The following is a 72,089-nucleotide window of genomic DNA, read 5'->3' on the forward strand; positions in this document are numbered from 1 at the left end:
AACAAATATCTAATGCCTGTAGCTGGAAGCAGCCCTTTATCACATTCATCTTTTTACATGTATTTTTAGCCTCAATTTAAAATACAGGAACAAACCCAAAAGTTTCAGGAAGCAGAATCTGAGTGAAATACAGGCTAGAGGTACCCCACTCCTGCTTTCCTATGAAGAAAGTAACATATTGAAGAAGGACACAATATGAGCACGTCCAAATGAAACCAAGATGAGGGGTTTTATTAAAAAAACACAAAACGGTTTTGCGAAGTCTGCCTCTTCTTATTTCTCATGAATACATTGTCTAAGCTTGTATTTGAAGCTTTCTGTTTGAAAAATCATGGAAACAAAATAATTTCACATGTTTTATGACCTTGTCTAAGTATATTAGTTCAAAGCTTGTTTAATATGCTATAATATTGAGGCTATGTCAAAATATAATCAAAAGAAAATGATAGAAGTCTTAAAAATCATTTTATAAAGTTAGGAAAAAGACCCCAACACATTAAAATGAAATAAACTCCCCCAAATCAACCAAATAATCTAAAACAGTATGAAGCCTCTGAAGAAAGAAGTAGTACTGGAACCTAAGCTGGTAGAAGATGTAACCATGAAGGTATAAGTCACAAATTTATTGTGCAAAAAAATTACTATGATACATAGACCAGATGAAAAAACATCAGCCAAAAAGGAGTCCAAAGTTTTATGAGTACTTCAGACACAACTCTGTCCACATTAACAGTCTGTGTTCTCTCTTTAACACTTCAGCTGAGCCAAGGAATGAATATTCCTATTAAAACATGCATGTGTCTAGAATACAAGTAACACTACAGTGTACAAGAGGTGTGGCTGTCTGCACTCTCAGACGTACTAAGACAGACTAGTTACAAGTCAGAAGATGGAAACCCTTGGGTAAAATACTACTCTCAGTTCAGAGCTGTAAGACAGAATAACTCTTCAGCTATTTTGAATGGTGCAGTGGGAGTAGAATTTGGCCTGGTGTTTTCAAAGGTTAGTTAAACAAAATATGACCTTTTTCAGGCTAGGGGAACAAAAGAGGTCAGCTCATTCTCCAGAGCTACAAAAGGTCTTTCAAGGATACCAAAGAAATAAAAATAAAAGCCATGATCACACTTCCTAGATGCACACATAGAAACAACACTTGTATGTTAAGATATTACCCAGTGGAAAAACCCCTGGGAGCGTCTCAATTAATAAAGAGTCCTGCCAGTAATTCACCTACTGTGGGAAAGGTGTACATAATCAAACAATTTATTTTGTCCAAGGTGCCAGAGCAAGACAGTTGCAGAACTGAGATTTCACCCAAAATCTCCTATTTTTCAGCATCTTGCAGTATTTTACAGTGCTTCATAAGGCACCTTGAAGAATTGCAAAGAGTCTGCTGAATCTGATTGTACTTTAATAACTCGTTGGGCAGAGGTAGCCTAATGCAGCTTTCCCATTCCTTTGTGGGTAAGAACTTACATGGGTTATTCTCCTGCTTGCAAGGACATTCTGGTACAAGCTGGCCATTGTGTACAGATAAGTTACCCAAACTTCATTGATTTAATTCTCTGCTGCAGGATGGAATTCATACTCTAGTCTCTTTGAGGGGAGCAAAACTCTGCTCCAATGTCTTAAAGGATTCCCCTGCAGTGAATCTGATTACAAAGTACCTTTGAATCAGATGTGCAACTTTTTCCTCTGCTTCTTCACATGCATATCAAGAAACTGTAGCACTCACATAGTGATGGAATAAAGCACAGACTTGCACTGAGCTGCAGCAGGCAATGCTTAGGGTGAGACTGCCAGCAGTCAAAAATGAACTCGAAGGATCTGGATGCTGAGGAAAGGATATTCTTCCCCAATGTCTCTCTTGGTTTGAAAGGAAAGTAAGTTTCCTTTGAAGTTGCAGATTATTCCCCTCTCTCATGCTTTACCACAGAGGTTGGAATTGTTATTTGTTCTCTACCTTCCTCGAGGAAATCATGCTCTAGGAATGTAATATATTCCACCATACATTAATTTTTCACACTTTAAACAACTCATAACAATGATAACGACTATTTTTTCATTATTTAAGGATATGCCCAATACTATCAGAGAGAAAAAATATCTACTTGGAAGCAGAAAGGAAGCTATTTTAAAGATTTTCAAAAGAAATTAAAAATTGACATTTTTGAAAGACACTGATGCTAGAAATTTCTCTTTGCTTATATGCAATAGGAATGAACATTTTAGCATTCCCAAATATTAGTGAACTTGAAAGTATTCAGAGGAAATCTCAATTGTTCATGTTTTGATCATTTTAAATTAAAGATATCCTTCCCTGTTCTCTTTAGATCCACATTTGTCACAGTAACTAATGAGGAAGTAATTATAATGTAATTTATCAGAATAATCTGACAAGCAAAGAATTATGTTCTCAATCCTAAAGGACTACATAGTTCTAGTTTTCCAACAGATTGGGTACATGTGGGTGGCATAGCAGAGGGTATTTGTCTTTAAGCAGGATAAAAACTTTAGCACCTTCTATTCTCAAGCAAAAATGGACAAAGGCATTGTCTAATTCTCTAAAATATGTTACATGAAGGCATTTCACCTTAATACAGATTAGTAGATCTTATTTTAACAATTTCATCATATAAAAGCTACTTCTTTTTACAGTGACTTTGAGATTTACAGTTCAATTGCAGTAGTTAAGTAGTCACCTACTGTTTCTTTAAGGCAGTAAGTAAACAATTTAGTCATTCAGTCATACTTGCTAAGAGGAAAATAGCTGTCCTCAGAATAAATATAAACTACAAGAAGGCACTGAAGGAGGGAAAAACAAATAAACAAGAAAAAATAAAGACATTAGTTTAAAATCTGTGCTGGTATTCAGGGAGGTGTGATTGTTCACTCCAATAGCAGCTGGGGGAGGCCTGCATTTGCCATTGACCATTTTGGTGTGGGGCATATTTTAGTTCAATTTTTTTAGAATAGAAGTTGACCACAGCTTTACCCAAGTTACAGTATCTGTATCTCTGATACATACAGCAGAGGACTCAGCCCACATTACTCCTTTATACTTGTTTTCAGCACTTCCAGCAGATACTGTTCTTAAAGGTGACTTTCTGAAGAAAGGATTTATATTGTGCATCTGCTGTTTTAAGAATGTCTTTAAAACCTAGAACTTGCTGTTCCATTTGCACGTTTATATAATTTTGTATATATTTTGCTTTAGTGGACTTTGTGCTTTTGGTCTCCCAGCACTGAATAAAACCCCATCAGTTTCAATGCTAAATTAATCTTAAATCAAATACAAAAAATTTTGTGTGTTTCTGTTCAATTGATGTGATTATAGGAAAAAAAAAAAAACAAGCAGCATGTTGTATTAGATTCTAATATTGATAGACAGAGAAGAAACAAATTGCCATGTATGTTTCATGTCAATGAGTCTTCCAAGAAGAAAACAAAACCCAGTGTAGTGCCTAAAAACAGCCAAGAGTTTATCCTGCCTGTAGGTTATGTGAAGCACAAGTAGGTCTTTAAGTCAAGCATATCACAAATTCTTTATGGATTTGGAGATTCTGCCTTCAGAAATGTGTAGTCATTTGGTCCTTGAAAGATCAGGAGTATCCAACCCCACCCATCCAGTTTTAACAGATTTGAAACTACAAGGACTCCATTCTTCGTTTTGTTTTATGTTAAGGGAATTATGAAAAGGAAGCATCTGCTTTTCTCTTTACATGCAATCTATGCTTTCTGTACTTTATTTATGATATAAAGAGTCTCTTTCAGAAATACTATCTTCTATATAGAGGTATCTTTTGAACTCCTCTCATTAACCTTGTGCAATATAGGAAGCTGGACCAAAAGGAAAATAAATAAATTGCTTGACAGAAGGAAAAAAAGACTAATAAAAAAGGACATGAATTGGAGTGATTCAACATACCTTTTTACTCTAGGAGCTCACTCAATCCTGCATCATAAATTCAGAAACAGGAATATGACTTACCATAATGGTCTGGTGCCAAGATTTCCCTCTGATTTTTGCACAGAAAATCTTGGTTTGTTTATTTGGGGTTTACAGGGATTTTGCAAAATAATCAGTTAATCAGCAAGAAATGACATAATGAAATTGGTCAGACAAACAAATACAATGCCGTGACAAACAGTAAGTTCTGTTGTGTGAGTTTTAGCTATGTGCCCATTCCTGACTGCCTTTCCATGTTTCTGCAATACTGTGAATAATTTTTTTAGAAATTCTATTTGATTTACCATTAGCAGAAACATGTACATTATCAGATACACTTTATCCAGATTTGTCAGGAGCAATGGGACATTTAAGCAGGACAGAGTAGCCAAGCCAGAGGTGAGCAGCTCTGTGTCAAGAGAAGGGACTGATGACCAGGTCCCAGAGCAGACCAGGTCACCAAGAAAAGCACAGCCTGATGTGGGGGCCCTTGGAGGTTTGCTGTAAATGGCTGGTTTGCTACAGGTCTGTAGCTTTGTTAAACTCCCTCTGCAGTGTACATTATTTCCATCTCCTGGCTTCTGTACCATCCCTGCTTGCCCCCTTCCCTTGCTGTCACCACCCACTCTTGTTTTCCTTCTGGCTACCTCTCTTCTCCTAATTAATCAGGGAAAGAGAAGCTGTTCCTGCCAGCTTTGCTTTGCTATTGAGTAGTGGTAGGAGTTCAAAGAACAAGGTTACGCCTGCACCTGCTGCTTGTTCTTTGATGCCCTGTTGCGTGAAACAATTTCCTTCAGAAGTTCCAACAATGTACTAATTAACCAAGGGAAAGACAGGGAGAAACAAGACAAAGACTGTGAGAGGAATGAGGTGAGTAACAACTGCAAGATGTCAGAGGAAAGCAGGGGAAAGAAGCAATTACAAAGGGGGAGCTGGGATAGAAACACAGAGAAAAAGGAGAGGGACAAACAATAAAGGAAAGTTAAAGCAGAAATTAGAAGATGGGGAACTGGAATAAAGAGTTGCATAAAAAGAAATTATTTAAAGTCTCCTTTAGATTACAGTATGCAATTCTTACAGAGCAACTCTGAGGACAGTGAGTACTTCTGATAGAGACATCAGCACATGGTATCAGTTCTCCCCTAATGCAGTAAGGAAATGCACTGGGGAGGGAGGGCATTCCTGCCTGGAACAACAGCACAATGCTTCCCAATCTGGACTCTAAGCCTAACATCTTTATTTAGATATAATGAGAGTTAAGTTGCTTAAAAATGTAATCAGTATGAGCCTGGCATTACTCTCACTGTTTCCAAAGAAAAGATAATGAACTGTAAGTGGGAGTCCCACAATGCCAGGTCAGAGTGGACACCAAGAGAGTCACAAGCAAACTCTGTGATGTGAAGGCATGGACTTGGAAGTACGTGGCTGGTGGCAGGGCTGGCACATAGCAAGGACACATCAGCAGTGGAGAAGTGACAGCTCACTGATACTTCTTGAAACAAAGGAGAGGTCTGCCTTCTTTAGTGCAGGTGGCAGAACAAGCTCCACAAAATGAGGAGTCTCCTTGCAGCCTCTGAGGGCAGTCCAGTACTGCTGAGTCCAGTGCTGAAGGCTTTGAGCACAGGTGCTATGAACACATGCTGAAGCATCATGGGAACCTCAGCCTAGAACCATAGAACTTCCACATCATGCCTGCACAGCTCTTCATCTATTAAATGCTGCCACGTACTGAACACCTGGAAACTGCAGACTGTGGAGCTGGCATTTGCTAGGCAAGTAATGTACACCTAAATTGAGATCGAGAGGCTTGGGACTTTCTTTCTCCTGTCTTATCTCAAATCCATCAAGTGAGCTAACCAAGCCTGTCATGCCACACAGCACAGGGATCTGGGACCTCCAGCATTTCCTGGTCCCTGCAGCACTGCTCCAAGGGCTTAAGTGTGATGTAGGCAAGCCCATCCCTTCAATGTCATTTCCCAGACTTCCAGCATGGTGCTGCTGTGCTGCACAGCATTAACCCTGATTATCCATCTGCTACTGTAAAACAGGTGTCTGAAAACAAACTGGTTACCAAATTCATCTGCAGAGTGAGGTAGAACAAGGAAGCATAGCTTCATTGAAACCACTGGGTTTTCTTTTGCTTTTGCCAGTATTAAATTTAGTCCACTTACTCAATTTCAGGACTGTTAGATGTAATTAATGAGCCATCTGTCCTGCTAAATGCAATTTCTGTGTGAGACATATAAGAAGAGTAACTCAGTAAAAACCCCATGAGTTAAACATACTAGTATGAAAGTGCATTATTACTCAGGTGAATTCTGTGTTATTCTGTAAATTATATATTTAGGACGTGAAACCTGCTGCAAGAAGCTCATGATAGAAATACTGTCACATTTTTCTAGTGTGACAGCACAAAATGCTGCTTTTGCCTTTGCAGCAAAGCCAGTGTCATGGATTCTCTCACAACCACACTGCTTCTACCCTGGTTTTACACAGAGCAGTAAGCATCATCACATCTTTGTGTACACTCTACACCTGAGGAATACACCATGAGGATCTTTATGAGTAATGGAGAGTGAGTGGCAATGTAGTCTTTCAGAAAATAAACTGATCAGTACAACAAATCCAGGGGAGGGCCACAAAGATGACTGGAGGGATCGGGCACCTCTCCATTGAAAGTAGGTTGGGAGAGCTGGGGTTGTTCAGCCTGGAGAAGGCTCTGTAGAGAGCTCACATCAGCCTTCCAGTACCTAAAGGGAGCCTACAAAAGGCTGGAGAGGAAGGTTTTATCACTACAGGGGCCTGTAGTGATAGGAGAAGGGGAAATGGCCTTAAATTGCAACACTATAGGTTTAGATTTGGATGTTAGTAAGAAATTCTTTCCTTTGAGGGTAGTGAAGCACTGGAATGTGCTGCCCTGAGAAGTTGTGGGTACTCTCTCTTTAGAAGTGTTCAAGGGTAATTTGGATGGGTCTTTGAGTGATCTGGTCTAGTGGAAGTTTCCCTGCCTATGGCAGGAGAATTGGATGATATTTAAGGTCCCTTTTGACTCAAACATTCTATGATTCTATGATATACTGAAACAAGCTAGGAAAAAAACCCTGCAGGTTTCAAAGCAAAAATTATAATGTGAGAAGGAGGCTATTGTAAATAAGATATATGAAGTACTAGGAAAGTAAAGAGGAATGCAGAATTCCTTTCACACTCATGAAAGTGGACAAGGGGAGTGCTACAGATGACATTTATCTGGACTTCTGTAAAGCCTGTAAAAGCTCACAACATCCTTTTCTCTTAACTGGAGAGAGATGGAATTAAGGAGCAGGCTGTGAGATGGATAAGAAAGTGGTTGGATGGTTACGTCCAGAGGGTGGAGGCCAAAAGCTCCCGATGGACATCAGTGGTAAATGATATCCCTCAGGGGTCTGTATTGGGACCAGCACTGTTTAATATCTTCATCAGTGACGTAGACAAAGGGATCTAATGCACCTCCGGCAAATTTGCAGGTGACACTAAGCTGAGAAGTGGGGTTGACACACCTGAGAGATGGGATTCCATCCAGAGGGACCTGGACAAGCATTAGAAGTGGGCATATAGGAATCTCCAGATTTTTAACAAGACCAAGCACAAGGTGCTGCACCTGGGTTGGGGCAGCCCCAGCATGAGCACAGGCTGGGGATGAAGAGATCCAGAGCAGCCCTGCTGAGAGGGACTTGAGGGTGCTGTGAGAGGCTGGACTTGACCCAGGCATGGGCACTCACAGCCCAGGAAGCCAAATGTGTCCTGGGCTGCATCCAGAGCCCCATGGGCAGCAGGGGAGGGAGGGGATTCTGCCCCTCTGCTCTGGTGACACCCCACCTGGAAGGAACTTTGTGTCCAACTCTGGGGTCCCCAACACAGGAAGGATATGGACCTGCTGGAGTGAGTCCAGAGAAGGGCCACCAAGTTGATTAGAGGGGTGGAAAACCTCTGCTAGGAAGAAATGCTGAGAGAATTGGAGTTGTTCAGCCTGGAGAAGAGAAGGCTTCCAGGTGACCTGAAGGTGGCCTTGCATACCTGAAGGAGGCCTACATGAAAGATGGAGAGGGATTTTCTACAAAGACATGTATTAGACTTTAGCAAGAAATTATTTACTGTGAGAGAAAGACACAGTTTTTACATTTTTTGTGAGGGTGAGACATTGGAACAGGCTGCCTGGAGAAGCTGTGGATGCTTCATCTTTGGAAGTGTCCAAGGCCAGGCTGGATAAGGCCTTGAGCAACCTGGTCTAGTGGAAGGTGTCTCTGCCCACAGCAGGGTAGGGTGGAACTTGATGATCTTTAACGTCCTGTCTAACCCAAGGCATTCTGTGATAAGCAGATTTGCCTTTTTTTTTTTTTGACTGTTTCAGGCTGAACCCTCTGCCATTATATATTAGATACTGCTGCAAGTACATAATCCACAACTCCAGTCCACTCTGTCAAATAAAAAAGATCTGCTTCCCCTTTTTAAAATGTCATCCTACTAGTGCTATATCCCATGTCACACTGCCTTCCACTGTTGTCACAACAGCTGATGGCCTACCTGTTGCTGAGGCCATTATGCTCACACTGGCATTTTCCAATCTTTATTTTAAGTTTTGGTTATGAAAAATATCAAAACTGCCAAGAGAGAAGAATCCCTGCCATTTTTCGGGTTTTCTGCTTAGCATTCATCAATGTAGTCCTAAAGGGGCTGTTCCTCTGCAAATTCATTGTTTGTCTGCTCTACAAACAGTGGCCTTAGCATGATCCTTTCCATGGAGGATCCAAGGCTGCCGCAGGAATGGCAGATCCAGGAACTGACAGCACCAAAGGACATGCAGACACCTGGTCTCAGCCTCCATATGAGCAGGTCAGCCTTGGCCAGGGGCCACTTTCCCCACATCTCCCTGCACTAAGCCAGAGGGACTGGTGGGCAACCCATCAGCTCACAGCAGATGTCCAAACACACCATCCACACCACCCCTGCCCTCAGCTGTGGGCTTCATAGATGCCCAAAAAAGGGTTAAAGTCTTGTGGTCCATAAGGCCTATGGTATTCTAGGCTGCATTGGGAAGGGCAGGCTGAGGGAGGTGATCCTGCCCCTCTACTCAGCCCTGGTGAGGCCACATCAGGAGTGCTGTGCCCAGCTCTGGGCTCCTCAGGACAAGAGAGACAAGGAGCTCCTGGAGCAGCTCCAGTGGAGGGCAACAAAGATGAGTGAGGGATTGGAGAGGGATTCCTCTCTCTTGTGAGGAAAGGTTGAGGGAGCTGGGCCTGTTCAGCATTGAGAAGAGATGTCTGAGAGGGGACCTAATCAGCATCTATCAGAATCTTCAGAGAGCATGTCAGAGGATGGAGTCAAGTTCTTCTCAGGTGTGCCAAGCAATAGGAAACGGGACAACGGCCAGGAACCGATGTATAGGAAGTTCCACCGCAGTGTGGAAGGAGGAAGAACTTTACTGTGCAGGTGACCACACTCCAGAACACATTATCCAGAGAGGCTGTGGAGTCTCCATCACCGGAGGCACTCAGGAACCGTCTGGGCACAATCCCACGCCCTGTGCTTTCGGAAGACCCTGCTCGAGCAGGGGGTTGGACCCGATGACCGCGGTGGGGTCTCCCCCAGTCGTTCCGTGCCCCTGGGAGCACCGCGCTCCCGGACCCCCCTCACACCACGGCGGCCGCCAGCCCGCCCCCGGCCCGCCCCGGCCGGCGCGGCCCCGAGCGGGGCGGGGCGGGGCCGGGGCCGGATGTTGTTGTTGTTGTTCCTGCCCCGCCCCTCGCCCCCTCCCCCCGCGGAGGGTGACGGGCGCTTCCCCGCCCGGAGCCGCCGCCGTTTCAGCCGCTACCGCGGCCCCGCTGCCGCCCGGCCCGGCCTGGCCCGGCCGGACTCTCCTGTGTGCCTCCCTGGCTGGCTCCCGTCGCGTCGCCCCGGCTCCTGTGGCTCATCGGACGCCCCGGCCCGGCCATGGCGGACTTCGATGAGATCTACGAAGAGGAGGAGGACGAGGAACGGGCGCTGGAGGAGCAGCTCCTGAAGTACTCCCCCGACCCGGTGGTGGTGCGCGGCTCTGGCCATGTCACCGTGTAAGGGCCGCGCCGGGGCCTGCGCGGCCGGGGCGGGCGGCGAAGGAGGCCCGGGCGGCGGGACGGGGGCGGCTGGGAGCGCCGAGCTCGGGGGTACAACTTGGGGCAAGTCGGGGGGTAGGCGTGGGCAGCACCGGCCGGGGCTGCTGCCCTTCCCCTGCGTCCGTGAGGCTGCGAGAGGACTCGTGTCGGCCCCACTGGGCAGCCGGGAGCCGCCTGGAAACTCGCAGGCGGGTGCCAAACCTCTAACTAGGGCTGAGGAAACAAGACTAGCTTGGGCTGTGACTGGCAGAGGAATGTGAAGTATTTGTCCAAAATGATGAGCTGTCAGGAAGTAAGGTGCCTCAGTTCCTCTGTGTAACAGGTATCTGCCGGCACATGACCGGCTGGACTATTGAACAAGGTTGTTTATGTGCCTGTTACCCACTCCCATTTAACTTGTGGCTGCTAATATACCTCTGAGGACTTTAACAAAGAGAAGGCATCAGTTATTCAGATACCTATATGTAAAATTATGTTGTGATTGGTGTGTGTTGTTCGCTGTGTTTGACATGGAAGCAACTTTGTGTTGTGTGTGTTTGGTATCTGCGTCTAGCAGCAAGCCACCATGAGCTTGTGTAGTACTTCTCAATAATGTAAGAGATGAGGGTATCATTCCTTCCATCAGTTCTGTCAGGCTCACTCCGTTGAAGTGTAGTAGTTGTCAGTTACAATGTATAATGTCAGAAGCTGAAATACAAACCTGGAGACAAGGCACAGTAGTACGAACTTTTGGTTTCTTTTGTATTCAGTGTTCAGCAGAACTAGGTTTGTAGTGCAGACATGAAAGCTGAAGATACAGTGGTTGGCTTCTCTGAGTCTCATAAACTCTATCGATTTTCAGATACCGACTTGATAAGTTTTTTTGGCACTTGGGTATATTGTTGCTTTATTATTAGGTTGACACAAGTGCTAATAGCTGGGCAGTGCAGTTAGCTGTCTAGTTAAAAACAGGGAGTTATGGATAGACTGAGAGAGATTTGGAAAGCTATAAGGACATAGATGGGGCTGGAGGCCAAGGAGGCCCTGTGAAAGAGTAGAAGCATGTAGTCAACGTGTTCAGCTTATGGATGTTTATTGTGAATAGAAGCTGTACCAGTGATTCACTGAAAATAAGCCAGTAGCCTAGTCTGTTTCTGAAAAACAGAGCAAAACCACAATTAAATAGTTTTCATATTAGCAAATGAAAAGTACAAATAACCGAAACAGAGGCAAACACTGGTTTCTTCTCCAATACTTGAAGGTAAGTTGTGCAAGACAAGATGCAGGCCAGTTAGTGGAATGTTGGGGAAGCTTGTGAGGCATTGGCTGTGACTAGTAAGGGCCTTGTGGTTGAATGATGGCTAACTTGATAATTGTTCATTAATAGTTACTAGCTCATTATTACTTTAAGATCTTCCTTAAAGTACTTGTTCTTTAGGTTTTGAATGAGCAATGAAATACCAGTGTGCACCTCCAAAATTAGGCACTTGATCTTCATCTACTTTCTTCACTGTGCCAAGTGTTAACAGTAAACTACATAGCATCAGCCACTTTTACCTTTGTACAGCCTATAATTTTTTTGGTCATTGATCCAGAAGGTTATTATTAAAAGCTAGATCCCTTTTAGAACATTCATTTGGTGAATATAAGGAATAGGTCCTGTGTACATGATGAATTAGTCTTGCCAGCATAAAAGCATGTGTGCATTTTGAAGGTCTGACAGAAATGATCAGCAGCTAAGCAAATACTGGGTTGATCTTTCCCTGGCTCTGCAGTTTGAAGAGTTGCTGACTGCTTCTGCTGTGTGTATTTAAACAGAAGCTCTCTTTTCATAGTCTGTTGTCATATCCTTTCTGATCTTACATAGGAGTCATAAAGTTGAGTTTGAAATATGTCAATTCTATGAGTACATCAGAAAGACATTTACCATTACTTGATTTCATCCATCAGAGAATGGAAGTGTGTGAGACTTTTCTAAGCTGAGTAATTAAAATCGGTCAAAGGAAAGCAGTTAAATATTATCCAAATAAAACATATGAACTCTTTGCCTTTTGAGGATGTGGAGCTTTTAGTTAGCACTAAGTTTTCTCCTTTAACTCACTGTTTGAAGCAGGCGGCTGGCAATGCTAATATTTTTTTTAACATTGTTTTTTAAATATTCAGTTAAACTGTTTTCACACCAGCAGAGTTTTGATAGCTTGGTAGACAGGAGTAACATCACCTGGCTGCTGAAAATTTAGGTTCTCTCTTGTAATGGCAAAAATTTGAAAGCACTGTGAAAATAGAGATCCTTATTTAAAACTGAACTGAAAGTCCAAGGTGTTTCATATTTGTTTCTGAAATCTGTATTATGGTAGGAGTGGAGGTACATGATATGTGTGACATCCTGAAGAGAATATTTATGATAGGTGCCTGATAGTGTTTTCCAGTCTGTTTCCCAGTGACTGTTTTCCTGTTCCTCAACCAGTTGAGACATGTATCATATATATAGCACACTGTATTAACTAGTAATACTGGATTTGTTCTTGCAGTGCTGGAATGGTGGTGAGCTATTGGGATGTGCTGATGAATGTCTTTCTGTGCTGTTGTTACAGCACCTTATATCTTAATGCAAGATAACTTTTTGTGGGAGGAAAAAGAACTTATAAAAATGTATTTATGCAAGTAAGTTCTTTATTATTAAACTGAAGTCTGCTAATGTATTTTTCAACCTGACTCTGTATCAAGGACATGTGAGAGTGAAAACAGGGCTATGTGAGAATCATGTAGCATGTTAAGACTTGTGAAATGTGTATTCATTTGTTAAGGGTTGGGAACATGTGGACCTAAAGAGTAGAGTTAAGGCAGTGAAAAAATGGTTTAGTGTCCCCCATAAGAGAAGGACAAGGAGGAAGAGGATAGCATGTGTCAGTTTTTTTTTGTTAGGGTGATCTGAGCTGCATGCTGGAAAAGGTTCCAAATTGTCAGTGTCCTATACTGTAAATTTCCGTACTTTAAAGTTTCCACCTCTCACCATTTCTTTCTCCACTGTATACAAGGGCAGGAATTTATCTGTACCTTTGAAGTGGAGTCAGTTTCCAGAAATGCTTGTTCAAGTCCAGGAAGGGTAAAGAAAGTACTCGTGCATGAGGTGAGCATGGATCTGTTGAAGACATGATGGAAAGCAGGAAGGCATAGAGCAAGCAGAGAAGGGTGTGTGTCCCTGGAGATGCAGTATTGTACTAAAGAAAGCTAATAGGACAGCTGTCTGAGGAAATGCATCTCCATAACATTGATTTCCAATATTTTATTTTAAGGCTTACTTTTGCTATTTTTTTGGTCAGAGCAGTTACGTATTTACATTGAACGTGTAGGAGTGTTCTGTGGAGTTTCTAATACTTTAATTTCCAAATTTCAGCTTGCAGTCAGGAGTGAAAATTCTGAGATCACATAACTACTTACAATGCATGGTATGCTTTTTTACTACGTGCTTATGGTGACAAGACTCTGATGTGTCAAGCTCAAAATTATGCTGGTAACTGAGTTAGTTTCAGCTTTGCTACCCTGCCATGTATTAAACATTACCACAAGCCTTGAGTACAGGCTCAGTCTCTTTGCTTGTAACTTCAACCCAGTGTAACTGCATTGGTTTGACGTTTCTGTGCCTTACTCTGCCTCAGTGTTTGTAATTTCAGGTAGCTGTAGAGCTTTTCCAGTGGGAGTTGCTTTTGTCAGGCATGACTTTTGTGAGCTTTATGAATATTTGTGTTTGATGGAGCTGTCAACATTTGAATACTTCACAAATACTGATTTAATAAGCTAATTATATAGTAAAGTGGCATTACCTTTTAGTTTTGAGACTTGGGATGACACCTCTGTATCTTGAGCTTGGAGTCATTCTCCAGGCTTGGGTGCTTCTAAAATGTATGTGAATCCAAGGGTTTTTTCAGACTTTGGTTTCCACTTCAACTTACTAGCAGTTTTAAGTAGGGCATGACACTTAACTGATAGGGCATGACTCTGACATTTATATAACTTTTGCCTCAGTGCTTTCTTTCACTCAGCAGTTTGCAGAAAGGGTGGATGGTCCTCCTGTCATGGAGTATTCAGCAAGATTTTCAATGCTAGCAATGTTTCCAGTAAGTTAAGTTTCCTTTGTTCTGTGTTGAATTAGTAAACTTGCCACAGGTGTTTTTCTGTAACAATTCTCATTTGTTATTTCACCAGTTTTGAGAGACTTACAGGCTTGCAGAGCTACTATTCTAGTTAGAAATACTGAAATATGGTAGATAACTTCTGTATAAATAAGGTTTCCTGTGAGATCTTATTGCAGCCTTTCAGAATGCAAAAGAGGCTTATAAGAAGGGTGGAGAAAGACTTTTTGCCTGGGCCTATGGTGACAGGAATATGGGGAATAGTTTTAAACAGAAAGAGTATAGGTTTAGTTTGGATATAAGGATGAAGGTGATGAGACACTGGAACAGGTTGCCCAGAGAAGGTGTGGATGCACCACCATTGGAAGTATTCAATGGAACACTTGGTTCATTGGAAGTGTTGGTTAGATGCAGCTTTGAGCAGCCTGATCTAGTGACAGGGAGATGAAGCTAGATGATTTTTGGTTCCTTCCAACACAAATAATTTTATATTTGTATGATTCTAATGCCTGTAATCACTGATAAGAAAATTACCTGCTTACTTTGCCTTAAGACCTTATGAAAAAGTCACCTGCATCCCCCAGCTACATAGCCCAGTGTGCTGCTGCAAATTTTGGCAGCAGGTATTGCTGTGTATGGACTGCATATAAGTCTGGCTGTTCCTGGTGTCCAGTCTGGTGCTCCCTGGCATCGGCAGCTATGTGAGTGATGGATAGTTCAGCATTGTCTTTGCTTTGGTGTGTTTGTCAGGGAACTTGTGTAATCTTGCTTCAAATCTTTTGGCACTGTTTGCATCAGTAATGTCAAGTGGAAACAAACCCAGAACTTAGCTACTTGCACTTTATTTTTAGCTGCACTTTCTTTTAACTGTTTTAAACCAATTTCTGGCTAATTTCAGCCAACATGCTCTGTTGTGGGATTTGTGGATGAACACTCCCCTTACCATTGCCTTCCTGAAACTTTGCACTTTAATCATGTGTCCCTCTCAGCCTTCTCTTTTCCAGCTTAATGTCAGCCTTAGTCTATTGAGGCAGCTGCTTTATTCCCTTTATTATGCTAGCCTTCCTTCTCTCTGTCTTTTTCTAACTCCAGATCCTTCATGAAATGTGGATACCAGAGCTGCACCCAGTACTGAATATGTGGGTTTCATGGAGAGTCAAAATTGTTAATCCCTTTCCCAGTGGTGCCCAGTATTTTATTGCTGTTTCTGGTGACTGGTGCTTGCATTGAGGTGATGTTTAAGAGAATCATGAGTGGTGATAAAAGATCTGTCCTGTGAGCTGTACCTGTCGAACTTTAGTGGAGTGTCACATAAGCAAAGTTTAGGAATCTCAAAATTCACCACCTTTTATATATCTACAAAGAAACTCATCTGCCACTTTTTGTCCACTGGCTTTCCACAATAGCTTACCACATAACTGCCTATTTGATTACTTGGACAAAGTTCTCCATTGGCATGCAGATCATTCAGTTCAGTAAGAAAAAGAAAAACAACTCTAAAACTCTGGGAAGTACCTAGCTGCTCGATAGCATATTGTGAAAGCAAATTATGTGTTTAAAGTCTTCAGCTGTCAAGGCTCAGGTAAGCTTTTCTGCATACAATGCAGCAATGTGTGATAGGTGTTGCTGCCAATATTTCAAGTCTTGAGTAGTTTAGTTTCTGATTTTTGTTTGTAGTAGCTGATAGACTGCTCTGTTTGTATTCAGAATTTTTTAAATTACAACTTAAATTTTACCCTGACTGCTGTATACCAAATTAGTAGCCAGTCACATTAATGATTTTATAGTCTGTATAGTCTCTACTTGAAGTTTTGTCCAGCCCAGATGCCAGAAAATAATAAGATTTTCTTTGAGGTTCATCTATTTGTGAACCCAACCAAACAACTGTAAGGTAGAAAACGTTTTTAATAGATAAGCTGAAAGTCTTCTGACCTTTAAGTCTTGTAAAACCCAGATCCAGTACCCCCAGCTCATTTCAAACTGCTTTACACCTTCACATTTATAGTTAGTTATTGTTTAAGCCTTGTTTTGTTACTTAGCATTTTGTGTTTTGAAACTTACTATGTATTTCTTCTCTGAAAATCAAGCTGGTGTTTATTCCATTTTTATGCTTGGAACAGTTATTTAGCACTGGATGAGCTTTTCTTCAAGATACATCTGTACTGGTGCAGGAGAGAGGTAGTTCCAACTGGGCCTTAAATTGTTTCCCTTTCCCCTTAAGTACTTCACTTAGCTCACTTGCCACTATTGCTTATAGGTTTTGCTGACTTTGGGGAAGAGTCAGTAATATCAAGAGAACCATAAGAAGATACTATGGGCAAGATGGGTTTTAGTCTGTGTACAATGGTATTTTTGTTTGTTAGTATAATTTTAAGAATTACCTTTAATAACAACTAGTGTTTTCCTGAAATTAATGCTGTTACTGCTACAGACCCTGAGAATATTATGAGATGCTTGTAATTTGTGGCATGGCTTAGGGTTATTTATAATTTTGCTACAATCTAAATTTTGTTTTTGCAGGTTTGGACTAAGTAACAAATTTGAAGCAGAATTTCCTTCATCTTTAACTGGAAAGGTGAGTATCTTTGAATAGAAGTTTGGAATTGGAGTTCAGGTTTCATTACACAAACAAGTGTTACAAGCATAGAGTACTGTAAAAGTAATAAAGTACAATGCTGTACTACTAGTTTGTTTCTTCTTTTTCATTTCCCTTGTAGGTTGCACCTGAGGAATTCAAAGCCAGCATCAGTAGAGTTAACAGTTGTCTTAAGAAGAATCTTCCAGTTAATGTGCGATGGCTACTATGTGGATGCCTTTGCTGCTGCTGCACTTTAGGTTGTAGTATGTGGCCAGTTATCTGCCTCAGTAAAAGAGTAAGTTGAATTATTAATATAATTTTGATAGTTAGAATTGTACTGGTTTTGTTCTCATTTTGGTTTTTTAGGTTTTTTTTCTCCTTCACCATTAAAAACTATTACTAGAACTTAAATCACTTTTATTTTGTACATTTTGGTATCAGTTGTCAGCTGTACTGGTTAAAGTTACAGGAGATCCCAGCCAGGACTTTGAGCTAGTAACTCAATGAGAGGTAGTATAGCTGAATGCCTCCTAGAGCCATTTATAAAGCTGCTATTGTTGTTGAACCAACTTTAAATATACTCTTTAATAGCTGAATCTTCTCTGTGATACCTTGAGATGATCAGAATTTGCCAGTGAATGAGTGGCAGTTTGTTTTTGAGGAGCTTCTGATTACACTGTGGCCCTAAAGAACCACATGGTTTTTTGTTAAAAGAGCAGTTTTTAAAAAGAATAGTTGATTTTTCTTTTTAAATTTTCTTCTAAGCTTAGATGAGTAAGATGCCTTTTTTTTTTCTTTTTACATGAAGAACTTGAAAATAGCCTTTTGTCTATGTACTCTTGGCACTTGTAGCATTGTTCACAACAGAAGCTCATTACACATGCCTGGTTTTCATTTCCTTTTCTCAGTGCAGTTAATTAGACTATCCTCCCACCTTTTCTGTGTGTGTAAAAATTGTCTTTGGCTAGTTCTATTTCACTACTCTGCAAGAAGTCTCTGTGCCCCCCCATCATCTCCTCACTATTTAGTACTGTTCATCTTTCCATTTCATGTCATGCCTTGTATATGTTCTCTTGTGTTATCCCTCATAATGCTACAACTTGGGTACAAGTCAGTATATGAACATTGTCATCATTTTCTTTATCAAAATCATAATTTTTTGGACTTAATGAGTAAAGGCATTCTAAAAAAAAGATTTATGGAATGAACATTGATTATAGCAAAACCGGTATGCATTTTTGTATCATCTGACTGTCTGTGTTAAGATCTTAAGGCTTAGTCCCTTTAAGAGATTACTTAAGGCTAATTTTAATTGTATACAAAATAAAGTAGAAAAGCCTCCTGGTAACGTTGGAGTCTGTGGAGAAATGAACCAAAACAAAAATATTGGTGTCAGTGTGAATTATATCAAACCCTTAAGTTTTTTATCTTCAAGCTGTTGCAAACTGGTAAGTATCCTGTAGCATGATCATATATCCTTAGCCCAAAAATCTGATAGAAGAAATTAGAATCTGGTGATTGCTTCTACAGATAAGCAGGTGACTTCACTAGCTTGTAGAGAAGTCCTTTATCATTCAAGGCCTAGCACTGTAGGTAGCAAACACAAGAGAAGCATCCATTGCTCCTGTCCATGTTTAACTTCTAAATGTGAATGCTTCTGCTGTTATGAAGTTTGACCCAGTTTTCTCACATACTGTGTTGTAGCAGGAAATGATAACAGGATGTAACTTGGTAGGGGCTGATGTCACAAGCTCTCATCATCTGTACTGGGTCCTATAATCAACTTTTTATACAGTGTCAAACAGTGTCAGAAAAAATACAAGGGCTTCTAGCATCTGGAGTCAGAAAACAGTTTGAAGCTGAGGAGAGAGGTTCTGTGTGGGAACCTGGTCAAGCAACAGTTAGAGAAGATGTGTGGGATAAGGTAAAAAGGTAAGCTCCTTCCAAAAGAATAAATCTGGGAAAAAAAACCCCAACCACAGATACTTTGTTCAGAGGATGCTGGAAAGAGGATAATGGTGTCATTGTTGCTGTTATATAGAATGCATAATGAGAGAAGAGTCCTGGAAATAATATGAACAGCAGGAGCATGGACACAGATTTGTGACTGAACTTGTCTAAGTCATCCTAGAGTGTGGCCCAGACTATCAGTGAATGTTGCATTTTTCCTGTTTAAGTTGGCACCAGAAGACATTTATGGACTTTTGCATCTTTTTCTGCGCTTGGATGTCCAGCATTAGTGCAACTTAGGACTCAGCTGCCTAAACAAAGTATCTCGTGCCACTGTAGATGGCACAATGGCACTAGACACTGATAACAGTTTGATTATTCTTCCAGAGTAAAAGTAATTTAAATCAATGTGGAGATTTTTGGATCAGCATCACTTGTCCATGTCAGCAGCTTGCCAAATGAATGTGTCTTTACTGGGTTGTTTCTCAGATAGAGAACTCAGAACTTGGTGCCTGTTGGACATCTGAAGAATGTATATAGAGAATTAATTAACTTGTGTTCTAAAAGGGAAAGGGGAGAGTCTGCTTTCCCAAGCTCCTAACTCTTCATCCTGGAAATGGCTGAGAAGGAACATTTTTCTGTGGTGGAGGAGTTAAGGGGGAAAACTGTGGAGTATTTTTCAAGGACATGTTTGGAAATTCTAGCGTAGGAAACAAGCAGAAGAATTTTTAATGATTCTAGTCAGGGCTCCTACTTCTACTTACAGAAAAATGGTGAAAAGTTACTGCCACTTGGGTTGCTTGTACAGATATGGGTGGATTTAACTTTGTCTTGGTAGATCTAGAGCAGGAAAATATGGAGTAATACAAATCCCTCTTACCTGGAATTACAGGGTTTGAACCCTGTAATAATAATCCCGTCAGTATTGAATTATATCCACAAGCTTCTGCGTAAAGAAAAAATCTTAGGACTTTCTATCAGTTTATGTCAAAGTGCTGTGACAAGAGCAGGAAACTAACATTACATATTTTCCTAGAAGTGTAGAAATAAGAGAAACTGCATTGTGAATTACCTGGAGCTGCTCAGCAAAAACAGCAGTTGTAAAAAAATACCTGGTTCATCTAGGTTCCAGTCTGTTATTTGCTCAGTAGATTCCAATAGAACTGTGACAAGAAGCAACTTCATATTCTCCCACTATCACCTTGGTTTGCTGCTAGTGCTGCAGTTTTGCTGGTACATAAGACTAATGTGTTTGTTGTGAACTGCTCACATTTGAACTCTCAAATTGCTTGTGTCAGACTTTACCTGTGTCTTACAAGAGGGTTGTGTTGATCAAATTATCTTCCATGCTTTGACTTCTTTAGCTGTCCTTTGCCTGACTGGACTCAGCCACAAGTCACAACAGCCAGGATTCTTGAGGAAACAGGGGTCCATGATGATGTATGCTTATTTCTTCCCTTTAATTTCTAGATACCATCAATTATTTCCCACTTGTACTCATACTGTAAAACAAGTGTAACAAATGATCAATAAATAAAAGGCTGCTTCTTTTGCATTACTTGCACTTGTCTGAGAAATGTTGCCCTGAGAGCTTTGCTAGCTCAGCCCTGTTCTAAGTGATTCCCAGAGAAAGAACAGTTACTTAGTGCTGACTTCTGTTATATCCTTTGCTGCAATGATCACAGTAGACTCCCAAGACTTTACAATTAGAGAGTTTGATTTCTGAAAGCATGATGGGAGTGTTCCCAACCTGAAATTTGTGCAGATCGTGTTTTAATTTCATAACAAAAATATACAAGTCTTCATATTTGCCCTTTTCTACTGAAACAGAAGACTAAATAATTTGTTTTGTTGAATTACAGATATAGTGAGCTAACAAGTGTGAGGGTTTCTCAAGGATTTTATTAAATGAAACAACAGTTTTAATATAGAAGAGAAATTTTTCTCAGAATGACCAATTAAGAAATGTCTGTTTTGATGAGTCGGAACCAATGTACCCTGGTCTTGAATTGCTGGTATAGTTTGTGGCTCTTTTTCAGAGAAAGTTTTTTTTTGTAATGGTTCAGGTAGAGAAAATGTAAATTGCAGCTTCAGAGTTAGAATAATTTTCTTAGTGGTTCTCTTCATTCTGTATTTTTACTGTCTTTCATTGACTTTTTAAGTTTTAACATGAGAAAGTTATCACAAATGTAAGTGCAAATTGTGAAATTACTGAAAGTTTGTGTATAATGGGAATACATGCTTCATTTCATGTAGTGAAAAATAAGGTAATGGTTTGTCTCCTTAAATCACCAGGTGCTTCAAACTAGGAATTAATTAAGCAACAAATGTTTGTAAGTTTAATTGTTAATTATGTAATTTTAATTTGTTTCTATGTAGTGAAAGCTTTCCCTTCACTGAATTTTTATTTTCAGTGCTGGTTTTGGAGTCCTTGCATAGTGTTGTTTCCTTTCTCTGTTTGCACTGAGATATTTGGAAGAAGCCTTCTACTCTTCAGCAGTAAAATAAGTGTTTTGTTTGATTCAGTATCTTATTGCTTCTATCCTTTTATGTGGTCTTAATTCGGTTTTAATGAATAAAAGCTGCAAAAAAGTTGCAGGAAGTACAGTCCCTCATTTGCAGATCTGGATCATAAATGATCTTAAGCAGTTTTACTCATAGAATTCACCATCTTTTCTGGGACAAATTCCAGGTTGTACAAATGAACATTTAGTCTTTAAGTTGTTGTTATTTAAATAAAAAGAATGACATAGTGAATTATAATTCAAAAAGCACTGCAGGCTGATGTGCCCATTTGAAGCCACTTTTTCAAATGAATTGGCACTCATTTTCAGTATTAACTAAATGCTGTAATTCCTGATGGGTAAATAGGATATATAATTTCAACAGAAACAGTAACAATGAAAGCTATGATAGCATTGCAGTACTGCTAGATTTCTTAAAAGCTGGTATTGTACAAGTAAATTGCATGTTTCAAATGATTCATGGGCAATCTTTTAAAATGAATAGAATTAGATATTTAGCAGTGTGATCTGTCCTAATACTTTCAAGAGTGATTTGTTTGTTTGTGAATTCACACAAAGCTGATGAATGCTGCTTAAGCCTCATCATTAGTTGTCACTTTCATAGCAGTTCACATCTTCAAATTGCTGTATAAACATAGCTAATTACAACTTCCAAAGTATAAATTAAATATGTGGTGCAGGAGCTGGAATGAATTTTCTTAAATTTTATAGTCTTGTTTGTCAGTGGATGACACTAATGTTAAAATACATTAGACCAGTTTATTGAATTTATGAATACATTACATTTATTATCAAAACTGAAGAAAATATATGTTTTTCTCCGGTGCCCATCTGCAAGGGACTTTGCACTGGAGGTACTCTTAATGGTACCTTAATGCTTTTCTGAGGAGTTCCACAAGGCAATTACTTAAGACAAAAGGTGCCTTGTTTTTGAAGTGTTTAGACAGTTTATATTATAGTTCAGTTTGGAAGAATCTTTAAAATTATAATGTATTTATTATGGTTATCCTAACCAGAGCACGTAGAATTTCTGTGTTGGCTCTAGACAACTTAGTAAAACTTTTTTTTAAAGTGGAACTTGTATATATCAAATATGCATTCTTGACCATTGTTTTCAAATGTATTTGGAGGGTTTTTTATTCAAGTGTTAACTATGAAAGGAAACTTAAAAAATCAGAAGATTCAGGCCTGGTGTATTTTACTTTAGATGTTATTAACCATAATTTTGGTCAGAAGAGTCACTAAGTCATCCATATGCTCAAGCAGCTCAGCTTGTAGAACAAATAAATGTAAAATCATGATGTGTATACCTGTGTGGTTATTTTTTTTTCTGTATCTCAAATCAGATTTCATTTCCTTCGCAGCAACCTACAAAAGCTTACAAGGTTTTCATGTGCTTTCCTGGTGCACAATGGGGTGTGGGAGCAGCTAGTTTACCATGTCTTTTAATTTGCAGACTTGCTTGGTGGAGGACAGGGCAATAAGTTTGGCATGAAGCATACTTACAGATAATAGGCGGTCACAGAATACTAATTTGGTTCTTTATAGATCAAATACAAACCTTTTAGTAGTTCAAAAATATGTATTCTGAAGTTAAATTTGTGATTTTGTCTTTTCTTGATTTTATCTAAATCCTAAGTATTGTGCATCTCTGGGATGTATCATGAATATTCTAAATGCTATTTAAAATTTATTTGCATTTGTAATTAGAATTATGTCTCTGAACATTTTAATATTAATCAAAACAATCTGGGTATAATTAACATTTCTGTGTTACAGCCTCTTTTATATTGTGATGGCTAAGGTATATAAAGGGATCATGCAGTTACTGAGTTTAGTGTTGCTTTTGATATTGCTTTTCCTGTCGATGTTGATGTGTTCCTGAAACTACAAGCATGAGTTGGGTGAAATTTGCATAGAGCTATTTTGAAAGAGCGTGCTAAAATGATCTAGTTATTTGTAAGATTTGGAAATCACTTTAGAAAGGAACATTTTTAGGGTTCTGTGTTAAGCAACTTAAATATAATCCCAAATAAGGAACATATGCAAACACTGTTGAGCAAAGTAGTAGAGCACAAAATTACCTGAAATTTATATGATAAAATGAAACTAAGTAGAAAGCACTTGACTGAACAATAGCTTGTTAGACTTTACTGTAAAACATAAAACCAGAATGGAGTTCTGGCAAGTGTGAAGTAGTGACACACTTCTGTGCCTCTTCTCTTGATTTTTCTCAAGGTACCCTAGGTCTGGAAAGCATTCATGTTTACACTTCATTTAAAAAAATCACAGTAAAATGTTATTTCTGCTGAAGTGTAGCATTCTCAGTAACTCAAGCACTATATATAAAGAAAGTTATTTATTGAAGAAAACAGTAGTTCAAGAACCATTACTGCTGATAAAACAGCTGGGAGGATGAGGGGGCAGTTCTACAAAGGAGAAGAGTGAAGGAGTTAATAAATCTTATACCACACCAAACACATGTAAAGTGTGAAGTGACCAGGTACTTCTAATTTTGTAGCTCATAAAAATATTTTTTGCTGAATTTTGGGATTAATGACTGAATCTAGAACAATAGTGATGATGGGAAATACTAAGTTGCCAGATTTATTTTTTCTAAATTGGTAAAGTAGCTACAGGATCAACCAGTATTTTTCTGATTCAGCCCTCAGATGTACAAGGGACTGTAGGAGCTGTCCCTTTAAAAGGGATCATTCTCTTCAGCATGCAGATTAATGAAGTGATGGATTTTACAGTCTTCTATGGAGTTTTGTGCTGCCCTTCAGTCTTTCTGGCCATGAGGCTTCCCTCTCATTCTTGGCCACTGTCCTTAGACACTACTAACAGCAGGAATCAAAGGATTCCTATGTACTAATAAACTAAACCTGGGAATGTTCCTAGGAGTTGCTGCTTTATAATTTGTATTTTTAGGAGGGTCCCTGGCAGGCTCTGGGTCTGTATTGTGTAACAATTCATAGGCATTATCAGAATGCTTCAGGCACTATGAGTGGTTTGGAGGTTATGAAAACTTGCTGATAGAGATGTAAGCTGTTCCCTGCCACCTGGCTTGAAATGAATGGGAGTGTTTCTGGGCACAGTTTCATTTCTTAATAGAGATGTAACCAGAGATTCTTTAGCTTCTCAACCTACATTGGCCTTGAACTATTTTCTGTGGCACACTCCTGGATATTTTGGAAATAAATGACAGGGACCAAAATGAACATCTCTCTAACCTTAAAAGAGGAGATGGAGGTGGAATTTTCATTCATGTTCAGTGTAAAGTTTCCCACAGAAGATGACACCTGATGAGTTCCTTGGTGGAGATTTGATCCTATTTTCATCCCTGTTATGGTCAATTCCATTTTACATGTTCATTTTCTGTGGCCTTTTTGGTGGAAATGTCCTTCAGCAGGAGGTGGATGCTTTAGATTGTCATGTCTAGATTTGAATCATTTCCTTGGAGGAATCAGAGCTTCATGGGTTTTGTTTCTTTATGATGACAGAATCAGAGCTAGAATTTAATCCTAGAATGAATGAGTTACAAATCTTTATTTAAAAGTTCAAGTACCAGCATGAAGTGTAGTCATGATGCTTCATGGATCAGTTCAACACCAGTCTGCCTGTGAAATGTGTTTTTCACCACATTTCAAGGCCTTCTTAAGAGAAGTGTGTTATTTTTGCCAAGGTCAAGACTATTTCTGCTACAAGGCTTCTCCATATTATGAAATTCTCACAAATGGTTGCCTCTAGTCAGTGTTACCTCCTTATAGAAAGTAGCTAGCAATGCTTAGTTGGTGACTTAGCTCTTGTAGGACAGCTAAAATATCTAGTGGCTAAAATATCAGTTAGCATATTGAATCTTTTGGATTTTGTGTATTTCAGAGGAAACTTACAGAAGACTTTAATCAACTTCTAGGAACTTTCTTTGATAGTTTCTCTCTGCTGAGGGTTTCTACTGCAGACCAAAATGCCTTTGGAAAATACTTGTTCAGTATCTGTCAGTTAGTACATGGGTGATGATTCAATACCCTCTCCATTTTACTCCTGGGTAATATACACGGGCTGTATGTTTCTGCACACCTTCTCTATCCTGCACATGTTTAATGGCTTTACTACTTTCTTTAAACACTCCAGGAATTTGACAATCAAGGCAACCAGGGTAACTGAGGAATCATCTTGAGTTTAGATATTAAAAAGTGTTACCTGCAGTAGTGTCAAATAACACTGAGCTTCTCTTTGTGTCAGCAAATAGTTTGGTGGAAGAGACCTTTCCAGAAAGTAATTGGTGTGATTTGGTTCACTAAACTTTAGGTTAATCTCTTTGTGATGTACCAACCCACAGTTGAGACCTGTACAAATTAGTTAGTTTATAGATCGTGTGAGACCATATCCTCAGGGCTGTCTTCCAGAATGTGAAGTTTCATGAAGTCAACTCAATGTCATCAGTTCTGCTCCAAAATTCTGTTGATTGTATTTCTCTCTGTGTGTTATGGAGTTTTGATCTGTGCTTTAGGCTGACTCACCTTCTGCACAGAGCAATCGATCTAGTAAGGCAAATGCAGCAATAGCAATCTTGTTGGACAAGGCAATTTTTCAAGATCCTGTAAAAAGCACCAGACTGCTGCATTTATTTCCAGATAGTCTTCATTCTATTTAGTATAGATTTCACTTGGTTTCTTGCATGGATGCTGAAGTGGCTTCTGGGATGAGCACTCTTACAATGGTCTAAAATAAGAAATATCCTAGCTACTAATAGGAGAAAGTATTCAAGATCTCCACATTCACCTATGTAGTAGAACAGACACCTTTTCAAACTATTGTGCACTAAAGCAGATAGTCCAGATGCCAGGATCTGAAACCAAGTCAGATTTCACCTTCGTGATTTTCTCCCTTCACAAATGGAGAATTCCTTAGCAACATGGCAGTCTTACCAATTTGCAGTTTATATTGGTTTACTTGAGATATAGTGTTCAAGATGAGGACATTCTCAGCACAGATGTACATCATTCAGTTAAGTGTGTTTTGTGTACTGCTTTGGCATTTTTGTGGTACCAGTATGGGCCTCAAAATTGGCTTGGGGGATGTTCTGGCATGTTGAAAGTGAGCATATGTGACTCTGTTGTCATCTAACTTTCTATTTCACCATTTGTGGTGATAGCTGAATTACTTGGGTATAAATTTTGTAGTCAGAATGAATAGAAATTCCTGCTTCTGTAATTTCTCTCTTTGACTGAGTGGAATATAGTGATACTATAGCTCCCACCTCTGTCAGGATCCGTTGACTTTTTTCTGTGGTGGATAATACAAATTCTGGCCATGTGAGAAGCTAACAAAAGTCTGCCTAGAGTTGTCTTTTTGTATTTTGAGATTTAAGCATAAAGTATATTTGTTCGGGGCGATATTCAAAACCAATAATACTTGATTGTGGTAAAGTTTTGTATGAAGGAGTTTGAAAATCTCATGCTATTTATTGGGCTAATAGTGCACAAGGTATACATATGTATGTTTTCAGATGAGAAATCAAAGATCAAATGCACATGGGGAGAGTCTTTGGTTTTTCCCAAACAACTACAGATACAATTGTTAGTGGAGGATCAAGTTGTTGCTATCCATGTTGTTTCCCCACATAATAAAGACAAAGGGAGGTTCTCCAATTAGCACCATTTTGGGAGTCATGTAAGATCCTTTTGTTTAATATTGTACCAGTCATTCACTGATTTACAGCAGGCCTTGAGGGGGCCTTGGCCCATTTGCTAGTGCGGTTTAGTGCAGTGTGCGTTCCTGGCTGTGCACTGCCAGAGGGGTCCTGTTGCTGCACAGCCTTCCTGTCCAGATCAGAATTCCATCTGGACCTAACTGGATAGACCCTGAAAAGGTGTAACAGAAGTGTCTTGCAGTTGGTAATATATTCAGTGCTATCCTTGTTTCTGCATGGAGAGTTCATATTTAGGCTTAGATTTTTTTTTCCCTTCTATGTTTGAGAGAAAAACTTTATTTTACTGAATCAGGAGTGATAAGCATTAGTGAAAGTGTACTCTGTGCTAGAGTTTTTTGGGAGTCTGATTCTTCAAAAGACACTGTTAGACATTAATATCCTTAAAGAATCAGTTATTTTACAAAAATATTTCATTAAACATTGCATCTAGACAGTTGAAGAGGTCTATCTCACAAAATTCTGTGGATAACATTGAAGACTGTTTTTTTCATAAAATATACTACAAAGCATATTTTCTTATCCTTGGTATGCTGAAAAAGTGTACTTGAATTGCAGGTTTTTTTCTTTGCTCAAATATTGGACTGGGTTTTTAAGAAAAAAAAATGAAAAGCTGGATAGTATTAAATCTTCCTAATAAGCAAGTCTCTCTTCCACTTAATTTGTGCTTTTGTTGTGGCTAACAAATAATTTGCTGTATGGGTTTTTCTGTACACCATTGATAGAATATACAAGCTTGTCATCCTAGTGTGCTGGAAATGCTACACTCAAATCAAGTGTTCCTTTCTGGTTTTGTATATCCTCACCTGCTCCTCACTGTAAATCATTGAGATGTCAAGAGCAGTGATTAATTAAGCTGCACGTGCAAGTGCTTTTTTTCACCTGTCAAGTAGGAAGAAAACTTACTATAGTGAATTGTGTGATGCTGTTTAATGAATTTCTTTTTTATTCCAAGCTCTGAGGTTTGGAGAAATATTTTACAGTCTGATTTTCATTAACATCTCTGTATTAGTGATAGGGTGTGTTTGGGAGCTATGACTATTCCAGATTATGCTATAGGAAGGGTAAGTAGTATTTAAGGCCCTGGGAAGATAAAGAATCATGGTCTCGAGTCTGCATGTATTTTTATCTCATGCTAGTCAAATGACTTTAAGCTGTCCTTTTGTTTGAATAAACCAATTAATAGTACCTATCAATTTCTTATTTATATTTATGTATTGTAATATAGATGTAATTTTATTGGAATTTGAAAAGCTTGGATGTTTTTCACAGTCTTTAGGGCAAACAATGAAATTAAATTGTATAGTGATCTTAATCTATTATTAAAAGGTCCTGGAAAGGAAGATTACAAGGTAGATTCAGGTTTTGAATCAGTTTTGCCATTGGTTTAGCAGCGGGTGGGCAGGCAGATGCCTGCTCAGAGTAGAACCTATTGCCATTTTTCACCATTGATAGAGTAGCCTTTCAGAGTCAATGAGCTCTGTCAATGTGAGCTTGTCAAGGCTACAACTTCATAGACCTGAGAGGCGGTTTGAGAGGTCAGCCCTTTTCAGGTTTGCTGTGATGCAAATGAACTTTAATGCTTAAACAACTATTGGAATTTTTATGTCTGCTCCTTGTTCTTTTTTCTTCACAAAGTCATTGACGAGACATTCAGTGCTTTTTAAATTGGAAGTTGCATTGTGCTAAAGACCTAGTACAGATTTACGGAGGGCTGAAAGCAGTTAGATCATGTTCTTTTCATGGTGCGATTAGAATCAAATCGATTTCCCTACAGCCTTCAGCATTCAGATGGCAATTTTAACAAAGCTTGGGGGCTAGACAAGGGACAAAACGACTGAACTGAATGTTAATTACACTCTGCAGCCTTATTTTCTTTTGATTTGGAGCTGACTGGCAACTAAATTAACAAAAGTGTGACCATAACTGCTGCCCTATTTTCATTTAAAAGGAGAGCAGACTCTAAAAGGCTATCTTTACAAAGAAACAAGTGAGGTCTACTGATTATTGTTAAAGGGCACTGTCTTTAAAAACGTAATAATAAGAATAACCCCAAAAATACTCAATTTCCAATTGATGTGATAAATTAGTCACTGGGATGTCCACCTTTTGAGAATTCCTTGGCTTGTGATTTTGAAATAAAACATAATAAAAAAATTGCTGTAATGAATGCTGATAGCAATGATCTAATTTTTAATCATGTGACCACAGTACATGCTTAGCTGTGTTTCCCTACAACTGCTTCAGTATTAAACTAGTGGATGTTTGAAAACCAAGATGTTAATATTTGTGGGGAAATGAACAATTTGTTGTCTAATTTTTATTTTACTCAGATATTTTTGTTTCTCAGACAGCATTTAGTTTGGTTTGTTAAGGTCCATTTACTGTATTTTGTAGCAATAACAGCAAGATGCTTTCTCATCCTTTCCCCTGACCCCTCTCCGCCTTGTGAGGAAGCTGCAGCTGCACTAAGTTGTATTTGATCCTTGTCATTGCTCCGTCCTTTTGCACCTGCAGCTCTGTTGGTCTCATCTTAACACCTGGCACCATGAATTATCCTCTTTTTATTCACTGTCTGTAGCAAATCCCATTTAGAGCTAAGCAGTATATATTCTGGCAGTCAAATGACCATAAATGTCAGTATGTATTTCTCAAATGTAAATATAACTGAATAATTATACTCAAAATGCTGTGAAATTTTGCAGCACAGAACGTCCTTTAATTCTAGCATGCGTAATCTTAAAAAGCTGTGCAGAACAGCTTTCTGGATTCTCTGTCTGAAATGTCAAGTGTGGATAACACAGGCAGTAAACCTTTCCTTTAGAATCCTAAATACTGGGTTTGCTGTATACAGATCACAAACTTACTAATGCTTATTTGTGGAATATACTGTAACTTTCTGCATTTGCTTTTTTACTCTCTAAAATCTGGATGTAAATGTAACAAAAATTCCTCATTTATTTAGAGTACTGTGTATTTGCACTTGACATACAGCGCTGCAAAATAGTTTGCAACATTTGTGAGTTTATATGCTGACCTTAGAAGCAGTACATTTAGATCACTGATCATGGGGGAGCAGTGTTCCTGCTTTTTATACTTAGATCACTTTGAAATTTCTGTGAATTTAAAGTTAAAACTGCCATAAGAACCAGAGAACATACATATCAACAGTTTTTGTTCCAAAGTGATTGAAGGTACTTACTCAGCTATCACAAAAAGTTGTTTCTGTTCTAGATACTATTTAATACCAGACAAGTTTTGATCGTACTACAGACCACCTTGTACTCAGTCACTGTCCTGTACCTCTCTCCTTTTCACACAAAAGCAGCTGCAAAACAAAGTTTTTCTAAAACCAGTCAAGAGTAAAATTCTTTCTCATTTGTCTTCCAGACACGAAGATCGATTGAGAAGTTATTAGAATGGGAAAACAATAGGTTATACCACAAGGTGAGTGCCGCAGGGAGCAGCTTCGTACTGTTGGAGTTTGAATTGCACAGTATGGAAACAGATGCTTTTGTTGAACGAAAAATATGAAAGGTGAACAAATGGGCTAGTCTGTGTGCTGCAATAAAATACAGCTCATTTTTCTTCTTTTTCTTTCCTCCTTGTCTAGCTGTGCTTGCATTGGAGACTAAGCAAAAGGAAATGTGAAACGAATAACATGATGGAATATGTAAGTTAAAGGGCTGTTTTGTGAGTTTCTCTATTAAATGATCATTTATTTTGCTTCTGATCTTATTCTTTTCATGATTATTAATCAGTAAAGGTGTCAGGAGCTTAATCGCCTGAGTGCAAGGATTTTCTACGGTTCACAGATGCATGGTTTCATGTGCAGGACTGATTTATAAAGTTATGAATGACTTGAAAACAACGCTTCACTGTGTTCTGAAAAATAATAAATTAATTGCCAAGATAAAATAGCTTGAACATGTGCTGATGGAGTGTGAAATTTTAGATGCTGTATAAAGAATAACCACAACTTTGGTTACGCAGCAAGTCAGATATGGCTATTTTATATAATGCTAATCAAGTCCAAAAGTATGGAAGAAGACCTTTCAACTAAGCTGTTGGAGCTTAAGAAACCTTTAGCTCCTTTTTAAGATTTTAACCTTTAAACCTTTTTTAGATTTTAACTGCCCCTTACCTCAACTATTTTGAAAGTATCTTTATCTCCAATTGGTGTCACTAAAATATTTTCAAGTCAGTCTCTGGAATTTTAATATGCTTTAGTCTTTGGCTGAGATTCCATAAACCCATCTTGGAAATATACAGTGAGAAGTTGTATGGTTTAAAATGAACGATGTGTAGGATTTCAGTTTGTTTAGCTTGCAACTTGTTCTTTTTGGTGCTGTTCTTATTTCTATTTTCAATATATTTTGGATGTACATAGGATAGGATGAAATTAATCTGATAAAATGTAAACAACATTAGAATTTCCATAATTTCTTTTAATGCTTTAGTAGTTACTAAAGGCTGTAGGAAGGTTAGCTTTTTAAAAATAAAGATTAGCTTTGGAGAAACATCTACTGCATTAGGTCTAACTTATCTGTGATCTTCCATTACACAGGACTTTGTCTGTTCTATAAAATAACAAATCTATAATGCCTATAAAAATTTTAAATGTGATTCAAAATTCAAAATTATATTAAAATTATCTTTATCTTTTAGTCTTCTCCTTTTCCCTGTCCCTCAACTAGATCTTACCTCTTGCTTGAAATACAAGGTCTTCAAAAAGCGTTTTTTACAGAATGGCTCTATTCAGTTCACTGAATAAGTACTTTTTTGTAAAATTTATTCTACTGAATCTTTTAGGTTAGATATATGGGTGTGATTGAAAATGGAATAAATCAAATTTCAGAAAATAGACCTAAGCTTTGCCTAAATGAAGCATTCGTATTTTGCTGAAAACTTTATTTTTCTACAGGAAACATTGTCAAACCCAATGTTCTGCAGATTCAATTGGAAAAAACATAATGTGAGTTTGTAAATACTATGGATGCCCCAGCAACATTTACAGATGAATATTCATTCTATCAAATATAATTTCAAATCAGTTGACCTGCTTACTATAATAATATATGCATGGGCATATAGTTTCACAGGATAAAGGTCAAAGATTTTATTTTCAATTTGTGAAATGTCAGATATCTTTGGGTATATTAATGAGAAAATTTTTTCAAAACCTCAGTGTGACATTTTCTCGCTTTCAGTGAACTGATTTGCTAGTGTCTTTAAAAACTGCCCCTAATAGGATTGCGATTTAATTTAAATAATAGATGCCTATCCTCAACTTTTCACTAAACAGATGATTAAAATTAGACTTTTGTACCCAAAACTTGGTACTTCACCAAAATGAGGTTTGAAATCCCTGTAGTAGATGACAAATCAAATAAAAAATTAAGAAAGACAAGATAGTCTTATACCTTTGGCATAAAGACAGTGCTTCAGCTTTACTTCTTGCTCCCTTTTTGGAAACTTGCCTGAAAATCAGAAGCCCTTGTATGTCTACAGAATCCAGTGGTTGACTCAGGTCAGTGATCAGTGGATTTTCAGCAGTTTGCATTACTTCTGCAGATAAGTCACTTCTAAATATCTCAAAAAATAAACTTATCTACCTAATTTCAGGACTTGTAATTCCAAAAGTACTTGCCTTAGAAATAAGATTGGAGACTTACTTTTATTTTCTGAGGCTTTGTATGCTTGCAGAGATAGAAGTCTTTATTTTCTAAGCAGCTAAGTTATATTCTCTTTTACAATCACAAACATTGAGAAATAATTTTTAACTTCTTAAAAAGGTGAGTTTCCCTTACAAGTAAATAAAATCCTTATTTATGTACCAGATTTATTTGTTTATAAATCAGATCATGCTGCTGTGTTATGACTGTCTCCGAAGAAAGAATGTGCACAAGTCAACATTTTCTTCAAGCTTCCTATTTAAAGAGGATAAATACTTGGATTGTGTTCTGGAGTGAGCCCTATAGTATACTTAGCTGGGAAAAATGCAGTTTAAATTTGAATTGAGACCATAAGAATAATCACAAAAGCATTAGTCAAGTTCTTGTTAACTACTTGAACATTTGTAGATATGGGAGCTTTGCAAAAGTTGATACACTTTTTTACACAGGTATTGAACTATAAACATGATTTAGAATCCTGTATTAAGTGGCAACAATTCTGAATTAAGTGAAATTGCAATTGAAAACTAACTTTTCATGCATTATGCATTCAGGATTTGTTAGTTTATTTTTTTAAGTGAATGCATTTATCTCTTTTGTAGTTTTTCCCCAATAAATAAATTACTGTATAATAATTCTTTAATATAATTAGCTGACTTCAGTTTATGTGTTTCATATCAGTAGGCAAACTTTTCCAGTTGAATTTTATTCCATAAGTATTGGTTTTCAAGCCCAAACCAATTATCATACATGACTTCTCTAATGGTCTCCTACCTGAGACAAGTGCCATGATTTTTGTTTTTCTTCACAACTTGATATGCTAATTAAAAAAAAAAACCAAACCCAAAACCATGTGAATTATAATTGTGATAGATAATAGGATTGCTGCCATCTTTAATACATTTTTGTTTTCTTTTTATACAGGTCATCCTTATAGAATTTTTACCAAAGACACCGATTTTTCGACCGGATTAGCATTCAATTTATTTATAGAGACTTATTCAAGTATGTTGTCTTTCCAATGGTGCCTTGCTTGGTGCTCTCCTGGTAGTGACATAACTTTGGTTCTACAGAATCTTGTGGTGGTTTCATTTGGTTTTTGTTTGTTTGTTTTGGGTTTTCATGTTTGTTTGTTTTGGTTTATTTTTTTGTTGGTTAGTTGTTTTCTGTGTTCTTTTTTTAAAATAAGAGTATGTTCTAAGTGTATTTGGTCAAACTCTGCAAAGTAATTTCATACAAATGTTAATTACTACTTAAGTTATTTTTACTTTTGCTACTTCTGTTTATTAATGTATCTTGATTTTCAAAGGAGTCTTTTATATGTGTGTGCGCGCGTGTGTACATATTATATAAATACACAGCTGAAAATGATATACAAGTGAACAGGTATTTTTTTATCCCTATATGATACAACTGGTTGACTGTACCTTGTCTAAATTCCTTAAGTCATTCTGAAGTTGCTGAAGTTCCGTCGAATATATTTGGAAGCTTCTGTCAGTGACTAGTCAATTGTAAATACTTTTATTTCCTTTTGGGATATTGACTAGTCTCTTCCAGCAAAAGGAGACAAAGTTCTTTTTGAAACTGTGATTTTTTTGGAATCCAGATATTGTTAGTAGAAATCTCTATGCTTTTCATGAAGAAGTCCTGTCAACTGATTCTGAAAAAGTTTGGCTTTAAAAAATTAAAAAAAAAATAAGGCAGCCAAGTGGAATTATTTTACTCAGACTAGAAGAATCACTGAGAGCTTTGCATGTGTCTGGTTAGTAGAACTCAAGATCACAAAAGTATATTATTACTGCATTTTATAATGTAGCTGTTTTAATTCAGTCAATTGCCATGTGCCAGCTTTATTCATACTGTTTACCAGATCTTGTACACAGGGGTGCAGAAGGACTTGTTTTAGTAAAACTTAATTGCCCAAGAAAACCTTTCATGGTTGTTTTTGTTTATTTTAAAGCCACAGACGCAGGAAAAAAGTTACTTAATTCTTGAACAGTGCAGTTCCAGATGCAAATGCCATATATTAAAGTAATCAAAGTAAGGTGCACTGGGCAACAGTGTATGTTTAAATGTGTTAGGCAATTATTTATTGCACCCTTTCTTTTGCCCATTTTGGTTTACAAAGTTTATTTTCTGCACAAGTATAAGACTTTTTTTAACTGGATATATGATGTATGCTTGGGTCAGGCCAGTTGTATTTCATTTCTTCTGATTATACTTTAGTTTTACATATCTTCATACATAGCTTTTGGGGTTTTTTACTTGCAACTCTCATAACTGTAAAATTTACTTAGGTGTCTGAAATTACTGTACACAAAATTGATGTAAGTTAAGAACATGTTCCTTGTACAGTTGTGTTAGCAAGCAATAATGTGAATATATTAAAAAAACCAGATATACTCTGCTTAATATTTGTATGAATGAAAAGTTGATACCACTACAAGAATAGTCTTCTCTTTTTAATCTTTTAAATACAAGTTTTATTTCAAGGTAATGTATTACAGGTACCTTGATGCTGTGAACTATTTTTCTATGTCTTCAAATATTTATTCTCTGTAAAATATTCCCTAGTGAGTATTATATTCCTAAATTGTCCATAGTGGGAGTGGTCTAGGAAGTTTTAAGTTTTCTTAAATCTAAGCCTTCTGAATCTGTTACCAAAATTCATCTTTTGCACAGCTTTCATCTGTGGATTCCTACTGTTCACTTTGAGAATAGCTCAGCTATGCTTTTCATATGAGCCTACAAGGATGTTTCTTTGACTTGACAGAATATGATTTTTCATTAACAAATTCCAGTTTTGTGCTGGCCTCAGTTGTCTGAGTGCCACTCATGCATTCTCTACAAAGTAAATGCTTATAATTTTCTAAAAATCAATTTCAACCTCTTCTTCAGTACAAATCTGGGTCTGCTGCCCTCCTCTCACCCAGAAGTATCAATTGTAACCTCAGACTAGTTTCAGCCTGTGGGAGGACAGAAACCTAACATTGATGGCAGCAGAGACAGGGGGGTTGGAGGTGCAGAGGAGAGGTTGGATTTGAACAGAAGTGATAACTGGTGATAAATACTTATGACCAGAAATATAATTGATTTCTTTTGTGTCAGTTTTCAATAAAATGAATACTGGATCATATGAGGCCTAGATTTTATAAAAAATTTCATTTGACTATAATTTGTGTCATGGATGCAGTTTTCCACTGAAGTGGAAACCTATCCCTTCACTCTAGTGGAGGATATGGCTTCTGATTTGTTCATAGCAGCTATTTTCCTTAGTTTACTTCTCAAACTTCCCATACTGTGTTCTGTTCTCATCCACCGCTACCTTTCCAGCAGCACCCAAACCCAGGGACAGTAAAGCTGCTGCAGGTGTGATGTGTGCTGAGAACAGTGTGGCTTACAGGTTTACAGAGTATCCCATTAGTAAAGCTTCCACATCAACAGTAGTGATGCTTAAGATCTTGTCTACTTCTAGGTGCATCAGCAGTCATAGGCTTGGTTAGCAGGCAATTCTATATTATACCTGTGACTTTTTCTTTAAGAAATAATATAGAGATCCAAAGTAGAGCTCCGAGCAACTAAAAAGTTAAATCCCTTTGTAAGGAGGCCAGACTTACTCCCTCAAAAAGTATTTTGGATATTTTATTAATACAATGTCTCTGACTTAAAATATAATCAGGAAATTTGAGAAAATGCCTATATTGAGAGATGAATTTTATCTCAGAAGTGGTACTCTCCTGAAGAAGTAGTACACTCACCTAGTAAGAGTATTACAAAACATTTTCATACAATCCTTTTCAATTCATTAATTATAGTGATGGAAATTGAAGATGGCAGGAGCTTTAATCAACTGTTTAATGCCTGCGGCAATTGTCAGGATTTTCTTTTGATGTTGCTTCTGAAATACTAAATCTATTTATTTTGATTGCTAGTGAGAAGACATATATTACCTTTTTGTCACTTGGCAAAGAACAAAATTGCAGTTTGAGCAGACCAGAAGCTATAGTAGGACTTCCAGGACACAGCCTACTCTTTGCTAAAATAACTATTACATTATACTAACTTGTTTAGCTTCTTGCAACTCATCAGTTCCTACAAATAATCTTATCTATTTCAAATTTCCTTGAACAGTTAAGTTAGGTATCAAGTTGATAATAATAATTTAGCATATTATGCCTGTTTCATCTTTACCCTGCTGAACTAATGGTGAAGGCATCAATGAATCTCCATGAGAGCTAATTATTAGTTTTAGATACAGTTGCCTTTAACTAGTGAATAAAGATTTCTTACTGTCATATAATAGAAACAAATTCTTTTAAATTTTTTAGTCATAGGTGGAAATAAGTTCTGAGGGAGGAGGACTTTCTCTCTGACCCTATGTGAAGAATTCTGAAGAGCTCATCTGCTGTTAAATAGTTGTGACTCAAAGTTTATATTGGGATTGACAAACTTCACCAGAAATGAAAATGTGTATGGAGATACAGGAAGTCAGTACATTTTTTGTAATAGGTCAGTAAGAGTAATTTTAATAAACTATTTATGCAAATCCAGAATTCCCCATGGTACTTAAACCCAAGAAAAATAGTTTGTAAAAACTTTCTACAGTACTTAGATGTAAATTATAATCTCTGAATCAATTTGTTAAATTATATGTTTTTGTAATTCTCAAGACCATGATGTTTAAATGTAATACACTGTCTCTCAGACAGGCTTATTTAAAAGTCAGTTTTAAATTTTTTTTCTGAAAGTCATTATTTAGCCCCAAAGACTGTGGGAAGAGCTTTAAAATACAATCTGTACCTGCTTAGAAGCCAGGACCCAAGGAAAAAGAACTTGTCTTTTTTCCCTTCCCTCCACCCCCTACCCTAAAGTCTTAATTTTAAATTGGTCCCCTTGTTTGTAGCCCTAGTTTATGGGTTTTGAGCAGCTGGCAATAATGCAAATTGTCCACCAAAACCCCCATTTGAATTCTGAACAGTTTAAAGAGATCACTTTAATTGAAGAGGTGAAAGACTTGTTAAGCAAAGAAAATCCGTGGTTCTTTTAAGTTCTCCCAGCACTGCTGTTGAGTAATTAAAATAAGGATCATGATGACCCTACATTAGGTCAAAATCCAGATGATTTTGTGTAAAAGAAACACTCAATTAGAGAGATCTCAGAGCCTCAAATGTCTTGGATTCATAGTAGTGACTTATTAAGGATAAGTGGCGCTGGCTACTTTTGTACCTGTGACTAAAATAATTTATGTTGCTCTTCAGCAACCTTGCTTATGAAAAGAAAGCATTTCAGAAATCTGTATTCATCACTGCTAATTTGCTGTAATTTCTGTGCTTCTCCCTACAGCCATGTTGCATTTCCATGACAAACAGCTAAGTGTATGATCATTATAATGCCTTTAATAGCCATATTGTAGGTAGAAATATTAACTTCTCAGGGACTAATAGGAAATACAAACTTGGAATTAATGAGCTGAATGCCTATCTGCATGAAGGCTTATTTTGCAAATGTCACCCTAGAAACTTGATTGTAATATGCATGACCATTATGAATGTTATCAATATAAAGTTATGAGAGCTTCTTTTACCCTGAATTACTAGGCTGCTAAATGACAAAGTATGTTGGATAAGGATAAATGAAGGGGTTTTTTTTGGATTTGGATGGAGTGATTATTTCTAATGGTGCTACCTTCTTAACTCCTGTGTTTATTTTTTGTAAAGTTTTCTCTGTAGGCTGGGTGAATCAGGGGATACTGGTGTACTAAGAAAACAGTGTTATTCTTCTTAAGAAAGTAGAATAATTTCAAGGGGCAAAGTACTCTAGAATTGAAAAAAAGTCACTGCTAAAACCATGCATTTATTCTTAATGAGATATCCATTTGGATTGTTTTGTTGCTAACAGTACTTTGCAGTTCATTACTTTTTGAACTTTCATCTTTCTGATAGCCAGTGTAGGCTGAATTAGAAACCATGTTTGAAAAATTAAAACCCCCTGATTCCTTGCATGAAAGGTCATATGTTGACACTTGTGCTGATGTATGTATGTGTCCCTACCACATAACACCTGGGTAATATACATTTTTATGAAACTACATTTTACTGGTTTCATGGAAGTTGTCCTTTAAAAGAAGTCTTCTGGTTTGTTTAGCTCATTAATATTTCATTAAGATTTATTTTCTTGAAAAAGGGTTCATAAATGCTTGGCTCTTCAAAATACAACAGACCAGTAGGAACAACTTAGTGAAGCAAAAGATGAAACATAGGAATTAGGAGAAGCAGCACTGAAAAGATTGGATTTGAAGATTAGGTTTAGAGTTCTGTGAGTATGGCAGAAAATAGTTTTGAACTGAATGAAATTATATTGAATGGTGCAAGTTAAGCAAAAGCTAGCAGTCCATTTCAGTAGTTAAGTAGACTGTGTATTAACTTCTGTTCTCTTTTTTTATTTTGGTGTGTGATTGATTTATTTTGGTTATGCTCTAGTTGATAGACAATTCTGCTATCATGCAGAATAATAATGCAGAAGGTAAGCTTCCTTCTAAACTCAGCATCTCTTCATTTAAAATAGCCAGACCAAAATGGAATTGCTGATGAGAGCTGCGCTGAGTGCAGAACAGTCTTTTCCTAAGCTGGAGCCTGTAATGCATGACTAATTGTTTCCAAAGAAAATTCTTGACCTGTCCAGACAGCTCCTGTCATGTGACAGTATATCTAAGGCCCACAAATAGGATCCAGTTAGTACAATTTATGTTCAGGTAAGTAAGACTTTTGTAGTTGATTGTAGTTTTTATGGAGAAGGGAACCATTGACAAATGCTCACTTTGAGAGAACAAATAGATTTTTATAATGTTTATTGAAACATGCTTTTTTCTTGTTGTTTGCTCCTCATTTATAGCTTAATAAATGAAAGTTATTTTGCTTCATGTTGAAAACTAGACTTAGTAGTCAGCTGAAGACTTATTTTTGTTACAGTATTTTAGGTTTATGAATACATTTTTTAAGTCATTTTTTAAGTTTAGAAATGTTTCAAAAAGTCATATCCTGATGCAATGTAACTGATATTTTTAGTGGCTGTATGTTTAAACTGGTTTCATTGTGCTGATATAAATATCTAACTCATCCACTCCAAGTGTGTATCTCTGATCCTTTTATGCTAGCAATAGGCTTTCTAACTTGTTAGGATATGCAGTGTACTGGTGAATATTGTCAATGAACAGTTTGGTTCAGTAAGATAACAGGGAATGTGAAAGTAGTTCCTGATTTGAAAAGTCTAACCCAGACTCTTGTTTTCATAAAGGATGGAGTCTGGCAATAAGAATATGAACTCATTCCAAACATAAATTTGAAAGAGAATAGTGCCTAAATGTTGCATGCTAAATTAGACTGTGTGTAACTCATGTTGCAGAGAATTTAAAAGAATTTGCAGAGACTTGCATTGGACTGCGTGTGTTTAGGAAAGACCTGTTAAATGTATGAAGCAGTAATGGTCAATAAAAATGTTGCCATCAAGAGGGAAAACTTAAAACCCAATATTTTGGAGTATGTTAAAAATCCATTTCAAGCAGAAAACCTGTAAGCAATAATTTAACCTAAAACTGGAAGTTAAAGAAGCTGCTACTTATAGAGAGACTTGATGTTAATTTTGCCTGTTGGGCATCTGTCCTCTTACAGAGTTTAGAAAGATAGATTTGCTGTGATTTCCACTATTGTAACATTCCTCTTAAGTATCCTAAGTCCAGATGAGAGACACAAAGCTTAGAAGCCAGCACTGTGTTTACAGGGTGCACAGCTTTGGGAGGAGACGATAGGAATTAAAGGACTTTTTAAAGGCTGCACAATTGTATATATGCATATTTAAGAATATTTAACCATGTCTGCTAAATTACTGAGGCTAATCTATTGTTGAATTATAGAATAATATTTAATACATCAACATTGGTTTTTCCTGACCTGACCCAGAATTGGAAAGGACTCCAATATAACTTTTTTTAAAGCATTTCTTAAGTTGTATGTATTATAAACTAATAAAATAATTGTTTAACATATCTTCTAAGCCTTATAGTTTTTCATCTGTGTTGGGGGGAGGGTGTGGTAGGAAGAGGAAGAAAAGGAAAAACTTGAGAAACTGCTGTATTGTGCAATGGTCTTATCTTCCAGTTGATACTTTTAGTCTAAAGGCAGGAGGGTGGGTGAGAGGGGAGAGAAAACGATTTTGGTCATTTAGGTGGCTCTAGGACTGGAGTTACCTGGAGTTCCCTGTTGTAAGTGTTTCAAACTGTTTTTTCATTAGGTCCACATTTGGAGTTCTTTAAGCTTTTTAAGCCGTAATGATAGTAGGATTTATTAAATGTACTATCATTATGGTTGAATGGTGATTTTGAAACTGTGTCTTTTTTTGAAGCTTTTATGTTTTATTCACGTGTGCTCTCAAGATAGGGTTTCCATCTATTTGGGGCAGACACCACCTATTCAGAAAGGAGTCATTCCCATCCATGCAATTCACGTGTTTTTCAGACCATTCAATATGAAATGCTGGTTAACCTGAACCTTATGAACAAAAATGAAGTCTGTGCTCTCCGCCATGCCGAGGATGGCCTTGGTTCTCATCAGCCGGCAGCTTTTCCTTGCATGAAACGTTTTAAGCTCGTTGGTTACTCTAGTATGGCAGTCTTGGCAGTCTCTTTATAAAGTGCATGTGTATAATGTCTCTAGCATGTGTGAGAGGTGTGTTAGACATGCTCATGTCCCAACGTGCGGGTGGGGAGGGGTGCTCCTGCCCGGCGCTGTGAAGCATTCCGGGTGTTGTAATGTGGCTTGCAAAGCGGTAGATACAATGTTGCTGAGCAGAAAAGCGCACGATAGATTTAATGTAGCCAATTGTGTACTTTGAAAAAAAAGAGTAACTGTTCAGTGTGAGTTAATTTTGGATTTTTTCAGCATCTCTCTTTTAGGCTTTGTGCGGCATTCTTCTAGACAAATGCGTATTCCATGTGGGCCACTGTTCTGCTAAATGCTCTCAGTTCTCCTTTTGCAATCAAGATTATGTTGCTAAGGAGATTTTGCTTTTATTGGTGCCATTGATTTGTGTTAATACGTTTTGAATACCTCTCGGTATTCTTCCGTAGACAAGGCCAAAAGAAAAACTTCCCTGAGTTTCCCGATTTACATCACAAATGGAGCGGTGGTGTAATGAAGCCGATATAAAGTGGGCAGTTGAAAGGGAACTAAAGAAGGGCACTCAAGTGAGAAATGAAGAAATGTGCCGAGAGCGGTCTGCGGGCCGCCTCCGGCCCAGCTGCGGGAGCGGGAGCGGGCCGGGCCCGGCGCCGGGGCAGGGGGACAGCCCGCGCCTCCGGCCGCCTGGACCACCCACTCGCCGCGCCCCGGCCCCGCGGATTACCCGGGTAATGCTGCCGCTGCCGCTGTTTCCGACCGCCCGGCCGCCGCCGCGGGCACGGCGGGCTCGGCCTCCGCAGCCATGTCCGCACCGCCCGTCTTCCCCGTGCCCTCCGGGCCGCACCCCCTGCCCCGGCTCCCCGCGGCTCTCGGATGGGGCACAGAGAAGCTGCGGGCCCCGCTCTATCCGTGCACCGCCACGGGCAGGCTGAGCTGGGAGCCTGCACTCTGGCACTATGGCTTTGTGGCGCCCTTGGCGAGGGGCTGGTGGCGCTTTTTGGGCACTGCCTCATCCCTGCCAGCCTGCCTGTCCTTTAAAAGGAAACAAACAGAACACTGCTGCCCTGAAAAAGCAACTCCGCCAGAAAAAAAAAAAAACAAAACCAAAATCCCCCAAACTAGGCACAAGAGTTTAAAATAAACAGATTAGCTTTAAACTACCCCAAGCCTTTTAATCTCATGTCCATAGATGGCTCCACTGAAGCCTCAGGAGGACATTAGGTCTTCTGCCCTCACGTACAAGGACAAGGACCTCCATTGCCTGCTCTGGCTCTTCTGCATTACATAGATAAGCTCCTGAATGACCCAAAGTCCAGATAGCTTATTTATATGAGAAGATTATTCAGAAAACATTTACACCAACAGGCCAAAGAGCATTCCCATATTCCAGGGTTTGCCGTCAGAGAAATCTGGTGCTGTAAAACTCCTTCCCCGTTTGATGCCAGGAGAGTAGGGAAGGTCTGTGTCTGTCCACAAACAAGGTAAAGGAGCAGTGTTTATATGTGCAAAGCACAATGGTGGTTGCATATGTTCAAAGATGAGGATTTCTCTCATGCAGCCCCCTAGTGAGGTGGGAGGCAGTGTGAGCACTGTGCTGTGTGCTCGTGGATGCACTGGGCTGGTAACTGGTGTCACACACCTCATTTAGATTTTGGTCTTCACCAAGATAGAGGTGACCCAAAGTTGCAGATTCACGTGGCTTCTGATCCGGAGGAACAAAAGTGATTTATATTTAGAAAGGGTTGCTCTGTCTTCTGTGTCAGGACCAGCAGTCTCCTTTATGATATATATTGCTTACTGTGAAAATGTCCCATTGCATTTGTGAAGGCTCAGCTTGCTTTTTCACATTGGTCAAGCCAGAAGTCTTTATTCGTAGTGTATTGATCATGTTGCATGTAGAATAAACTTTGTCTTGCATTTTTGCTCTCTGCAGTATTAAGCTCCTGCCAGGAGGATGAGAACAGAGGCTTGCTGAATGGATGGGAGTAGAAGAACTCAGCCTCTTTACTCATTTTTGAGGGGACCTTTTGCAGACTCCAGGTGTTAAGTGACTTCTTCCTGTTTGTGTGCCTTTGAAGATCTGGATCTTGAGTAATTTTTAATAAAATGAGAGAAATAAATAAGATAACTATTCTGTCTGAATGATGCAAAAATCATTTTATCAGTGAGTCTTCCTCAGGATTTTATGCCATTCTGGTTTAATTTCACAGTTCTAAGTGAAATACTTCATCATGTTTCCATAGTGTGTGCAAAAATGCATCTCTAGTTTGTTTTTTTCATAGTTTTTGCAACATATGCTATGGAAAGGGCCTGTTTTTATATGAGATAATGAGTTTTGAGGTTAATGAGGATAAGGCCCAGAATTCGTACTGTATTGTGTGCCATTGAATATACAGTAGAAACAAATTGAGAAGCAGACACTGTTTTAAAATCCTCTTTCATTTAGGCATTTTGTTTAGCATTCAGAACACAGCCACATTACATGATTAGCTGATTTTAATGACTGTCCTCTAATCAGTTAAATGGAACTATGTGAAAAACTCAAAAAGATTATATTTATGGAGACAGCCTGTTTACATTGTTACACCTCAGCTAAAAGGATATTTGGCATGTATGATAGAGCTAAGAGAAAAATGTGAAAGGCTAAGGAAAACTTGAAGACAATTGGATCCAGCCCATTCTTTCTCTCCCCACAATGCAAGCTCTGATGACTTAGTATTTTAATTAATGTCAACCCTAACCATCAGTGCTCATGGGAACAATCATTAAACCAACACAAAAACATTTTAAATGGCTGGCAACCTACCAGATACTGAGCTAAGCATTCCCATGGTAGAGTGGATGGTTTTTTAGCCAATTCTGCACTGGATGAAATAAGTACTCTAACAGTACTGGCTTGAAAGGCTATTATTTTCATATTAAACAGTGCAGTATGGTTTCTAAATTCTGTTATAAAATGTTTTATATTTACTTCCCAACACTAATATCAATGTTATTTATATGGATGCGGTTGAACTTTACTCTTTGTTGTTACTAAAACTGGTTTTTTTCTTTTTCCTTTTGTTCCCCCCTTTTTTGGTTTCCTTGCTGCTAAACCAAAACCATATATGTTTTATTTTTTTCTCTCTTATAATGCACATGATCAGATACAGCCTAAACCAATAACTGGTTTCCAATGTAGCTTAAAAAATTGCTGGCCAAATGAATTTTAAAACTGGACAAATTGTAAATTTTTGGTTTTGTATTATGTTATTTTTGCATGGTAGGAACTGGGTCGTGTACCTGACAGATACTCCGTTGTCCTCACCGCTGCAATATTTGCTTGTCAAGTGTACTAAGTAGCCTGATCTTGCTTATTCCTCGAAGGTCTTTTTCCCTCCTCCCATCCTCTGTTTGCTGTTTGCTCAAATTGTTTAAACGTGGAGCTCAATGACAGGCTATTAGCGCTGACTGGAGCCACACATAATGTGGCCACATGTTGTGTAAGCTTCACAACTTGTCTGCTAATTCGCCTCAGGCCTGACCTGAAATACCCTTGCTATTCTAGCTCTTAGCCCTTCCCCAGCACAGACAGACACTCATGCTAACTCGTAGGACACATTGGTGAGGTCTTTGATGTAAGGCCGAATCCTGCCTCGCTTTGTGCCAAAGGTTGTGCAGCGGCAGTCGGTGAATCTCCCCGAAGAGGAGAAGAGGACAGAGCCAGCTGTGCTGTAAGGATGGGGATGAGGATAACTCTTCCTCCTCAGGAGAGGCAGCCCACAGCTGAAGAACATTGGGCAGGCAGTCCAAGAGGCACTGCCCTCCTCTTCCCCTGGCTCTGTGAATCCCACTGATGGATCGCTAGGGAAAATACAATTTCCATAGGAAGTCCACAAGCTGTGAGGGAGTAACATGGCAGGAGAAGCCCAGGCTGGCAAGCAGAGGGTGCTCTCTCTTTCGTACTTGTCATTAGGCTCTCTCATGCCACTATGATGGGTACTAAAAGGGGGGAATATTTTAGTTAAATTGGGAGGGAAAAAAGAGCAGTCCATGTAGGAAAAAAGATAAGGATAATGAAATACGTACTGAGGAGCTCAGAGAATGTACTCTTGAGAAGAGGAGCTTATTGGGCAGTAAATAGATGAACCTAGAAGGATCCAAGCCACAGAAAGTGAAAAGATTAATGCAGATGTATAGCACTGGTATCCAAAACAGAAATTAATTGGAGAAATGGATTTCAGGTTATGATATTGACTACAAAGAAGAGTGCTTGGTAAATTAAGCAATAGGACTGATGGGTTGATATGGCTGATTGGAAAATTAAAATATATATAGGAAGCCTTAAAAAGGCAATGGAATCCCCAGCAACAGCAACGGTGTTTAAATAGACTGTAAAGCAATAGTAGTCTAGAAAAGGGGAATATGAAAGTTTTGGGAGTATGGAATTTAGGAGGACATGAAAAAGTAAAGTTTAGTGAGAATTAGAAAATTATGAGGAAGGAGCACTGAAAGAAAAAGAATAAATTTGAAAGTCCAGAAAAGAAAGATTTTAGAAGTGAAAAGGGGAGAGTTCTGTGAATTAAAATCATGGGAAAAAAGTGACGTGGTAGCAGAGAAAAGTGGGGGAAAAGAGTGGGAGAAGTGTACACACAATGCACAGTCTGTGTTCTTCTCTTTAGAAATACCTTTAAACCTTCCAAAATGTGGACACCTTTGGAAACTGCAAACCCGAGGATCACCAGCTCTGCTTTGGTGTATCCATCTTCATCCTATAGCACGAAAAATTGGGAAGATCTTTACCATTCCCATTTTGTGAATGCACTTTCCCACTCATGATTTTTAAGTTATAGGAAGAACTCGCACCCCATTTATTCTTCTTTCTGCAACCTGTCACCCTGAAATACTTCCAGTGTTCAGTCCCACATGTATCTCCAAGACTGAGACCCACAACATGCTATTTTCAGATCTTTGTTGAGCTTTTCCTCATTTACAACCTGAATTTCCTGACTCCAGGAGATACAAGTAGCAGGGGAGGCTACATTTTACCCCTAATAAGCTGCTGCAAACATCTTCCCCCATTAAACTGGGATTTTTTTTCCTAAAGATGAAGGGTTGTTTTCAGAAGCACTGTAATGATCTAAGGGGTTTTTTTTCCCACTTCAATTCAGTTTATGACCCATATTACAAATGTGGGCTGTAAAACCTTCAGTTGTTACAATGTCCAGATAGTTTCTGGCAAAATCATCATCTGTTTCATAAAGGTGAAATTTGCTGTGGACAGATGAATTGTTTTTCTAGCTGAAGCATATAATTAGACCAACAGAATTTTCATGTAAATTCCTCCCCTGGGAATAATGAACAAATATACAGAATGCCATGCCAGATCACGGGCTAAGGACAGATGTTCAAAGGATCTCAAAAAAATTGAAGCCAGGCATATAAAAACAATTTAAAGTTGATGTAAGCAAGTCTGTGACAAAGATTGTCTTTCCTTGAAATGTGTGTACAGAGTGTGCAGTGCTTTAATTTACATAGCAAATAGATGGTCTCGTTTATATAATAAAGCTTAAAAGTTTGAATTAGAAAAGTAAGCTTGTTTCCCTTTGTGCTGTACAAATATGTGTGCTAAAGATGGACCTTATTTCAAAGAATGTGCAAGTAGTTAAACAAGAGAGGCAAACAGAGAAGCTGAATACAAGCAAAATATCTTGTTAGTTCCCTTAGAAATAATGGTGCTTCTTCATTTCCCCCTACTCATTTCAGCCTTGCCAAAACGTGGCCTGCCTGTCACAACTGCATACCAAGCATCCTCTGTCACCCCCACAGCAACGGTTTAGTTGGGGGGGAGGTGTGTGTTAATCAACAGGATTCTTCTGGTTTTTTCCCCCTTCTGAAGAGCAATTGTCTTTCTCAGGTCTGGTATGAATAAAAAGAAGGAGTAAAATCAGCATAGCTGACAGAAAAAAAAAAAAAAGACAAAAAAACCACTCCACCTAGAGACAGTTTGGGTTTCTTTCCAAAATACGAGGCATCTCACCCCTGAAAAGTTTTACTTCTGTCTAGTAGCATATAGATGTCTTGCTTTTTCCCATTCAGGTTAGTTGAATGTTAAAACTGATTTTCAAAGATTCTCTTTCTTTCAGCAGAGAACTGACTCAGCATCCCAACAACAATGCATTTAGAGCAGGCATTAGTTTTGAAAATGTTGTTTCAACTCTGTGAGAGACCATGGCAACAAAGATAGGATGAAGACCTTTGAACAAATCTTTGAATACTGTTTAGAAGAAGGAGAATGGATAGGAAAAGAGAGGGAAAGGGAGTAGGATTCATTTGCTTCTTAGTGATGCTACCATTTTGAGGGGCAGTACTAATTCCTATAATAGATTTCACTCCTGGGCAAAGAATGCTATGGAATGAGTGCCACTTCCCATTGAGATAAAGTCTAGGCTTGTACTGAGGGTTTTTTAGCCCATGTTTGTTTTGACAAGTAGATTCTTTTGCTTTATCTCTCTTAAACAAGAGAAGTTTTAAGGCTGAAAGATTTGAGCCCTCTGAGAAATCAAAACTTCAGTCTTTGAGATTGTGCTAAGTATATTTACTCAAGATTTATGACAAATCCCACAGAAGTAAGGAGAATGCTTAATACAATTCAAATAGGCTGGAACTTACCATCTAAATAAGGACTAATCTACTGCCTGCCTGTGCTTCTCTAGGAAGGGACACCACCACTCCCAGTGTAAAACAAAAGAGGACTTTAGGGAAATAGAAAGTCTGAAAATCCTCATAGTCTATTCATGGGTTGTCTCCTTTTAACTGACATTTCAAAAGTTATGCCCGCTCATGACAAATGCACTTTTCAGGTTTTGCATTCTTTTTATGATTTTCAGTCTGTGCTAAGAAAATCCTATAATACTTTTTCTTGCTCTAGCTATAAACATGGAAGAATTCTGATCAAAGGAGACTGTTTCAACAGCTGTGTTTCAAGGCAACATGTGCAACTCTCTTGGCAGCTTCAGCTTGTAAGGTTCGAAGAAAGCAGAAGTATTTGCATGTTTGAATTGTCAAAAATATTGAATATATTGTCTTTGCTTGGTGCTTTGTGGGATCTCAGAGCCATAGTCAGGCAAGAAAAAAGCCCTGCAGCAGGAACCTTTAATTAGTTCAAAGAAATCAGAATGATTGCTTTTGTGATTTGGGTTTTTTTGTTGTTTTGGTTTTGGTTTGTTTGGTTTTTTTAGTGAACATAATCTGCCTTATCCAGCTATTTGTCATCAGAAATAAAATTTTATTTTCTTGGATAAATGGTTTCGGATTAGTTACAGGAAAAAGGAGGGACTGTTGCTCTTTTTTCCTAAACAGGGAAGAGGGACTCCCCTCCCATTACTTTTTCACAGCCAGGGAAATGAACACTTCCATTATGCTGGACAATGTGGAGCAGAAGTAGCAGGTGGTGATTGCTACTAATCAGGAAGTTAAGTAATAGCCATACTTGAGCCCTTTCTAAAGGATTACTGTTTATGGGAAGATTTGTCCCCTATCTGGGCACCACTGGAAAGAAAACAGAGTGAGAAAGAGGAAGATGCCCATTAGTTGCAGATTTTCCATCTGCTCCCCAGCTCCCCACACACTACACACACTGCCAGCTGCCTTCCCTTCACTGCCCAACCTGTCCAAATGATTCCAGCAGACAACCAATAAATCCATAAAAATAGATCCTTCACTGAATCCTGTCCCTGCTCCTCCATTCCTGCTGAAGGAAAGCCAGCCTTTGGCACAGCATACTGGCTGGTGCCCCTGGGAGCTGTTACTTGGCTGATCAAAAGGGACATTGATTCCCCTGGACTAGGCTTATAAACTGAATCTTCTTTTTTTAACAGCATGCATTGTCAGGAAAGGGAAAGGAAGCTTTTCCTAGTGTAAAAGAGCCACTTTTACTCTAGGAATTAGTCCTTTATTGTCTGACAGATGCCAATAATTGCCTTGGATTTGCCAAAGGAGTGTATCCCTATGTCACAAACCCTTCACCATAAGGTACCACAGAGTTCATCCTCCAACACAGAAAAGTCACAAAGTGCTTTGGGTTGTAAGGGACCTTCAAAAATCCATCCCTTCTACAGGATGGACAGGGTGATCATGTTTCACTAGATCAGATTGCTCAAAGCTCTGTGAAATGACATTGAACATTCCAGTGATGGGGCATCCACAGTTTCTTTGGGCAGCATGTTCCAGGGTCTCACCACTCTCACGAAACAAATTCTTCCTTATATTTACCTTCTTTCGCACTGGTCCCACTGATCACCAAATCTTGTTGCTGCAGACAGGACAAATCTTCTGAATCCTTAGATAGCTGAGAGTTTGAGTGGTGTTGTTACACACCTCTAGTTTTTCTGTCTCTGACACTTTTCTCTAACATCAACAACGACATGTCATCCAGATCCAAAAGTAGATCAAATTTGATATAAAAAATTCACGACCCAGTACTGCAGAAGCCATGAGCTTCTTCAATCTCCTAGCATCTCACAGGTTGCCCTCAGGACACAGGGGAGATTAGGAAGCCAAGCATTTTGCTGAGCCAGAACCCAGTAGCCATCCCATTAAGTTCACTGCTTTTCTTTCAGGGAGGATGGTAAATGATCGATACAGAGTGATTCAGCATTGCCCCACACCTTGCCAAGGGGAGGCTAACTTACATGTGTTTTATATGCCTTCTTGAATATGTCCAAAAGTCAAAGCCACCTCAGACTGGTGACACCTAAAAGACTATGCTAATTAGGTTTGACATTTAAAAATTTTTGGATCAATACAGGGCATATCATTCTTCTATGCTATGAGCTGCAGATTTTCAGGTCTCCCCTTTAGACTAATGGAATTTATACAAATCAGGTATGACCCCTGGACTTTGTTGTACTGCCAGCATGTTGTGGAAGCATAAAAGGATATCCTAAAGATCACCAAGTACAGAGCCCTCTGAATTTTCTGTAATTCCTCCAGGACAAAACCTTCTTTAAATACTGTTTGTTCCAGTCATTTCAGTACCACTGTTTGCTTTCTTATCTGTTGACATGGAGGCTTAGCTTCCTCAGAACATTTTTGTCTGAAAGATCATTATTTTCTTTTCCAAGCATCCCATGAACAGACCAATTGTACTTCATCAATTTTAAATTTTGACTGTCTGCCAACTGCTTTCAAATCTAAAGCCAATCAAAATTTAAGGAGATTCAGAAAACACAGAAAGAGGAGTATATCCACTTCAAAAAGGTTACCCAACTGTTTGTTGTTGTTGTTACATTTTGTCTCAGGCTTTATAATGATGGCTTTCAGCAATTTGGCTCTGTTTATGTGTCCTTGTTTAAAAGTCAGGGCTGTGCCTGCCCTTCCTGAGGCTACAGACACACAGTGGGCTGCTGTGCAGTTCATCATTCACATTCAAGCCTCTGCTGACTCCAGAGTCCAGTCTGACAAATTGCCAAGAAAGATGCCTTCTGCATTTACTTGGAGGGACTTCACTTTCACAGCTGCTGTTTATCATAAGTAATGTATCTTGGAATCATCATCTCATGTCAGTGGGTTTTTATGGGCATCAAATTTTGCTTAACAGACTACAGATAAGCCTCATATAATTATATCTGTTGGTTACAGATATAATTATGAGTAAGACTCTAACCCAGCTGTATGTCAGGGAAATAATAAATACTGTCAGTACCTACTAAGACCCAATGCTACTTAGCTTCTCAGATATGAGATGATCCATGCTGTAACACCTCTGACATCAGCATGACCCCAGAAGGATGAGTTTGCTGAAAGTTTTCTCCTAAAATTTGGAAAATTCTACCGATACCATATGAAACTATGTAAAAAGCAACAGCTGTATCTCAATTATTTTACTGACCACAGGGTCTATATCTTCTGAGGCCATCACCTTCAGGAGCAGGCCTGCCACCTTTCATGGTGATTGGAAAACTTTCTACCGGTAGGAGGCAGGGGCAGATAGCTTCCTGCCTTATAGTGACACCTTGATTTCTGTGTTCTATCAGATTGGCATCCTACAGAGAATTTGAAAAATCAGTGCTTCCCTGCAATGACCTGTGGTCCTTTTCATTATCCAAACTAAGACAAAAACATATAATATGGACAGAAAAATACTGGGGTTTGAATATCTGAAGAGTTACTTTGCTTCTCCTGTCAATGTTAGGAATGCTTTGGAAGATATTTTGTCTGTGATAGAAAAACAAAGAGTGAAAAGTTATCGCAGCTCATGTAATTATGACAGACTTTTGCCCCATTCTTCATGTTTAATAAAAGAGTGTGAGAACAGACAGAAGACTGACATTACTGGAGGTTTACTTATGAATAGTACAGAAAATGAATGCTGCCTTTGCTACAGTAGTCAAAGGTGACAACATGGTTATGGGGTTTCTTTTTGGGGCCCTAGAAAAGAAAAAGTAACCAAAGCAAATATGTTCATTCTGTGCCCCATGTATTTGGGTAGTGGCAAGGCAAAAAGGAGGGCTAGGAGACAGTCTCAGATGTGGTAAATCAGGTTTTGTATGCAGGAGGCAGGCATGTATGCTGAAAGAGTGGAATCAAAGTAGAAAATTACTTTTCAGAAGTTGGCTTAAGCAGTGAGATTGTATCTTGGGAAGGAAAGAAGAACCACAATCCACTGCTCTTCTTCTGCCAAATTTGAAATGAGAAATGTTGCCGGGAGCCAGTGTCTTGGGGAGAGTTTCTGGGCTGTGAAACTCAGCCTCAGAGAGAGGAGATTAACTCAAGCTGCAAGGAAGAGTCAATGTCTCAGAGATGGCTGAATTACAACCATATTCCTCTCTCTGTGTTCCCAGGATGTTGAGTTCAGCTTCTCTCTAGTCAGTCTGCTCAAAGTTGCAACTCCCATTCAGGTACTCCTAATTCTCCCTTTACAATGTATTACATTATTTTCTGCTGGGACTACGGTGTCTAACTCAGGAATTTAACTCTGGAAAACATAAGCTGAAAGTTATGAGTGACAATGAAGAATATAAGTTTTGTGGTTCAGGCTATAAGCTGATGTAGATCTGCTGTGACTGTAGACCATTCATTTGCCTAAGAAATCAGTCTAACTCTTTTCCTTAGTGTTGAAAAGAGAAATTGTGGAAAAGTATAAAATATCTAGGAAAGTGAAGGGCATTTGATTTTAGTTATAGGTTAATTTTTAGTATAATAAATGAAATTGGAATGACTGTAAAGTACCTCCTAAGTAAGTATTCCTGTATTTAAGCTGATAGTTTGTAGGATGCCATTTTGAAGTGCTAAGTTGTAAAGTGCTCAAAACAGTGATTTATAGAAATCTAAACAACACCCAGAAGGAGAGCTTTTTTTCCCCTAGAATTAATGGACTTTGTTTGGTGGTAAAGAAAGCTTTCTTTCTCTTCAAGAAGCTTTGTGTAATGTGAACAGATTCTGTATAGATGAGGCAGAATGCTGGAGGAACAGAAAGGTTTGGTTTGTTTTCTTCAGCTTTAGCCTTCTTCCAACAGAAAACCACCAGATTGTTTGGGCTCTTGTTTGCTTACTTCAGTGCTGGGTTTCTATACTCTTGTCCTCCTGGGAGATTTCTTGTTCACTTCCTTATTCCTGTCTCTTAGAATCTTGGTATCATCCTCAAATGCTGTAACATGGTTTAGACAAAAGAGCAGTGAAGCACCAATTGCAGAAAAAAATCACATATGATTTTGTAGTGTGCAGTGCAGGGTTCCTGTCTAACTGCATGGCCAAGCTAAACAATAAGATAGAAAATATTATTTTATTTTTTAATTTTTAAATGCAGGGCTGTTTTAATCAATATTCAGTATATCCTTGTTAAATGATATTTTGCATATGTACCCTCTAAAGGGTGTATTATCAACACATTAACTGTAGAAGAAAGCTTAGCTTAGCATTTTATGTTTGTGGGAAGTAAAAAATGTAAATTTGCATGTGGTTTAGGTAGTTGAGAGCACAGCATATCTGATGGTGATGTGCAATGGGGGAAGCTCTCTGTCACACATCACAAAAAAAGTGTGAAACCTACACCTACAATCTTAATTGAAGCTAAGGTTTGCTAGCCTGTGTGGACCACCAGCATCATCTAAAGAAGAAAAAGAAACAAATGTTTAAGTCATTGAGCATCCCACCCACGCTCCTGCCCATTAGTTCCACCCAGGCTGTACTAACACTGAGGCTGTGCACCAGCAGCATGCTCCGACCATCTGGCTAACCCCAGAGACACATGTGGGCAGCTTATCTTCAGAGATCAATGCCAGCTTTTAGCCACAGCACTAACAGCTGTATCAAGCCAGAGAATGGAATATAGATCTCCCAAGTTCCTCTTTTTCCATAAAAGACCAAATGACCTGGGGTTGACAGCGTTATTTTAAGTGAAGAGTCTTGGTCAGATTTGCCTATACATTGCCTGTTTCTTTGTAAAATGTGCTGTACAGCTGATTATAGTTAAAGAGCATCAACTATGGTGTGAATCTCCGGTATATATTAGCAGGTTAATATTTTTAACTTGCTTAGTGGAAATGAGGAATATAGACATAAAAAAATGGGGAAATTACCCACAACAATTCTCATCATCTTTAGCATTCTATTCTTAGGAAATACTACTGCAAGCTGTTTGAAACTCATTATGGAGTTGTCTCCTTAACCTCTTGCAAGTGTACTTTTAAAACATTTTATAAAAACTCAGGACAGTGGGATAGAATATTTGTATTTCAAGTACCATGTAGCCCATCCAGCAATGAGAAGTGTTACATTGCTTCCTGCTTACCTGTTGTGAAACTAATGTTTACCAGAAAGGATAGAGTTACCTGAGCATCCGAATTCCCACAAGGAACTGACCTGCTGGCAACGTTCTTCCTGATGCACCCCAGTATGCCACAATTCTCCTCATGAAAATGTAGGGTATAGAGATTCTGAATGCATAACTACCAGTCACAGAGAATAAGGATCACTAAGGAATAGTCATATTGGAAACAAAAGTAAAAATGCTTCTTTTTTAAAGGGGAGTCCGATTTACCTGCATGTGTGTGGCTGCAGTATCATATGAGTGAATCCTAAATAGCTCATAGTGCTGTGAGCTCACAATGGTTTTACAACCACCTTATCAGCCTCCCTACAGAACCCTGTACTTGTAAATATATGTGTTCTCTGTATAAATGGTATTTCCAGTGACAAACTTACAAATGTATCATTATACAGGCAAGCTCAGTCCCTGCAAATAACCAAGAAAAACAAGAACAGAGATAATACTTTGATAAGTGATTCTTTTCATCTTAACCCCTTGCTTTTTTTCAAAGCTCCATTTTTAGCCTTACACATGGCAACTACAGATATACGACCGTGTGCTTGGAAGATAAAGGGCAGGTAGAAAAAAATTCCTCTGATCTTTTTTTTTCCCCTCCATCTGCAGGGTGCCCTGGAAGAAGCAGATGAAATAAACAAAGTACACAGATCCACCTCCAGATTGTCTTTCCTCAGTCATGACTACCACCAGGCTCTTACTGATGTTTCCTAAAGAAACCCTGATTAACCCACACATCCACATTCAGTATCTCTACTCGGATAACACACTTCTCTTTTTAATTGAGGCTATACTCTCCCCCCCACGACCAGTAACTAACCACAAGGCCCTTCAGACAGCTTGTCCAACTGCACACTAACAGGCTGTTAACCCTACACTTTCCCCAAGTATCACTTGTTCTTCCACAACTCCCAACCCACTTCATTGTATAAGACCCTCCCTCTCCTTGTTTGCTTTGTAAAGATCAGGAACTGAACCCAGCTGCTTCTTGTTTCTGAGGTAATTGCCAGCATTTCCACAGCTGCTTCAGGGATGGGTTGAGGTTTTAAGTGGCTGGGGTGGTTTTTCTTTTTCCCTTGTGCTTAGTTTCTGACCTTGTACACTGATATCTGCTGGCAAAGAGATGAGTACCTCACTGATGTGAAAGTGCCTTGGTCCTAAGTAAGATTTTTCACAAAGCAGGAAGGCATTCATCACATCTGCAGAAGAAAAGGTACAGGTTAAAGTTTTATTGTGAGGTGTATATGCTGACTTGTAATCAGACACACATGCCATGTTTCTTCAGCAGGTTAGCTTGCAAGCGTTTCAGCAGGCTTTTGGTCACCACCTGGAAACAGAAGAAGCAATCAAACTTTGCCTGAATAACACTGGGAAAATTGCACCCTGATTATCAATGTATACTGTGTGGTTTAAGTTGCATAAAATACATGGAAAGAATTACATCAAAACTGCAAAGCCAAGCAATCCAAAGATTGCCTTAAAATTGCATAATAGGGCTTCTAAGTGCATACTTGTTCTGGTGGTCTCTAGTGATTTATTGGTCCATGTTGTTCATTTTTTTCTTCATCCTTGCTCAGAACACTCTAAAAAATACTTTAGTCTGTTTAGCATAAAATCTTGTTTCATGTCAGAACTTCAGAGACAAAATCTGGTGTTCCCAGAAATATTCAGTAACTTCAACTGTACAACTGTCTTTGCTCTTGCACTTTTCATGCTTTTAAGAGCTACTTTACCTTGGGACTCTGGCATTGCTAGAAAGTTCATCCCATGCACTAGAGGAAGGGCAGGGTCCTATGGATTAAAAATAAAGACTGCAAATATGGATTTACTATGACAGGAAGATTAAAGCTTCTAAATGACTCTATTAGAAATGGCTTATGCTCTGCTGATTTAGAATATGGGCAGATCTGTTGTATGCCTCTGTATCCTTGCTCAGCAGAAATCTTGGCTAGGACAAGGGCTACTGCAGGCCAGGCTGTGTGAAAAAGCTTTGCTTACTCAGAACTGCATGTACATCTGCAGCTGCTGGTTCTGTCTGTTTAGCTTTGTAAAAATAAAGATAAGCTTACCTTCATCTGCAGAGACATGAAAGACCTTCCCTTAGTCTTTCATTCTTGAAGTCTAGATGCCAAGGATGTCACAGTGTAAGAGCCACAGTCAGAAAAAAACTTTTGTCAAGTTTTTGCACACTTGAGAAAAGTACAAGTGTGCCCAGTCTTAGGTACAGGCTGGTGTTTGCCTGCCTTGGGGCTGGGAAGGGGGAGAACCATGAAGAGCAATGCTGTGGTTCACTCGTCTGACACAGGGAGAATCAACTGTGTACCTTTGTTATTTCAGTTCTCACACTCTTCTGTCCTTGTTATTAAAAAAAAAAAATGCAGGGCATGTTTGATTGTTGGCATTAACTGTAAGGGAAGCATGCCCTGAGAAATGGTTTGAGGTTGAATACTAAAATAAAGAGTTACCATGGACAGTTTTGGGGGAAATTGATAGGCCATTTTCAGTCACAAATGCAAAAGCTCAGAGGAAGTCAGAAAGGTGCATTGAAGACAGTATATAAAGTCCTTTTTTTCCTCAAACAATAGAGGGTAAGGCACCAGCCCACAATGCTAGTCAGACCATTTCTGGATCATTTAAAAAAGTTTGCTTGCCCCCTTTTGTCTGTTAACAGAAAGGTGTTTGATATACTCAGTTTTTGTGGCACTGGCAGGATGAATGTGGGCATGAGTTTAAATATCACAGTAGGATCATCTGACTGCTGATTTACCAGTCTGAGAAGTAATCCCTGATAGAGAAGTGCAGTGAGTTTAGTGAGAAAGGAGAAGATAAGAGAAGGTGGGGTTTTTTTTCTTCTCTTTTAAAATACCTAAGTCTTTTGCCTTGTGATCTCTCTCCCCCTCTTAATAGTTCTGTGTATTGGTTTGTCTGCTTTGAAAAACGGAAGGGTAAAATGCATGTTTGTAAATGTAATTTCTCTTAAACACTTCTATTGACTTTAAATTATTATTATCAATTTTCTATGCATGGACTTCTGTGGCCTTAGAAAGGAATATTATCTGCAGATCCTTTACTTCTCAGGGGCTTGTGACTGTGAAATTTTGTTGTCTTTTCACAACAGAACGTGAACTTGATATTGAACTCCTGATATTTGTTGAACTGACTCATTGGTACCTTTTTGTACTGGAAGGTTTTCCAGGAACCATGCTTGTGTCAGCTGAAGCATTTCTGGAAATAATAGAAACTACCTGACTTTTTTAATTGATCCAGAAATGGTCTGACTAGCATTGTGGGCTGGTGCCTTACCCTCTATTATTTGAGGAAAAAAAGGACTTTATGTACTGTCTGGTTACAGGATGGCATCTTTTTAGCTTTCACATCCCTCATGTTTTTTGGTTTTTTTTCCCTTATGGTGGCTGGGAACATAATCTAGCAGTGTTTTAGTCACTGTCTGTGAGCTTGCTGCTTTGTGATACTTTAACAGATAAAGGAAAAGAAAATCTACAGTAGGTGAATTGGTGCTCTCTATGAAGTAAATCTATGAAAAATTGCTTTCATTTCTAGGTAATTTAAGCCAAACTTGGTCATTTATGTGTAAAATTTGGTGCAAAAAATGGTAATTTAATTTTATAGTTATGTGAACAATCTATGTCACAGTATAATTTAGTGCTCAAGTTTCCCTTCTATTTGATTATTTTTAAAGACTCCAACTACTTTCAGGTCTTAAAAGTTACTTTTCAAACAATGCTTCAACAGTCTAGTTTTACACTGTTTGAAACTTTACCCAATGAGTGTCAATATGAGAAAAAACTAGTGATCATGTATTACTCTTACTTATAAGCACAGGGTAAAGTAAATTCATAGGGATATCTAGTGCAACTTGTCACCTGGTGTCCATGCATCTGTGTGAATCACTCTGCTTGAAGTCAAAGGCTTTCTTTCTCTAGACATATGCAAATTCACCACTGGGGAGAAAAGGGAATTCAACTCCAATACCAAAACCTCAGTAGATGTACTCTCAAGCACAATGTACATCTGTCTACAGAGTAATTTTTAGGTAAATGCCTACTTGGGAATAGTGCAGAAAACGGCCTTTCAAAAAAACACCCCTATGAACTGTGTAAATTTACTCAGCCTCTCCTATTTTTGAAATAAATTGCTTCCATGTGTGTTCTGCCATTTCTAGGTGGACCTCCTGAAGCTATTCCAGTATAATTCACTTCCAACTTATATAATAGAGTAAAAATATCTCATCTGCTAGTATATGTCCAAACTGACCCAGAATTGCACATTCAGGACCACTTTATAAGGAAATCTTGGTTGAGCAAAGAGAAACAGATGTTTCCTGCCTAGTAGCATGAAGTGAGTTAGTGTGTTGGATGGACATCCAGGATTGCAGTTGCTATGATATTCTCTCCAAGCAGCTTCAGCACTAAAGATTTTGATTTTCAGCAGCTTTAAGAGGGGGCCAGCATCCACTGTGGCTGCGATTGCCAAAGCAAAATGTGGGAGGGGAGGCAAGGATTACTAGGTGAGGAATCAGCAATGAGTGACTGGGTACATGGAGGTTTTGGTCTCAGTGTCAGCCCCTGGGGTGGCCACCTCACCACACTCTGGGGTGGGCTCTCGGGGGGCACCAAAGCTTCAAGCACAGTGGCTCAGGACTAAAGCACCCCTTGTGGTGGTTCATCAGCTGCCAGTACCCAAGGGAAGTTACTGTGGGCTGCCTTGCATGCCTCTCCCTGATTGGAGGCATGCTGAGAGTCCTCAAAAATCCAGACCAAGGCATTTTATGGCCACAGAAACAATAAAAGAAGATAAGGGTGTGGGGTGGAGGGGGAGAGTGTGTGTGTAAATAATGCAAAGGCCTCCTGTTTCTCCAAAATGCAAGGCAGCTGTGGCTTCTTCTGTGGCTACATGTTTTTCTTGTGGATATTGACTCCCCTTTGTAGATTAATTTTTTCCCCCTCAGGGCCACTTTTGCTTCTTGTGGACTGCTGTTAATATCCCACTTTTCCAATTTCATTTTACAAGCTAGAATAAGTGTCTGGAAACCGAGGTTCAAACCTTGTATGCACAGTACAGGTTGAAATCAGGGTCTCCCACTTGCACAGAGTGCTACAGATGCCTGTCTCTATGCCACCCCTGTGTATTCACTTGACAACATTTTAGGCTATTCAGGTTTCCCCAGGCAATATGGGTAAAGTTCATGAGGCAACAAGACATGGAGCCATACATTTGTCCTGGAATGTCAAAAGGCTTGTGTTTCATGCCTACTTTTATGACTATTTCTGTATTTTGTTACATGAATAATTTGAGAAAGGTGATCTTTTATTTATCTTTTATTTAACATTGGATTTAGTACTTAACAAAGAAGCCTATGTAGGTTGGTTTTTTTTGTCACAGAGGGAGTTTTACTCCAGATTATTTCTATGTCAGAACAGTGCAGAGGAGTGATGGGTTCAGAAGAGGTAAATCATTGCTTCATCAGCACTCTGTATGCAAACAAAGTGACTGATGCAGTGTGGAGCTCTTTCCTGAAGGCATCATGCAGGAGGCTGGTTGCTGGAAATGGAAAAATGAGTAGAAAGATAGTGGGCAGATCAGCACCCTATAATCACTGTTTGAGCTGATTTATGATGAGTTTCTGTCAATCTTCTGCTTCCACAAGGTTTCCAGAGAGAGACCTTACAAAGTGAAGCCAGGGGAGGGGGGCAGGGCAGAAGTCCCCACCAAAACCCTACATGTGTGAGGGCTTTTATCTACTGATAAACGGCATGGCTTGTGATTGCACTTTGAAAATGGTGACAAGAGAAACTGATACAGTGATTGTGTTACATGGTCTACGTCCAGAATAGTCATCTACTTTGACTTTTTACTATTATTTTTATGGGAAAAATTTGCTTATATAGAGCATCCGCTGATTTATTATTTTCACTGATTTGTGGTTGTTTCTAGTTTTAAAGAGCGGAACAATAGGCACCTTGAGAAAGTTGTCTATTGCAACTGTGTTACATTGAAACAAAGTTTGATTTAGGAATAAAACTAGGGGTTTTTTGTTTTATCTGTAGAGATTGGAGTGCATTTGCATTAGTCATGCTGCTGCATAAGGAAGAGGAAGTTGCAATTGGGAGATTGCTTAGTGGAATTAAGGAACTGGGAAAGTTATTTTTAGACTCAAGTTTTCTGTTTTTTCAATATTTTGTCTGGGCAAGAAAACTGGAAACAAATTGAACACTAGGGATTCATGAAGAGAAGAGGCTGCCTGTAACATCCTCATGGGACTGATGAAGCTTGTAAATTGCTGCCACTCATTTTACTTGTTTGAGTATCCAGGGAAGGTCAATAGATGGGAAGGCACTTTTAATTGGTTGCAGCTCTCCACTGCTGTTACCCCCTCTGCACATCTGACCTGAAGGTCTCCCACCCCTGTAGCAGGGAGTTGGTTCCCTCTGAGCTGGCTGATCCATGCAACTCCAGAACAGTGTCCTCTGGCAGATTTCTCTTTTCAACTATCATATAAAATAGACAGGAGCAGATGGGGCATCTTTCAGGTTATGGATTAAGAAGAGGTTGAGAGAGGAGATGGCAGAATATAGGAAAGTACAGACCTTTATTTCTAACCTCAGCTTTTCAGTAGTGCAGTGAGCAATTGGATGCAGTAGATACAGTTCTTAGTTTATAACAATAGTAAGCTTGAAATTATACCAATACAAGAAAACTTTTACAGCTAATTTATAGAGAAAAATAGAGGAAAGAATTGTTTAACTTCCATTTCCAAACCTTGAGCTATTACTGTGATTGCACAGGCACTGTTCTCAAAACAATCCAGTAAACAATTATGGTAGATCCATCGGAGTCTGTTTTTCTGCTTCTGATGTTCAGGCCAGTGACTGAAGACATTGGTAGCCTGTGTCAGAAAAAGCTTGTATTTTGTTGAAATGCACTGTGCTTACTCGTACAGGTTTGTTCCCAGGAATTTCTGTAATGCATAATCTCAATACTGGTGATTTAGCTACTACCTTGACAGGTTGGTGGTGGTTCATTTTTGAAAGCCACTCTCCAGACACAGCTGGGATAACTCTGGTGCTCTCCAGCTATTTTCTGCTACTGTATCCTAGGGTGTGACAGCTCTCCTGAATTTTGATTCCTGAAACTTCTTAAAGCATTTCTCACTTCTGTCCATAAGCCTGCTGAGAAAGTATTTCTAAAATAGGGGCAGAATGAATTTATCGACTTCTTAAATATTTCAGTGACTCTTATACTAACTTGTTTCTGTTGGCATGATAAATATGTGCATAACTGTAAGGAAAAGTCCCCATCTGAACTCTCCTGGGCTGTCTGAGCCCCAGAGCACTCTGAGGCTTGTATAATACTTCTCAGTGGACTATGCAGCAGCTTAGTTAGAAGTTCATTGACACTGTGCTGGATATGTGTCATCCATCTTGATGTCAGAAAAGACACCCTAGGCTGTCAGTATTGCTGCTGCTGTTTTTGTGTAGGTAAGGATACAAGCTGATTCCACTTACAGCTGCTGGCAGTGAGCCTGAGGGTCCATGGGGATGCAGTGAAGGAGTTGCTCAGAACACAGCTCAGCTTCATGTGGCAGCTGCTGTCCAGCCCTTCCCACACAGGCTGGGAATGGCACTAGGCATCACCTGAACCCAGCACACACAGATCCAGTGGCTTGAGACCATGCCTGTGGAGGACAAATGCAGTGCTGGGAGGAGGAAAGGGCTGTCTAGCAGAACTTTTGCTGTTAAAAATATATTGGTGAAGGAAATGAAAGTTTTGTATTACACAGGTTACATGAAATCATTAAGTCCTATGCACCATCTGCATTATTCATCTCTAGAGCCATCGAGGTTGTGGTCACTTAACATGGTAATAATGCTGCATTAATAAGGAACAGCTTAAACATAAAAGAGAAAGCATTATATTTATGGCAGTTATATAAGTCCTTCAGCAGATTACTGCAGCTAAATGAAAGCTACTGCCACTTAATCTAGTCACAAAACTGTATAGTAATTCTTAGATTTATCATAATTATGGTGACTTTGAGTCATTTCTGTTTGTTCTTGTTTCTTTGCAAATGAGATTGAAGTATACCTTACAAAGATGGCATTTCTAGCTGCATGACTTCCAGGTGCACGAATTCTGTTTGTCTGCTAATCCCTTGCTGGCTCTGGACTTTTTTGGCAGCTAAACATTTCCTGGGGTGCACTGTAATAACAGGCAGCTGTCCTGTCAGCTCCACTGAAAAAGGAGATAATATGGCAGACAGCATTTGCTTTTTCCCAGACCCATTTCTTACAGTTCCCTAAACTGATTCAAGTAACTGCTCTTAGTTGATGATGTAGTCTGTGTAGAACAAGGATGGATTTCTTTCTATCTGCTGCAGAGAAGGCATTATGAAGTAGTTTCCAATCAAAACACTTGTAAGGAGTTGATATGTTCGTATGGAGGAATGGGTATTTCAATACAGCTGAATATTCCCACAGACTTTAATCTGCAAGAAGGCTCCATGCAGTGATGAACAGCCCCTTCTGGATTTTCATCTCTGCCCCAGTTGTCTTGTCAACCTGGGGATTTAAACTAGAGAGCTTATCTAATGAGGTGTTGAGTTTTCTGGGTAACATTTGACTTAGTGTCTTGCTGAAGTCTTTGGTCTCTCCTCTGAGAGGCTGAACATCCTCAGATGAATTCAGCTCCTGGGAGAATTCAGCTTTTTGAGTCTGCAGTGGAAGTTAATGTTCATGCCCACAGTGGCACTGAGCACTCTGTGCTGGGACATGTTTCACGTGCCAGCATTCTGGCTTGAACGTCCCTGCTTGAAGCATCTGTGTGAAGTAAGAGGTGCCTAAGGATAATTAGGCTGATTAGAGCAGTTTAATGCTTTGATATGTCTAGACAATGTGTTATGGGGAGATATTTTTTAGAAAGGCTCAATACTCTGAAGTTAGCCATTCTGGGATTGATGTTCCATGGAATCAGTCCTTCAGTTTATGAGTGCTAAGTGGCTAATCCAGACTACAAAATTTCTTCCCAAGTAAACCTTTTCATTAAAAAGAATCTTCCTACTTTTATTTTCACTTGCAGACACGAACAAGTCTTCTAAGTGAAGTAATTATGATTCATTTGCAAAACATATTTCCACATCCCACATCCCAGTCCATCTAGCTTTTATGTTTCTCTCTAAATCTAACTATATTCTTTTGCACTGAAGTTGCATTATCCCTGGGCTGGTAACCTTTGGAAAGTTATATGTGAATCCAGTTTATCTCCAGAGCTGCAGCAAAACAGCTGCATTCTTAGGTCTTTACATGGGTAAACTGTTGCTTTAAGTAGTCTTGGATCACTGGGATGGAAACCATGTGATGAACTGCTGCTCAGTGTTTATTCTTTTATCAGCTCTTTGATGCTTGCACTTTTATCCATTTACTGCTCTTCTCTAAGTGAGATGGGTAGAGTGGTGTTCAGTGTTGTTGTAACCTTTTGTTGTGTGGTACCTGAAATCAGTAAAACCATGGTGTTAGCCTTGTGGCTGTTCAGTAGGAACACATTTCTGTCCTTTGGAAATGAAGAACTATCTTGGTATAAAACGAAGTGATGCTCAAGTTTAAAAAAACAAACCACCTTTTAAGCATACCTATGGTCAGGATATGATTCCTAGAGGGAAGAGGGAGGGATTTTAGCCGGAAATTTTCAGTTTCTGAGAAACGGTGGAGAAGGGAAGCAGAGCTGACTTCCCAGCTACCGAAGTCCTTGAAGTTGATTTAATGAGTGCCTGATGTCAGGCACTCTTTCCAACATGGGCAAACAGCCCATAATGTAAACTCTGGGGATGAGACTGAATTTGGTGGTCACTTGCACGTCTTGAGGCATGAGAGCAAACTTGTGGTTAAAGCATCTGTCAGGGGATTAGGAAGGTCTAAAGTTGAAAGCAATGATCTTCTAGGGAAGCATAACAAGCCTCCTCTGGGCAGAGCGCGCGTCTGGCTGCTCCGCTGAGCGCTGCCCGTGCAACGCTCCCCTCACACCCAGGGAGTCACCCTGGGGTGCAACAGGGCTCTCTGGGCTTCCAGGCTGCACTGCCAAGCTATGCCACCACAGCCTGCCAATGAATGTGGGTCTGGCATGGGCTGGGGGCAGGCTTCATCTTGCTAACAGTGCTGCACCACCCTTGCTAACAGTATCCCCATTTGATGAGAGACTGAAAGAATACATAACCCATTCTTGGACAGGAAAGGGGGTAGTGACTTCTTGTTGCTCCTGAAGCAAGGGATATATTGCCTCCTCCCATTATGCAGATAACTTTTGAACTCTGCTTGTAATTCTGACCAAATTGGCTCAAATGTGAAGTTGAAATTCACTTTTTTTGAGTGCTTATTTCCATTTTGTTTTATCAAGCTCTTGGAGGAACTGAAAAACAACTCAGGGAAAAATTTACCTGAAAGTTTCAGAAATTTGGTCTCTGTATGAAATGAGGCCAAAAAGATTCTAGATACCTCAGACTTGCATGTAAAAAACTTCCTTAATAACATGGGCTGAAACCTTTCTGTGCTTCAGTCTTGCTCCTGCATGAATCTGAGTTCTCTGGTCTTCAAATTTACAGTTCAAGATTCTTGGAAACCTCACAGTGAAATGTGTGATGCTTCTGTTACCAGCTCCAGTACTTTGTAAGGCAAGTAGGGAAGCAGTTTGGGTGGAATTCTTGGGTCTTTTTCTCAGGAGAGTAACTGACAGCAGTGGTGGCAGTGAGTTTGAGACACAAATACAGAATAAGGATTTCCTTGCTTCTTAATTCCTCATGGCTATTCATGCAGAGATGCTGCTCAAAATCTACCTTGGATTTTTTTTATTTTCTTCAACTCACCATCAAGATTGTGGTTGTTAATTTGTTGATACCATGTTGTGTGGCCCTTAGGAATTAATGAAAAAATTTATTTTGTTTGCACAACTACTAGTGGAATTGTTAGATTAATAAAAATCCAAATGCTCTGAAGTTCATAGATCTTGTTTTAAATATCCCAGCCAAGCTTCATTATAAGAAATTTTCTTTTATCCACTATGCTTTCCAGACTATCCCCTGAAAACATGTGGAATGCTGTGATTCCTCAGTGTGCTTTCCCTAGATGAAATTCAAATATTTTGATACCAGTTGAGTGTGACCGCCATAAAAGAAAGCTGAGATAAAAATAAATGGTTGCACCTACTTTGAAGGTTTGCTACAGAATAGAGCATTCTGTAGTGTATCAGAATATTGCATGAGTGTTGTGAACAGTTGAGATACTGCTAACATAAAGTTTTCCCTTTAAATCATACTATTGAAATTGAAATTGAGCCAGAACAGAGCCTAGTTCAGTGCCCTGAGGACCAGTGGGTCACAGCCTCCAGCAATCAAATTATTTTCAGTCCAAAGGCAGCACCTCCAAGAGCAGTGCCATGAGCCATTGCACAGGGGGACTTGGTGCTAGTACTCAGGGAAGGATGTTTATCCAGGGAAATGTGGTGTTTGGCAGTGCCCACAAGCCTGCCACAGCCTGCTCAGTTTGCGGGTGCTGAGATCATTATGTCAACAGCCCTGAAAGTGTGGTGGGCAGCACTTGCTGGTGGTCTGCCTTGAACAGGCTCCTCTGCATGTTTCCAGATGTTTGTTGTATTAGAAACAATTGAAAATTCACGGATGCCTTCCAAATACTGCTTATCCGTGTAAGATATGGTTCTGGTTGCCAAAACAATGTACTGGGATCATGAACAAATAGAGATGTGCAAATGGGAAGTGAGAATTCCATAAAACAGGGGGTTTTTTTAATGAAGATGTTGTTTAAACAGTATGTAATGTTGGGAAATAGCCATATTATAACATAAACTGGGCTTAATGGACTGTAGTCCAGGAATGGTGGTGAATAATATCTAGATGCAGTTGGTTGGCCATCATTGCTTGCTGTTACTGGTTCTCAATGATTTTTATGATCCACTCTGTGGATTACCCAGTTACAAAACTGCTCAAATGCCCTCTCAATTAAAAATTCTACTTCTGCCAATGTTTTCCCTTATGCACAATGCATTTTGCCTACTTACAGTAAACAATACATTTGTATTTTTCTGTTTTCTGGCCTTTTGCAAGTCATGAACGCTGCAGCACATGTTGGAAGTTGCAAAATTGTCCTGTGTTTTGATCCAAGCCCACTTAAAAGAAAAAAGGAAACACAGACCTGCCCCTTTCTAACAGATTCAGAGATCCCTTAGGTCTGGATTTAGGTTTCTGCTTTTTGGAAGAAGAGGTGTAGCCTTTGAAGGTTTTTTTAATGTCTTAGTTCTAGTGTGAGCACTCTACAGTTTTTAGAATGGTAGACCAGGTCGTTTAAATTGCCACTATCTAAATTGTCATTTGCCAGTTGATGGAAGCCAGAAATAACACTGTGCTGAGTGAAGTTGCTGGAAAGATGCTTCACAGAAGTAACTGACTGATTTCAGTTCTCCTGCTATTCCTCTGCAACTCACTGGTTTCAGTATCAAAAGAAGTATGAAGATGCCAAGCCCAATTTATCTGCCTGTGTGACTCCAAGTACATACAGCTGTCTGGTATCTGACACTGGGACCTCAAAGCCAGCAGTTGAAAAAATAGCAGTGACAAAATGAATATGTTGCAAGAGAATAATGGGCCTTCTAACTGACTTTAAGTCCTGTACCTCTGCACTTTTCAATAAGGACAAGGGAATGCATAATAAGAAATATTGTCGAGTGAAGCTTTGTGCAGGATGGATTTATTCTCTGCATTGCTCCATAATTAACTCTCCAAATACATGGATTATATGATTGGAAGTGGTCAGAGGTGTTTTCCTCCACCATAGAATAAAGGGCAAGCTAGATCTATGCAGTACCATGTCTGATACTTGCAAATGTTCAAAATGGTTAAAAGTAGATTTTGTGCAAACCCAAGGTGCTCTATAGCAAGCTGACTGCACTATTTATCTGAACTTCCCTGCACAGATAAGGCTTGTGATCTCTGATGGCAGCTTCTGAAAGCCAACTGTGCTCAAACAAAAGTGCCGCAAATCAGTTTGGGCTCATCTGGCTGATGTTGATGAAGCTCTGTGTGGAGAATTGATAAGATATGTCAGTCTCTTATCTCCCTGCTTTATATCTGAAAGAAACATGTGGTGAAGAGCCTTGCATGGCTATGGAGAGCATTTGATTCTCTCTGATGCTTCACAGCAAGAGTAAAAGGGTGTAGAGGTGTTTCGCACCCTCTCAGCTCTGCTGCCAAAGGCCCCCAAGAGGCCATAAATAGGTGAACTTGCCTGAGACAGCCCTGGACACAGCACTGAGGTAGAAATCTTGTGGATTTGTGTAGGTTTTTACAGCTTGGGACTCATGTTTCAGACAAGTGTTCTGCACAGCAATAATATTGCTGTGCCTCACAATTACCTGATGTTACTGACAAGTCAATTGAGGAGTATAAAAATTGCATGTGTGACTTGATTATATCACTCCACCAACAGAGCAGAAGCTGAGATCTGGATCTGAATGTAGGAACTGTCACGTCAGTGATGGTTACACCACTGACTTGGCTGAATTGCCACCTTTATTAAGTGTATGTGATATATGGCTTGTGTGCATGTATATGTTACTGAGGAGAAAGTGGAAAGAATGAACTACATTTCCATTGCAATTAATTTTTCTGGTAGGACTGATATTATCTCCTGAAATCCAGGATCTGAAAAACAGTGAATATTGTATCAACATTTAGAGTAACAGGTAATTCTGCTGCTACAATGAAATCTGACTATTGGAATCAAGTCTCAAAATTACACTGAACTATGTACTAAATAATATCTATTCCCTAATGATGAATTCATTTTCAGTTAATAACAAGTCTTTGTGAAGTATAATGAAAAATACAGTGCCATGCATAGTAAACTGGCCTCTGTTTTCTTTGACAGCACGCCAGTTTCTCAGCTGCAGCACTACTATACTATTCATCTCCATAAAGGGCTTTTTTGAAAGCATTATTAAACAGCAGGAAGGAATGGTGTATGACAGCTTCATTAGTCACTAGGAGCCAAACCTGGCCACTTTCTGCTGGGAAATATTAGCACAATCGAAAACATCCCTGCGTTGATGGCATCCAAACATTTTTTTCCCCCAAATTTTTGGAGTATGGCCAGATCTTGGTTTGAAGATCCTGGAATGGCAGCTGTACTATTAAGTCCTCCTTAGGTGTAGTTTGTCTTTTTCTGTGAGGAAAACATGGACTTCTCTGTCTTAAAGTCCAGAAATATTTGCAGGAGACTTTTTAATCTGAAATACACAGACAAAGGAAGTTCTCTCCAAGTGCATGGTGTGATCTTGCTGAAACTGCAAATGTCCCAGTACCATAACTGCAAGCAAGCCCCTTTGTACCAGACACAATGCTTGATCATTTTGCATGTTTCTGTGCAGAGTTTGCTAAAGGTGCATCCAGCTGGCAAGGTGCTCTGATGTGTTAAAGATGCTCAGTTCCACTGAGATCAGTAAATGTGAGGTTCTGAGCTCACAGTATTTCAGGTTCTATTTGTTAGCCCAAGACTAACTGTATTTAAAGTGAGTCCCTTCTGCATCTTCCTCAACAAAAGCCCAAGATACAGGATAAACATCAAGGAAAAAAATCAAGTTCCTGCATGCATCTGTTGCACAATTTATTGCTCTTTTGAAAATATAACATGCAATTTGTAAAGTAAATTACCTGTCTAAGAAAAGTAAAATTAGCAAAGCTTGCAAAAATCCTGTGGAATGCTTTAGCTAGCTTTTATTCCAAGAAAACACCACCTAAAAGTCAGTTCTTTGTTCAGCAAAGCCCCAGTACCAGAGAAGTTCAGGGAACTGATGGAACTCATATTAAAAACAGTGTATACAAAGAAGTATTTTATGGTCCAGCTGTTCTTAATTTCCTGTATATTAGTAAAAATAAAATTAGCCCTTAATACATAGTTATTTATGCTTTTCTACTCACCTGGAATTTTCTGTGAATATTTTACAGGTAGCACCATTCATAATTAACAGTAAGCCAACAGATGCCTGGTGCTTGAGTGATGACTTAATGTACACTTGCAAGCTTAGCCAAGACCTGGTGTGACCAAGCCAAACGCAGGAGGGGAGCTTGTGCAAGAGTGCCTCTGCATGATATTGGAAATCCTGATTTTTTCTATGTCAGCCGGTGTGACCACCCCATTTGGACTCCTCTGTGGGCTCGAGCCCAAGCAACAGACTTGGCTCAGAGTCCCTGGAGGCTCCAGCTCTGGCTGAGCTGCTCTTGCAGTGTATGCTGGGTCATTGTACTCACACAAGCCTGCAATCGTCAGCTTTGGTGTCTCCTACTGCCAGTAACAGCTGAGACCCTTCAGCACAGAGATCACAGGAGGCAGTTCTCTTCCAAACCTTTTTTAAAACATAGAGTATTTGGTGTGAGAGTCAGTTCTCATGATTCTTGGGGGCTCCTCCTTGTTCAAGCTGTCTCAGTGGCAGCCTTGAAGTTGGCCCACAAGCCTTGTAAGGGCTTTACTAGTAACAATAGCCACAAAGCCACAACTGAAAAGCTGTGTGTGCTTAATCTACAGGATTAACACAAACAAGATGTCCTTGAGCAGGATAGGTTTACAGCAGTCTTGCAGGAGTCATTTTCTCCGAGAACGGAAAACAAAACTTTGCAGGCAGTGCCTGGTGAGACAGGAGCAGAGCAGCCCCCCAGGGTGACTGTCAGCAATGGGCTACTGCCTCTCCCTGCTGCTAGCCCACACGAGCTGCTCTCCAGCTCGGCAGTGTGTGTCTCTGCCTCTGTGTGATCCTCTGATGCTGAAGCTGTTTCCAGTTCTCTGCAAGCTGGAGCCATTGCTGACAGAGCTTTCAGTGCCATTTCTCCTGGTGCTCTGAGGCTCTGGTGAGCAGCTCTTGGCCATGAAGTGTAAGACACCTGAATGCACATGTGTGCTTTCTGACCTCTCTTGGTGCATTAAAGCCAACCTGTGTTCAAAGGTAGGATTTGCTGTTGGTAGAAATAATCCTCTGCTACCAGGGGCCTGGAGAAAAGGGTGATGCCCACTGGGTAACTCCATCTCCTGCCGCAGCTCCCAGTTCCACTCCAGCAATAACGAATTTCTTCACACACCTTTGTATTCATTTCTCAGTTCATGGCCCTGCAGCTCATTTTTGTTCAGTGGACTTTTGTTTGTGTGTTCTCTTTGCCTTGGCCCACTTGTTCTTGCTCTTGGACCTCGCTGAAAGCCCTTCCTAAACATAACAAGGAACCAAGGAAAAAAATGTTTCATAATTTTTACTGTTCTCAAAACTACCAGGTGGAGTGAATTTATCTAAAAAACTGGTTTAACCCTTTTCTAGTCCTCAGTGTAAAGGACACCATCTCTTGTTGATGATATTCCTTGAATCTCAGCTGTCCTGATTCATACTTTTAAGGTGGTCTCTGCATCCAAGAAGACTGGAAGTTCCCTATGAAAATTAGATTTTTTTTTTTTTTAGGTTAAAGAGAATCCCTAACATGCATGAACTAAAAAAATCATGCTCTCAAAAAAATTCCCCCAAAAAACATATAAAGCTTTAATTTTTATAATAATTCTTTACCAGTTGGAGGAACTATGCTTACTAGGAAACACAGTATTTACTGGGATAGCATGGGTTTACAGCACCTTCCTTGGTAGCTGATTTCTACAAGAGTACAAAATACAATCCTAGCCCAGAAGTTTTAGTGGACTTTGTGTCTGTGTGCTGCAGCTTTGCAGGTGTGATGGATAAATTAAGTTTCACAGCACTCCCTTGAGATGGTGCCCAGAGTAAGAATCTAAGCCTGGAGATCTGAAGCTAAATCCCTCTGAATAATTTTAAAAGCAGATTGGTGGCACTCTAGAGAATAGTGAACTGAAGCAGGGGAGGAAGGGGATGTAGGGGTGCTGCTATCCAAGCAGGGCTGAATCAAGGAGTTAAGGAAGGCATAGCAATAAGGAATGGAAAGACATAGCACTCTGAGTTAACAGGTAACTTGTGATGGTAGGGAAAAGAATATTTGCTTTTGTAATGCTAGGAACAGATTGATTGCTTCCTAATGCTGTGTGTAAAAGCAGATGGAGCAGTGGTGGGTGAAGAAGGCAAGTGAAAAGGCAGTGGGTAACATCTTCCTCTTTCAGAAACTGTTTGTCAAATAAATCAGCAGAATTTGTATACTCTTTTGAAAATACTTCTAGCCTTAAATTCAATAAAGATAGCTACTTTGTACAGTGAAATAGTACATTACAAAATAATTTCAGTTTCCCTCATGCCTTATAATGCCCTTATATTTACAGCTCTCTGTACAAAATAGGTACTACCTACCTGTGTCAGCTGAGTCTCAAGCAACAGCAGTATAAAAGCTGCTTGTGAAGAATGTGCTGACCCTGGACAGTGTCAGAATATTTCACCAGCAAGACCTCAACAGGCACAGGTGAAGCTCTCCTTAACCAGAGTAGAAAGACCATATATTAGATCAGTTATAAGGAATAGTTATAAGAAATGAAATAATGCTAGAAACACTGGTCAAGAAGCATCCTGCTTCATTACAGATATCTGGCAATAAGGCTTCTGACCTGGGCTTATAGAAGAGAGTGAAAAACCTTTCACTTATTCTGTGAAAGATTTTTACCATAGTCTCTGGGAGTATCTAGGTTGTTTGAGTTCTGAATCATTTCTGATTTAACAATTTTCCTGATTTTGTCAGTCTTGAATCATTAACCTGTAATACATTACCTGACACATTGACCTATTAACTGTTCTTCTATCTGAGATGCCATAAACACCTCTGCACTTTCATTTTGCAACAGCTACAAATGATTTTGGTACACACTGATTACTAAAAGAAGCATTTTGACTCTGGAAAAAAATCAAACCACTTTGAAGGTCTGTCATCCCCTTACTTTATTAAGAACAACTCAGCACAGATGTGACTGTCAGCATTTT

General features: G+C 39.1%; 1 protein-coding gene across 3 annotated transcripts; it reads left to right on the forward strand.

Annotated features, from left to right (window-relative positions):
• Positions 1 to 9,716: 9,716 nt before the first annotated feature.
• Positions 9,717 to 40,671, forward strand: CHIC2 (cysteine rich hydrophobic domain 2). Of its 3 annotated transcripts, XM_071432379.1 has the most exons (8): positions 9,717 to 10,035; positions 16,710 to 16,764; positions 16,907 to 17,062; positions 30,346 to 30,402; positions 30,569 to 30,628; positions 31,880 to 31,930; positions 32,447 to 32,485; positions 33,555 to 40,671. In XM_071432379.1, the coding sequence occupies exons 1-8, from the start codon at positions 9,917 to 9,919 to the stop codon at positions 33,603 to 33,605; spliced, it is 588 nt and encodes a 195-aa protein (XP_071288480.1). In that variant the 5' UTR covers positions 9,717 to 9,916; the 3' UTR covers positions 33,606 to 40,671. The 3 variants fall into 3 exon arrangements, with proteins under 3 accessions (XP_071288480.1, XP_071288481.1, XP_071288482.1); XM_071432380.1 differs by lacking the exon at positions 32,447 to 32,485 and having other exon boundaries at positions 9,719 to 10,035; XM_071432381.1 differs by lacking the exons at positions 31,880 to 31,930; positions 32,447 to 32,485 and having other exon boundaries at positions 9,721 to 10,035.
• Positions 40,672 to 72,089: the final 31,418 nt, after the last annotated feature.

The sequence above is a fragment of the Agelaius tricolor genome, unplaced genomic scaffold (assembly GCF_023055355.1).
Source record: "Agelaius tricolor isolate 1412-34295 unplaced genomic scaffold, bAgeTri1.0.p SCAF_8, whole genome shotgun sequence".
NCBI classification, from domain to species: domain Eukaryota; kingdom Metazoa; phylum Chordata; class Aves; order Passeriformes; family Icteridae; genus Agelaius; species Agelaius tricolor.

Excerpts from the sequence above, each read along its gene's own strand:
- CHIC2 (XM_071432379.1), top strand. The coding sequence starts at position 9,917 with ATGGCGGACTTCGATGAGATCTACGAAGAGGAGGAGGACGAGGAACGG. Across the intron at positions 10,036-16,709 it reads GGCTCTGGCCATGTCACCGT|GTTTGGACTAAGTAACAAAT; the intron begins GTAAGGGCCGCG and ends TTGTTTTTGCAG. Across the intron at positions 32,486-33,554 it reads GAATCCAGTGGTTGACTCAG|GTCATCCTTATAGAATTTTT; the intron begins GTCAGTGATCAG and ends CTTTTTATACAG.